This window comes from Ambystoma mexicanum, chromosome 1p (genome assembly GCF_040938575.1).
Source record: "Ambystoma mexicanum isolate Mex_15411 chromosome 1p, UKY_AmexF1_1, whole genome shotgun sequence".
NCBI lineage: Eukaryota > Metazoa > Chordata > Amphibia > Caudata > Ambystomatidae > Ambystoma > Ambystoma mexicanum.
This window is the reverse complement of record NC_090921.1, coordinates 534208175-534280263: the sequence shown is the minus strand read 5'-3', so window position 1 is coordinate 534280263 and position 72089 is coordinate 534208175. Positions and strand designations below refer to the sequence as shown.

Here is a 72089-nt window from a genome sequence, read left to right as displayed (position 1 = left end):
AGGTTATTACCTAGGAGATGTAGGATGTTGGGTTGGAAGTCTAGCAAAGGGCCTGGTGGGCGATAAACTAGGTGGAGTGTAATAGTGTCATTGGGTGAGAGGGATATTTTTACTGAGAGAGCGTCAATGTTGTTTTATGTGGCTGACTGGATTTGTCTGGCCTTGAGTGTTTCTTTGACTATGAGTGCAACCCCGCCGCCTTTGTGGGTGGATCTGTCCTGGCGGAGGATGGTGTATCCTGGTGGAAGGGATTGGCATATGGCTGGACCGGAGACTTTGTGTAGCCAGGTCTCAGTAATGGCTAGTGCATCAAGCTCTAGGTCTGTGATCAGATCGTTTATTTCTGTAGCGTGGGCTTGCATAGATCTTGCATTAATGAGTGCAAGTTGGATTTGTACGGTGTTGTTGTAATTTACTTTAGTTATGGTTGTGCTGTTGGAGAGCAAGGTGCTCAGTTTCAAGGCTCTAGGCGTCATGGTGGTTGTGGGAGAGGATATATGATGTGATATATGTGGGCACTTGTACGATGTGGATGTGGTCCTGATGGAACGAGATCCTAATCTATGGTTCCTTAGATATAGAGATATTGGTGTTGTAGGGGTTTGCATGCCTAGTGACGGTGTGGGTGAAGTTGTGTCTGAGTTTTGGGCTGAAGTGAGCTTGATGGGTGCACGGCAGGGCTCCACCAATATTGAGCTGGGGGAGGAATGGTGTGGGCGGAATCCTTTGTGTGGCAAGAGAGGCAATATGCTGACATGTGGCCATTATGCGAGTAGGTTTCTGGGTGCAAGGGTGTGGTGAGCTCGAGTGCAGTGTGAATGAGGGTTGCGTGAGCTAAGTGGATGTGGGCGGCAGCTGAGGTGTGCGAGGGGGTTAGGTGTTGCAACTACGGCTAATGCAAAGTGCAAGGTGGGCGCTGAGGTAGGGAGCTGTTGCTATTTAGGCAGAGCAGAAGGAGGCATGGTAAAAAAGAGCAATACATAGGGCACAATGCAGTGGAGGCAACAATGGGGGTACAATGCCTTTGCAAATGTGGGCAGGCTGATACATTTAGGTAGAGCGCAGAGGAGGCCTAACAAATCACTGACAGATAGGGATACATTGTGCAGATGGGTGGAGGCGCTGGCGAGCTACGGTGGTTCAGCTAGGTTCCTTACGTTGCGGTCACAATCGGGACAGCTTGGAATGTATCAAATGCAGGAGCCGGGGCGAACAGTATAGTGCCCAAATAGAAAGTTTATTGCTGGTAATGTTATTGCAATACCGGTAATGTAGTGCAAAAGCGGTACAAATTTTGTTTTACAATGTGTGATAGATAATGTAAAAGTCTTATTGTCGAGGCTGTATGGTGGATGGCTGAATGGACGATTGTTGAGGCGAGATACTCGAGTTGGTGGTAGCTGTGGCTGCAGGCCACGCACAGACAGGCACAGACAGGGCTTGGGCCTTAAAAAGGAGGGCCTTGGAATGGGAGGGCCGGCTTCGCCTTCCGGTGAGGCCCACCGGATTTTGTGGATTCGCTGGGCCAATAGGGACACGGTGGAGCCGACGTGTACTGGTTGCTTAGCAACCTATACACAAATATCGATGGTGGCCATTTTAGGCAGCGCTCCTCGTGGGGAAACACAGCGATCAACTGGTTTCATGCCGTGAGGCAGTACTCACTCTTCGGCTTCGTTGTGTGCAGGCTTTCTTGCTGGTGGGCTACAGATGGTGCATACGTGCACGGCGGGTGTAGCCTTTGATATTGCTTCGTGTGATAACAACACGGATGGCTGGATATTGCGCTTGTGGTGCGGGATGGGCTCCTGTCCTCCCGGTGCTGCAGGTGTAGCTGCTGGGCTGGTATGTACAATGGTAACTGTTTTCCAGGATTGGAATAATTCGTCTATACAGATGCATTTCCACTTGAGCTCAGTAGTGCTTATCTACAAATCATAAACTGCTTAGCAACCAAGGGTTCACAGGTTATTTTAGTTGGGCGGAATTGTAGTTGTAACAATTGTTCTTTGCGGTGTAGCTAAATCATAGGGTGCAATGACATTGAGTTTTAGGTGTCACTCCCTAAATCTATATTCCATTTTGTTAACTTTTCACCGAAGACTTATGTCTTGGCATGCATGGATTACACCCGGATTCACAGAGCAGTGCAAAGTGTATTTTTGCAGTGCAAAGTGACTTTGCACCAGTGCAAAGTCAGTCCAAAGTCACTTTGCACTGCAGCCATACACTTTGCACCACTCGGTGAATCAGGGTGTTTGTTGGCAGTGCAAATTGACTTTGCACCAGTGCGAAGTCAGTACAAAGTCACTTTGCACTGCAAACAAGGACTTTGCACCACTCTGTGAATCAGGGTGTTTGTTGGCAGTGTGCAAAAACAGTACAAAGTCACTTTGCACTGCAAAGATACACTTTGCATTACTCTGTGAATCAAGGTGTTTGTTGTGTAAGTCACTTTGCACTGCGCTAAAAATTCCATGAATCAGGCCCTTAGTTTCTTAAATGCTGACATTAGGAGCTTATACATATGAGCTGTTACCTTAAATTCGAATTCTGTAGGGGTGTACCCTCGGATGCTAATAGCGTTTTTATGTTTTCACTTCCCTTCACTTGGCGTGTTCATTATGTCCCACGGATCTCTTGTCTTCGTCATTTGTGTTTTATTTGGTCAATGTGCATGTGTTGCTTAATGTTTTTTTTTTATTTTAAACAGGTCATTGCTCATGTATGTCTTGCCTTGGCAAGGACATGCCATCGCTTTACATCTCATCTGGATTTAATTAATTGATGTAATCTTTCAACGGAAAGCCATTTTGACACATTAATACTTTATAGCCGTGTGGCTACAATATTTGGTTTATCTCAAACTAAATGAATTTCACTGGAGAGATGTGTGTAGCTGATTAAACAAACCCGTTATTTAAGGTTTTAATAAATAAGACTGTTAAAATAAAAGTACTACTGAGAAGAAACATATAACTGTTCTAAAGGGTAATAAATAAATAAAACATTTGAAAAACTAAATAGCAAAGGTGAGAGATGCCGTACTGGCGATTGAAGGGTGGACGTGTCTAATGCTCTGAACACAGAATTACTAACACTGGGAACACTGCACTTTAAGCGTAAATCAGGCCAGAAATGGACGTCAAACGGTCATGGGTCATGAGTGGCGATAAATGGCTGACCATCTAAGTAAAGGTCATGGATAGGTTTACGTGTTTTGATCAAATTTTGTTAGTGATTTTTTTTAAACCATTTTTTTACCACCAAGAGGTAGATGGTGGGTTGGGCAGATCTGCCTAATCTCTGGGTTTTGCACGGAGACTCTGGCTTTCCTCTCTCTTCTCTGTGTCTGCGGGGAAGAGCATGGAGACTCCATGTTTCTGTCTGTGCCAGCAACTCCGCCCACACCTCCATGGAACTGGCTAGAAAAATACTGCTAGTGGCCTATCATAGGGGGGTGTGGCGAGAGTGACTGCAAGTGATGTCTGTGTGTGTGTGGGTGTGTGTTGTCATTTAAATTAACAAACATCTATATCAGGCGTGAAAACTTTAAAGTGGGTGGGGTTGGTGGGCAAAACTGGGCGCGACGGTGGGTGGAATCCTTAGTGGATGTGGGCAGGGTGTCATGTGACGCAAATCTCTCTGTTTTCCGTTTTGAAATGTAGGCAGGCATGGGATTGGGGGCAGGAAATATTGGCTGGGGTGTTTTGAGCTACAGAGTGGGTTGACGGACAGGGAATCTCCAATTGCATTCTGTGGTAAAAATGTTGGTTAAAATAAATTGGGAAAAAATGGACTAATTAGAATCAGGTGAAAACACATTGATTCATCATGGACTCCACGGTGACCATTGTGCTTCGACTAAGGCAGTTTTATTCACAGCTGTCTGAGAGGTATGTGCACTCCCTGACTGTATACAGTTCTCTTGAGGGTGATGCCAATGCTGGTCCCAGCTACACTGGACTACTGAAACACACCTAAAAGGGGCTTCTGAGAATGTGATGATATGTTATGAGGATTTATGTTGTGCACTGCTGCCATTTTGGAAGGTTCTGAGGTGTTTGGTTAGGGGAGCAGACGGAAAAGACGAGGAGATGTGCTTAGCTGTTGTTACATGTAGAACCAGGAGCATCTAGCCCCTGTGCATGTGTATTTCTAGGTGGCTATTGATTTAAATACTAGAGGCAATTTTTTTCAAGGTAATAGCCCTCAAGTGTTTCACATGTCAGAGTGTTTTGGTAGATCTATAAATTGATTTTAGAGTTAAGTGTTTAGGCCAACGGAGAGGGTTTTCTCTAGTCATTTGTGTTTGCGTAGTTGGTCAGCATGCAGTGAGGGAGAGTGGTTGCGTATGAGCTTGTTAGTGGGTTTATTAGGGATACCTAAATGCAAAACACACCAGGGCACAATAAAGAGAGCACAACAGGGCACAATAAAGAAAACACAACAGGGCATAGTAAAGAACAATGTAATGTGCCCTACAAGGGATGCACAGATGTGAACACAACATGGCACAAAAGTAGAACATTGCACTTTCTTAGAGCCACCCAGATGTGAAAGATCATCACACTATGTTACTGAGATTTACACTGCACACCGTAGCCACTCCCATCATTGAGAGGAATAAGACCATCCGCACGGTGGGTTTACGCTCGCCTTGAAATTTTAAATGAATTTGAATGACGGTAGATCAACCTCTGGAAAATGTGTGGTGCTTATCCGCACACATTTTCCTATTCTCACTGCACGACATACACTTATACCTGTGTACTCTGGGTGGACATAGCCTACAGGCGCTGTCCCCCCTGTCATATTTATTTGGAATATGACAGCCAAGAGTACATCAAGGCATCTCAGAAGGGGGAAGGCAAAACCATGCCTAATTAACTAACAAAGGTTCCATGAATCTGCCCGATCCCTTGTTAGCTGCTGGTGGCAGCTTTGCATACTAATGAGAGTTCATTCAAACAGGCCCACAGGAGGCCTGGTCGCAGGACTAACAAGGGACAGGAAAACCCAACAACCTTTGATATGCACTGTGCCAACCTGAAGCCAGCTCTCGCCTCTCAGTATCAAGGCCAGTGACCTGTCATGTCTGCGACGATGTATTTACCATAGGCAACCCCCGCAGAGGGACCCCATTCAGAAGGTATGAGTATGTGATGGAGACAAAAAGTCTGTTCTCGCAACAGCTTCAAGGGAGACATGCCACTTTAATTAGGACCCACAGACAGTTCCATTAACCAGACAGACCCTTTGATCCACAGCAGATAGGAAGATGGTTGGGACTTAGTATTACATGTTTTCACCCCTTTACCTTTTCTGTTCCAAAGCACTCTGTTTATGACCTCATGCATATAGGAGATTGTTGGTGGGGACCTAGGATTAGTTCATTAAGGTAGGCTTAGCCTACACTAATCACTGTGGTGCATTTTGCTTTAAAAGAGGGCCCATCCCCTCTTTTGGGCGGGTTGTCCGAAGACTTAGCAAGGAGTAACAAGAAGAATTAATTTGGACCCTGGCTGAAGGTACAGTCTACCTTACAGCTTCCGCCAGTGAAGGAAGGCCAGGATTTCCAACAAGGGAAGCAAGGTCCCTCCCCTAAACATCTCCCAAGGAACAGAGGGAGATACTGAATCCAGAGAAGCTTCCAGCAGCTCCAGAAGCGGTACCCAGCTAGCACACAGCGTGTCCTGCCAAGCTCTGCAAGCAAGCTTCCAGGTGGGAAGTGCCAGAGAGTCTCTGAACCAAACCAAGGACAAGGCTGTTGTCTGCAACAGCCTGCTCAGCTTTGGGCGGTCCACCTTAAAGGATGACATGAGCCCAGTGAACAGGCTAGGAGGAGAGCATCGACAAGCATCAACCAGCATCCGCCTTAAAGGACATTTTCGAAGTCGAGCCCCTCTAGCTGCAACCGACTGCAGCGCTGACGGTTCTCATGACGCTGTCGCTAAAGTTGTCCGAGACGCCTCGACCTGTGCTTCAGACCTGCCAACCAGCACTGAGATGATTCCTGACCCCGAGCCACCATGTAGGCCAGCCTGCATCCGTCCGTCCAGCCTCGCTCACTGAACTGCCTGCCGCCTGATACCCAGAATTAATGCATAAAGTGGACCAGTGGTTCAGGAAGACACAGATTATTCAATAATTACACATTTTAATCGATAAACATATCACAAATGACTGTATGTATTACTTAAAACAATTAACTCACTCCATCAACATATCTTTCATATTTCTGGCATCCATTCTCAATCCCACAATTTTACATTCACACATTTCTACATAAAACCAATTTGGCATATTATGCATTGTGTATATTCCAATGTTCATAGGTTGTGACAATTGTTTCTGACCCGGTCCTTATTATCAGGTGTCGTATCTCATCCGGTTTTTATTTTTTCCAGATTGTTCTTATATTCGTCTGATACCTGCAGCTGTCTCCCATTTTGAATTCTGTCGCAGGAGCTGCAAAGCGCCCTGAAACTGACTTGACGCTGTTGAGCACCACAAACTTCTACAAGCACAAGGTACATGGTAGTTCTGTCCCCTTGGTCCTTCTCTGCAGGCCCCTACTGACATTTTATGACCCATTGATCCCTTTGTGCTAAAACCAAGTATCATTGAACTATTGCGATTAATTACTTTACCAACTACCCTCCTTTCAGTATCCAGAGCGCATCCCGTTTCCTTCTCGAAACTATCTGTCCTCTGCATCCCTTTTCAGGGTGGGTTGTATTTTGTAGTGTGTTACAACTGTCTGTTGAATAATAATAAAGTAGATATTTTTATACAACCTTGACTGGACTGTTCTTTTTATTATTGGGTAATAATTGTATTCTCGCTGTGTTGAAACTAACCAACGATCCATGACCTTGCAGAGATAAGCCTGTCATTCCATCCACGTTACCAAATTTGGACATGGAGGTTTATAATTTGCTTGTGTTTCGAATCTGTCCGGATCCCTTCTGGTGTACTAGAGGTGTGGGGCTTATTGATGGTTTAGAAAACCGACATTCATCCCTGGACCAATGGTGCCCCGGAGGTTGATTTGTCACAATCATTCCCAGGCACTTTGTGGACGTGAAAAGAAAAGCAGGATGCTTAGGGGCATAGTGAGGGGAGCAGAGCGAAAAGACAAGGTGTAGTGCTTAACTGTTGGTGCCTGTAGAACTAGGAACCACTGGCATCTGTGTGCGTCTGTTTTCTAGGTGGATAGCCATTTGTACCCCAGCAGTGTTTGTTTCTGAAAACGGGAGACCTCTAGTGTCTGGCTTAGCATGCCACTTTGGCTGGTGGGTAAGGTTTCCCTGGTTGAATCGTAGTCCAAAGGCATTTTGGGTAGGAGCCCCTTTCTAGCAGGAATTTTGCTGTCACAAGAGTCCTAGGTTGTGGCGTTTTGATGGGCTGTACCTGTATGACATGCTAGCCCAAAGGAGTTAGAGTTAATGGTCTGGTTGGTTATTGGATTTTGTTCTTTTTAAGATGTTATCTTTTATTTTTATTTTTGGCATGTGTTGCAAACATATTGATTGCAAGACTTGATGGGCTGTGCATGTATGGGATGTTGGTCCAAAAAGCATTTTGGGGCAATGTTTCTTCCTGGTGGCAATGTTTCTTGTTGTTCTGGTGCCATCGTATGCTAGCCCAATCTCCAGGTGCTTACTTATTATTTATTTATTTGTATATTTATAGAGCACCGGCAGCCCACAGGCATCGGGGTGTAAGGAGAACACAAATAGACGACAGAAAGCACGGGACAGGAGCAGATAGGTTAAATGTCAATTTCCCAAAATGTGCTTAAATAGATGAGTATTCAGGGTTTTTCTGAAAAGCTTCAGGTTTGACGTAAGTCTAATTGTAGGTGGTAAAACGTTCCAAAAGGAGGTTGCTGCTGCAGCAAAGGATCTGGAGAGACCCCTGGATTGTATGTATTTAGGACCCTGAATATGGCCTAGGGTAGAAGATCGTAGATTTCTTATAGGTTGGTACGGAGGTACCAGGACTTTGAGCTATTCGGTTGACTTGCCATAAAGGCAGTGATGAACCAGAATGCCCATCTTGAAAAGAATGTGTTCATGAACGGGTAGCCAATGGAGTTCTCTCCTAGCCTTGGAGATGTGAGATCTTCTAGGAGCATTCTTGACAATATGAACAGCGTCGTTCTGAATGATTTGACAGGCCTGGATGTATGTTTTGGAAGCCCCACATAGCAGGGCATTGCAATAGTCCAATCTGATGAGGATGGTAGCCCGAGCTTTGGTCACACAGTTCTTTTCGCTGAGGTAGGGGCGAATACTCTGAAGAGGTTTTAGGTAGTAGATACAAATTTGTCTGAGATATTTTACCTGGGCATCTGAGTTGAGAGAGGCTTCTATTTGGACCCCTATAGTTTTATTTTTTGTGCGTCTCAATTTTGTTGCCTTGAATGTGAAAGTTGTTATAAGATGGACCAAGTTTGGCCCTTGCCTGTGGAGAGCCAAAAATAAGGAGCTCTGTCTTGCTGCCATTCAGACAAATCCAGTTGTCACACATCCAGCCCTCGATGATGCCGTAGATGAAATTCAGATTGGTGAAGTCCTGTGCATGGTCCCCACTGAGCTCAATGACCAACTGAGTGTCTTGGCATAGTTTATAATAAATACCCCCAAGTCCTCCAAAAGGGTGCAAAAGGGCCTTAAGTATAGATTGAAGTGTGTCTTTTCTTTTCACCTAGGGAGTGGGTGAGCAACTGGTGGGGCTTGTGGCTGGCCCCTGCTTTGGCCAGGCACTGGCCCAAGTGGGCGCTGTCAGGCCAAAGCCCTAAGTGGGGCTCGGGCCAGCCCGAGCCCTGCTGGGCTTGCCAAGCTTTAGGGAGGTATGTGAGAGAGGAGCAGGAGCGAAGGTGGTTAGTACAGTGGCACACTTCAGACTGTAGTATGCTTTCAACGCAGAGGCAGGATTCAGAGGGCAGCAGTACCCTATTCAATCAGCAGTGGCGTAACACACAATCTGTGGGACCTCCTGCAAGCCATGCTGAGGGGCCCCCCCAACTCAGCAACAAATCACGAGTAGCGCTACACTCTGAGCTGTCCTAGATTACCACGCTTGCGCAATACGCACACATGTGTTGCTGAAGGGGTATGCCACACACTGCACTAGGAGAAAGATATAAATATGTGTTTTAATGCAATACACCAGACACTTTCTGAGAAAATGTGGCTAGAAAGCCACAGTGTTTACTATTGTTGTGTAGGGTAACTCAATCCAATACATGCAAGTCACCAACAGTGCACATGAACATTAATGCTTTGCTATTAAAAAGGCCATGCCACAATGAAAACATGTCCAACTGGCTCCGCAATGTAGACCAGTCTAGACACATAATAACATTAAAGTAAAGCATGCCAGGCCACATTAAGACATGCCTAGACTGGTTGCACCATAATGCCAGTCGAAGCAATAAGACTCATCAAGAAGAGAGCACACATTCAAGCCTGCGTCTCTGCGGCCTCTAACAACAGAGCCAAACTCTTTCAAATCTGCAAGGAACTGGCCAATACTGTTGCAGTTTCTACCTCTCCTGTTCCCTCAACAGGCCCTCTGTACAGCTTTGGCCTCTCGCTTCTCCTCTAAAACTCAGGACATCGTGTCCACTATCTCCTCTTCCTCTCCCTCCCTCTTCCTCTCTCGACCCCCTTGGGCCATCTCTCCCTCTCCTTTCTCCTCTTCCTCTCTAACACCTGACAAGGTTTCTAGACAAGTCCCATCTATGGAAGTGTCATCCAAACAGGTGCTCACCTGCTCCTCCAGAACCATCAAGGACCACATTGACACCCTTGATCCAGCCTTGGCCAATTTCTGTAATCATTCTTTTGCCAATGGAACTTTCCCCTCTCCCAAACTCTTGGAAAAGCTGGCCAACTGCCAGCTTACTCTCCACACTGAATCTGTTGGTTGTCTCCATGACCATCAGTCTGGCTTAAGAGCTGCCAGAGGCACGGAAACTGCTGTCCTGAACACTTGTGAAGATCTGATCTCTAACCTTGATTCCAGCATTCCTTCTGTCCTCATCAAACTGGAACTTTTGTTTGTTTGTTTGTTTGTTTTATTCATTTATAATGCGCACCATACCCGAGGGTAAATGGGTGCAGCAATAAGGGTATGCGAAGCTTACAATGGTTGCAAAGGTTGCAAGATACACTTTACACAATGAAAATACTATAGACAGGATAGGCAGCAATACAGTACATTATATACAGGTATTATACATATATATACGATGTGTTACATACAGGATATGCCGTTAAATAATGCTTGCCGGTGGGGTATCACCAGGAAGAGTACAAGGCCATTTATAGTAAACAATTTGTATCTCTAATAGAGGCAAGAGGATGGTGGGGGTTGCTGATTAGTTGATCGATTGCTTCAAGTGATTGATGTAGTTGGTTCTAAATTTAAGGTAGGATTTCTCGGCACGTATAGTTTGGGGCAGTGAATTCCATACTTGGGCTGCCTGGACGGGGAAACTAGCACCTCCGGCCTTGGACAATTTAAATCTTGGGATGATAAGGGTATTGGCATAGGTGCTTCTGGAGGGTCTGGATGATTGTCTTTCTATGAATCTATCCGAGAGATAGGGAGGCGCTGCGTTGTTCAGGGCTTTGTGAGTGAGGGAGGCCACTTTCAGTAAGATTTTGTCTCGGGTCGATAACCACTTGTTATTTTGCCTTATCGCGGAGATGTGGGTTTGTTTGGGGATGCCAAGAGCTGCTCTCAGGGCATTATTTTGTAGAATTTGTATTCTATGCGGGATGGATTTGTTCGCTCCAATATATAGGGCATTACAATAATCGAGTCTGGATAAGATGAGGGCTCTCGCTAGGACCAGACAATTCTCATCAGAGATGAAATGTTTACCAGCTCTGATAGGCTTACATGTATAAGCTGTGGCTGAGGCCAGATAATTTACCTGTTTGTTGAAGGAGAGGATGGCATCTAGGTAGAAGACAAGAGTCTTCACTTCCTTGGCAACGTTGATAGTGTTTCCATCGATTTCAAAGGCGTGGTATTTCTGGCCTAGTTTTTTGAGGGTGGGATGTGTACCTAGAATGAGTAGCTCTGTTTTATCATCATTCAGGCATAGACCATGAGTAGCCATCTATGCCTGGATGATGAGGTACACCCTATTTACCAAGGCCAAATCCTTGTTGTAATCCCTGGAAAGTGGGAGGAGAATCTGGGTATCATCTGCATAGTTAGTGTAGGTGATACCAAGAAGGTCCAGATCATCAAAAAGGGGCTTTGGTAAATATGTTGTATAATGTTGGGGATATGCAGGAGCCCTGTGGAACACCGCACAGGGTGGGGATAGGGTCAGCTGCATCTGAGGGGGAGAACACCCTCATGGTCCTTTGATTCAGGAAAGATTCGACCCATAGTATAGCTTCTTTGGAGAAGTGAGCTGCAGAGTTAAGGTGGTTACAGAGGACTTTGTGGTCTACAAGGTCGAAGGCGGCCGAGAGATCCAAAAGTAGAAGGAGTGCTGTTTGACCTTTGTCTCTTAGCTCATCGATTTGGGCCTTCAAGTCGATGAGCGCAGTCTCAGTTCCATGTTGTGGGCGGAAGCCGGACTGCCTTGTTCCTAGGAGCTTGTGTTGTTCTACAAATGTTTGCATTTGGGTGTATGCTATCTTGTCCAAGATTTTTAGTAGAAAGGGGACTGTTGTTATGGGGTGTTAGTTGGTGGGGATGAGGAGGTCGAGGGATTGTTTTTTTAATAGAGGCAGTACCCATGATTGTTTCAGGTTGGATGGTACTATGCCTGTGGTGAATGAGGAATTCACGAGCTTGGATATGAAGGGCGAGAGTTCTCTGGCAGCATCTTTTATGAGTTGTGCTGGGCACAAGCGCCTTGACAGTTGGAGGGCTTGAGAGAGTGGATTGTTTTTTCCACTTCCAGGATGGAGGTTTTAGTAAATCTGAATTGGTTAGTTGGATTTTGTTGTAGTCGAGATGGGTTGGTGTTGAGTATGTTTGGGTTGAGGGTAGCTTTCTTAGCCGCAATTTTCTTTTGCAGCATGGTGACTTTGTTGGTCAGAGCTTGTTGTTTCTCCGTACACAAGGCTTTGACCTTTGTACATATATCAGGGATGGGAGTGGGTGACTCTAGTTCTTTTAGAATTGAGAACAACTCTCTCATGCTTGAGTTAGCCGTGGTTATGCGCTTATTATAAGAATTCCGTTTGGCCAGGATAATTTCTTTTTTTATAGTGTAAGGAGATTTCGGTACGTTTGTTTTTGTGCTCTTCTGTGGGTGAGATTCTCCAGGACGATTTGCAGCTTCTTTTGAGTTGGCAGAGGTCTTTTAGTTCAGGGGTGAACCATTATAGAGGTGGTTTTTAGGTTTACTGGGTCTGAGTTTAAGGGGGGCTATGTTGTCAAGTGTGGAACGTAAGATTTTGTTATACTCTTCCACAAGTAGCTCTGGGTTAAGGTGTTCATCTATTTGGTTCAGGGTGGGTAGATTGGCCGGGATCACTTTGTCTTTAGTGATACTCTTTTTCTTCCTGGTCGGGCATGAGGAGGCCATATTGGCTACATGTAGAAGTGGCCTGATAGTGGCTAGGTCAAAGGTGACCAGGTCATGGTCTGTCCATAGTAGTGGGGAAATGGAGGTTATGCTTGCAGAGCAGTTATCGTCTGCTACGCAGTCGAGGGTTCTCCCTCTGTTGTGGGTGGGTTCCATAATTTTTTGGGTTAGTCCCAGCTCCGTGAGGGTATTAGCCACATTGGAGGCATGTTTGTCTAAGGGGTCGTTATAGCCTAGGTTAAAGTCTCCCCGAATAAGTAATTGCGTGGAAGTTTTAAGGTTGGTGGATAATAGGCAATTGATATCTTCATCAAATGTGCCCATCGGGCCCGGGGGCCTGTAAATGATGTAGATGGTCAAGGTTTGTGAATTATGAAGTGGGAGCTTGATGGGGCACACTTCGCAGGAGTTGGAGTCGCATATTATTTCTGTCTTGTCTTAGAATGAATGGTGTAGCCGTCTGGGATTGCTAGAGATAATAAGGGTCCTGCCGCCTCATGCAGCCAGGTCTCTGTGACAGCAAGGAAGTCCAATTTGTTGGACAGTATAATCTCGCAGATGTCTGTGCCATGTGCTGTTAGGGATTGTGCATTTATTAGTCCGCCTTTAAGAGGTGGGGCTGCAGTGGTAGTTTTAGTTTTAGTGTGGGGGGTAGGGGCTGTCTTAGTTTTGCTATTAGTGATACTAGCTTGGTAGGTGGTAGTTCTTTTGTTGGCAGCCGGGAGAGATCTGGTCAGAGGCTTGTATAATCTGGTGAGTCTTGCTCTGAGCCTGGAATTTCTGGTAGGTGGGCTACAAGGGTTGCATGGTCGTTCCCTAATCACTTCAGTCCTTGGTCTCGTGGAGGGGTTGACTTTTTCCATGGTGATGAGAGAGGTGAAAGCTATGCAGGATTGATTGGGTTCGTGATTCTTAACAGTGTGGTGTTGGCTATTGTCAACGGTTGGGCCAGTTGGGAATGCTAAAAGGGTAATAGAACAGATGCAAAGTGTTATAATGCTCATGGTGTATCCGTATAGGGAGTTATATTCTAATATGTGGGCAGCACTGGTAAGTGGGTAGGGGCTAAGTGCCCCGGATGGTTAATTAGGTAAGGGAGGTATAGTCTGAGTTCAACAGTCAATGGATATCATTGGCGCAGCACAAATAGGCTAAAATCAATTATTATTGGCGCAGCACAACTAGGCTAAAATCAGTTATTAGTGGCGTAGCACAACTAGGCTAAAATCAATTATCATTGGCACAGCACAGGTAGGCTAAAATCAATTATCATTGGCACAGCACAACTAGGCTAAAATCAATTATCATTGGCGCAGCACAGGTAGGCTAAAATCAACTATCATTGGCACAGCACAACTAGGCTAAAATCAATTATCATTGGCGCAGCACAGGTAGGCTAAAATCAATTATCATTGGCGCAGCACAACTAGGCTAAAATCAATTATCATTGGCGCAGCACAGGTGGGCTAAAATCAATTATCATTGGCGCAGCACAACTAGGCTAAAATCAATTATCATTGGCACAGCACAACTAGGCTACAATCAATTGTCAGTGGCGCAGCACAGCTAGGCTAAAAGCAGCAGTCAAAGGCAAAGCATACATGGGCTAAATTCACCTTCAAGATGATGCACATAAGGGTTAAAGGTATCAGTCAGGGCAAGGCGCATATGGGCCTTGCCCTTCCTCTGCTTTCGATACGGTCAACCACGCCACCCTGATCAGTTGACTCTGTGAGAACCTGGGCATCATGGATCAGGCCCTGGAGTGGCTGACCTCCTTCTTCTTGGACCACCCCTCCCAGGTCCAATTTGGTCCCTTTCACTCGGCCACCTCTCTCTGCATGTAGCGTTCTCCAGTGCTCTATCCTCTCACCCTGGTTTTTCAACCTCTACTTTGACCCACTTGATCTCTACCTTCTCCTCTAATTTACAGTGTTATGCGGATGACACTCAGCTTTCCTTCAGGCTCCCCTCAGCCTACTCTCCTCTCTCGCTCATTCCTGGTGTCATCTTCAACTCCACTCTCTCTTTCTCTCCTCACATCTCGGACTTCGCCAAGATGGCCCACTACCAGCTGCATCTCCTCAAAGGGACTCTTCCATTTCTCACTTTCTCCCAGAAGCTCACTGTCTCCAGAGCTCTGGTTCTCTCTAGGCTGGACTACTGCAACAGCCACTTTCTCAATCTGCCTTCCTCTACTCTCCGCCCTCTGCAACTAATCCAGAACAGGACTGTGAGACTTATCCTTGGCCTCAAGCCCAGGGACTGTATCTCTCCAGCCATGAAACCTCTCCACTGGCTCTCGGTGGCTGCAAGGATCAAGTTCAAGACCCTTTTCATTGTCCACAAGGATTTCTGGGGCTGGGGTCCGCACTAAATCCAACGCTATCTTCCGAAATACCTTCCTTCCTGAGCCCTAAGGGTTAGATGCTTCTCCAGGCAGAGAGTGGGGGGGTCGATCCTTCTCCCCTGCAGGTGCCTCCCTCTGAAATGGCCTCCCTGACCCTTCCAAACTTGAGCCGGACCACCTTAAGTTCCGGAAGCAGCTCAAAATGTTCCTCTTCTCTTCTGCTTTCCCTCTCTCCCTCCCCTGCTGACTTACCTGTCTGCTGTACCAACTGGTTGCTTGGCTACCCTCTGCCTCACTGAGTCCAGGCTCTTTCTTGATCAGTCACCCATGCACTGCCTCCAGGCCTACCACGCAGTTTGGGACTGTAACTGTAACCCTACAATGCCTTGTTCTCCTTGCACTATCCAGCGCTGCGCTGCCCAGGTGGCACTTACTCAGAGAATTGTTGCCCTGTTTTCCCCTCCCCTCTCCCTTGCACTTCCCCCCTCCCTTTCCCCTTGCACTTCTCGTTTCGCACTTGCACGATCTGAATGACACAAGGGTTACTAAGATCATTTGTCTTGTCTCCCTCAGTTTTCCTTTCCTTGTCGTCTTGTCGTGCCTAAAAACCTTTGTGTACAGGTGTGTTATATATGACTTATCATATCATAACATATCATTTTATCACAGATGCCCAGTAAAATATACAGTGCTGCAGTAACAAACGGCTAGACTGGAAGAAGCCAAATGCCAGTCTAGCCAGGTAATTACACTTAGCAGGACTGCTTTATCAGAAATGCCCAGTTAAAAAAAGTCATACCAAACTGAGGAATGACTACACTGGCTGCACCAAAATGCCTCTCTAGCCACTAATACCACATATCATGCCTGCTTAGCATGGACATGGACGACCATTATGATTTATTGCACAACCCCAACACCCCACACATCCCTTCTCCTTCCCATCCCCTACTCGAACCTCCAAAATCAGCACATTGGCCCAGAATTACCTCCATGTCTCTCTTCCTTGTCCCAGTACTTACCTATGAGGCTCCTTGCCTCACTGGTAAGTACCGGGACAAGGAAGAGTGGGACTAGGAGTAATGAAGATTACAGGTAGCTAAGTCAGGCATTAGCTTCATGTACCTCTACCTTATCCCAGTACTTGTGTATGAGGCAGAGTCCCTCATACACAAGTACTGGGATGAGGAAGAATAGGGCTAGGTGTAAAGAAGATTACCAATAATTAATCAAGGCATTAAACACAAGTAGTGGTGCAAGTTGACTGGGCTTCAACACTCCCCCCGCACTGAAATTGTGGCCTATGTAGACTTGACCTGGCTGACCTACAGAGCAGTTGCAGGACGGAAAAGGACACAGATGGTAAACGGCACCTGGATTTTGCCGTTAACAAGGGCCCGGCCCAGCAATTACTAATGTACAGCATTTCACTGTTAATACCTGCATTCAAATGCCAAATTGTTTAAGCAAATGAAATTGTAGTGTGGTTTTAGTACTTGCATGCCAGGGGAGTGATTGGAAGGGTAGAGAGGAAACAGGACACCAGTCATTCTCACAGTAGCTCATAAGTGGGTGCTTTCAGACCTAAAGGAGAGAGTTAACTGCTTGTAAAATTGAAGCTGCACTAGAATAGTCTCATTAAAATGCGTAAAGAAGTTAGATGCCCCCACACAAATAAGTTTGCTCCTCCCCACCACATGTAAAGTTACCGCCTCTCCCAACATTTGAATGGTTAGCCCCCCTGAAATATAGGTTTTGTTGCGCCCCTGAACACAAGCACACACACGATTCACCATATATACACACATGCACACCCAGCCATCCATATATTTAAGAGTGCACTCTTTCACCATGCAGGCACACCCAGGCAGCCACCCATACATTTAAGTGTGCACCCTTTCACCATACAGGCACACCCAGGCAGCCACCCGTACAATTAAGTGTTCAATCTTTCACCACACAGGCACACCCACCCAGGCACCTACACATACATTTAAGTGTGCATCCTTTCACCGTACACACACTCCCAGCCACTCATACATTTGTGTGCACCCTTTCACCATACCCTCACACAGACAGTCGCCTATACATTTAAGTGTGGACACTTTCACCGTACAGGCACACCCAGGCAGCCACCCATACATTTAAGTGTGCATCCTTTCACCGTACACGCACACACGCATACCCAGCCACCCATACATTTGTGTGCACTATTTCACCATACACTCACACATGCACACGTCATGGGTTGAGGGGAGCCATAATACTTCAAAAATAAATTGGGCCTCATTAGGACCCTGGCGGTGATGGTATGAACGGTGGCAGTAAGGCACCACCACCATTCATACCGTCCCGCCGCATTACGAGTTCTGTTTGCGGGTTCCTGACAGCCCACCAGGTGTTACCTGGCGGGCTGTGCAGCACCAGCGAGCATAACTCGTAATTATTATTAGTTATTAACAATAACAATAATAATTATTATTATTAGTTATTAACGGTGCCGGCGCAACCATGCTCCCCACCCCCGTTCTGCCCTATAGGGCAGAATGGGGATCGGGAGCCTGGCAATACCACCACCCGCGAATTGGCAATTACCGGCCCATTCATCTCGTAATGGGCGGTTATTGCCCAATCGTGGGAGGCGGTACCGGTAGCGAGCATGGCGGTAGCCGTGCCTGCCATGCAGGCACGGCTACCGCCATGCTCGTAATGAGGCCCCTTTTTTCTTTTTGCAGTCACTCTGACTTCATAAAGAAATGATTTCCGTTAAGGACTGAACCATAACGTAAATAATTTCTTTATGAAGGCAGAGTGACTTCAAAAATAAACTATTTATTTTTGAAGTCATAGGGCTTCCCCCACCCCATGACATGGAGGCCTCCAACCTGGGGTCTTCATGTCATGGGGTCGGGGTAGCCACCAGACTTTTTGTATTCACTCTGCCTTCATAAAGAAAGTATTTCTGTTACAGAAATAATTTATTTAGAAATGCAGTGTGAATTCAAAAAGAAAATGTAAAAAAAATAAAAGTTGAAAAAAATACTTTTTTTTTAACTCCAAGTGGGGCTCCCTTCCAGCACATGTGGTTGCGGGGCCCCCTGCACCGCGGGGTGTGCAGGGGCCCCTGTTACGCCAGTGTCAATCAGTTGTCTATACTCAGAAATACAGCTGGGTTAAAGCACAGTGGCTATGCTCAAAAGTGTACCTAGATTCCATACAGCGGCTGAGAGCAGAGATTCAGCTAATTGAAATACAGAGGCTACCCCCAAATTTTTACTAAATGCCATATAGTGGCTACACTCTGAATTCTGCTGAATGCAATACAGTGTCTACACTCTAAATTCCACTATATGCAATTCCTTGCCTACACTCAGAAATTCAGCTAAATGCAGTGCAGTGGCTACAATCAAATTCAGTTTAATGCAATACAGTGGCTACACTCAAAACTTAGTGCAATACGGTGTCTACACTCTGAAATTCCGCTAAAGGCCACATAGTGCCTGCACTCAAAATTCAGTTAAAAGCAACACAGTAGCTACACTCTCACATTGTGACTGCCCCCAAGTTAATCCTTTTGAGATCAGAGTTTGATGGGGGAGGGGAGAGATATTAATGGGTGGATGGCCGCTATATTGCATGACGGCTTCATCTGCAGTCACTTGCGAGTCGCACTTGTTTTCAAAAAGAAGTGATGTCTCTGCTGTTGAAACCTTTCTTGCCTACAGGGAGGAGAGCGGTAGGTGCGCCAGAACCCCTCTCTGTACTACTGTCTCTGACGGGCTCCCGCGCCCTACAAAGGAGGGCCCCCCTTAGTGGCGACTCCCTCACGAGGCACGGCGGAAGGGGAGTCGGGGTGGGTGGGGGGTTGTGGCGCCTAGCAGTTCCCCACCCAGAAGGGGGAGGAGGGGGCAGGGGCGTGACGTCATCCCGAGCGACGCGGGCCGCCGCGCCCCAGCCATTCGCTACATAAGGCTCGGGAAAATGCAAGTTGGGCCTCTTCTCTGCCGACTCCCCTACAGAATCCTGAGTATAAAACGGAACACCTGTAAGATAACTCCTGGCTTTATGTATGTAAATAAAGTTTGCTGTGGCAAAATTTTCTCCCACTCATCCAACTTGTCATGCCTCTCATTGGGGTTGTAAGGGGGTTGGGTTCCGTTGGAGGAGGGGGACCGTGAAGGAGTGAGAGTCTGAATGAGAGCCTGGGGGGGGGGCACTGGGAGCAACGAGGGCCATCGACGTGCCCCCCCACTGAGGGTGTCGGCGCTATGGATAGGAGGCCAGGAGCACGAACTTCGCAAGTAGCGCTCATAGCCTGGCGCTTTTGGCGCTTTTGGTGGCGACCTCTACAGTTACTGCAAGGCGAGGATTCTGAACTCTGGTCTCACTCATCTGAACGCTTAACATGCTACTTCCTGAGCCTTAAAGATTCATGAAAAATGCCTGGTTGCTGTCTTTCCCATGCGGAAACCTGTACATTTCGTTTCCTGCGCCCTATGCTTCCCAACGGAAAAGTGCTGACTGGCAAGTGGGAGCCTGGAGGTGGGAGAGGAGGAGAACGGAAGACGGGGGTGAGGTTAAAATGGAAATTGTGGTGGTGGGACCATGAGACAGTGAAAAGAGACAGGGGGGTATGTCAGGGAGTGTCATTCAGGTGAGTGTCATTCAGGTGTCTCCGAAAAAAAGAGGTTAGTTCACTTTCCACCCACTCCCCTCAAAGTATCTATAGACAAGACCCTCCCCCCATTTCAATCATCAATACATCACCTGCAGCAGTGTGCGGAAGAGATGGAGAAACGAAACGCTGTGGCCACCAGAGGGAAGAGAGAGGGCGAGAGGGGTCTAGGGGTGGGGCTGGGGCGGGGTGTAGGAGGTGAGAGTGGAGAGAGAGAAGGGGGCTTCGGGGCGAGAGAGAGAAGGGGGGTTTGGGAACACGGGAGAGAGGGACACCACTCGCTAACCAATTTCACAAACTCAGAGGAAATAGGCCTTCCTTTCCAGGCCTCATTAAAGTTACCGCCAGGGCCTGCAGCACCCATGCCGCGCCAAGGCTCTGATACCATACGCGGGCACCTGTCAGCTCTACCTGACGGAAGGTGAAGGGCAGAGTGCCCTGGCTGCTGCCGCCGCGCTTCCTGTTTCCGGGTTGCTATGGAACGGGCAACAGTGCTTTGTTGACTGTAACAATGCACCGACAGTCAGAGCTCAGGCTCCCGGCTCTCTGCCGCATTCTAGTAGCAGCTTCGTAGGTGTAAGCAGGGGGTAGGCAGTTGGGGGCAGGCAGGGGACTCTCAGGCATGACTCAGGTTGAGTGCAGTGGGTATACCCCACGCAGGACCTTGGAGGTGGACTTCCCTGCACCTTTGAACAGGTGAGGTGTGCATGCGTGTATTATCCAATGCAATACATGGGTAAGCGCTCGGGTAACATTGTTTCCTTAGCCCCGCCCGGGCCGACAAGGACAAGGCTGGGAAGCTGAGTGGGTTTCAACCTGCATCCCTACACCCAAAGCGCCCGCCTGGGATGCAGAGCTTGCATCCCACATAAGGTTCCAAGGCCTGGCTCAAGCCCGACCTCGAACGTATACTGCGTTAGTGGAGCGTTTCAAGCTAAATGCAAGCAAGACCTTATTGAAAGCTTGTTCTTCTCAGTACTTGCATGCTCCCTCCTGTTCTACTGAGCATGTTGTAATTTTTTTTAATGATTTCGTGCAGTGTGGGCGACGTACATGCACACATCTGAGCGATTTTTGAATCTACCTTAGTGCGGGGTAAGAACTATACAAGTAACCGAAATCCCAAAAGATCAGCCAACGTAACATTTTAGCATGCAAGAGTACGCAATTGTAATTCATAGTGTCCGGCTGGGCGGTTTTGGGCAGTCAAGCGCAGGTTAAGGAGAGTTTGAGCGTTCTTGGGTAAGGTGGGAGCAGTTGTCTCGTCTTGGGAAGAGCACCACATAGTGTGCTTGTGTGACAGATTGCCACCTGCGATGAGGAAAGAGCCTTCGTTTTTTTTCCTTTTTGTTATATAAAAAGTTGCAGTAAAACATTTTTTGTGAAAGGGAGTTCTGCCAATCAGACTCCTTTTCGTAAAGCTCCATGCCAAAATTACAATGGAAACATGTTCTTTTGTCTGCTGACACCCTCAGCATCAGCCCTGCAGTGGCAATGGACAGGTTTAAAGGTCGCATGTGCATTTCTGACAGTTACTGGAACACAAAGTGACAGCAGGCAGAGGTAGCTTTTTGATCTTCTGAACCCCAATATTGCTATTAGGTTGCAGACCGCTTGCCCTACCCCATTCAAGGGTTTTGCAATTGACACTGGAAGGCTATGTTTTCAGTGTGGTTTAATCGCCAAAATATGGCAATACTTCTCCTTTCGGTGTCAACACTATATCAGGGCTCTCCGCGTTGCATACATAGCACGCAAAGGAGTCATTCTATCTTCTTGATTTCCGTTTTTATTCATGTTTTTTATGACTACCATTTATTAAGTGTGTTCATTGTCCAGGTGAAAAAAATGAGTAAATTCAATGAAGGCAGAGGCTGTTGTCTTGAGCTAAAAACAATGTGCTTGTGTCCTTCTCCTCCCCAGTGATGAAGTGATCACGCTTCCGGGGCCCAACAATGCCCCGGTGATAAAGCAGGCCATGCGGTGGAAATCCACCCCTATGGGCCGGGATGCGCAGTCTCAAGTGTGGTACACAGGACTGACCAACGGCAACAACAGGGAGGCTTACAACCGCTGGTATGAGTGGCACAAGAGACGTGAGCTGAAGGATATCCCGCACGGTAAGGAAGGCGTCGCCCCATTGCTCTCTGTGGTCTGTGGGAGGGAGTGCGGTGGCTTCAATTCATTATAATCCTGCCTAGGTGGAACACATGCCTTCCATCTGCCTGGGCCCTCAGGAGTGTCTACACACTCAGGGTGGGCCATGACTCCCAAGAAGAGCCGCGGGTGCCTCCAGAGGCTGAGCTCCAGGAGGGCCCTCTGCTGGCGCTTACTGGCTGGCGCTTACTGGCAAAGCGCGCAGTGCTTGCACTCCGGCAAGAACTCAACGCACTCAAGGTGACTGGGGGGCATTTCTGCGATGCCATTTAGTGTTAGAGGAGGGAATCCAAATGATATCTGGGAATGATCTCCAGTTGTGGCCACCTCTTATGACTGTCTGAGGATGGATCCTCTTTTCGGGGAATCGTTGTCTCGCCTCGATCCTATGTGGGACCCACCTATGCTTTTAGATGTTCAGATGACGATAATTCATGCAAACCTCTCCACTGTGACTTTTATAATTACATGTGCATTAATGCCATATTCCAATGGCTTAAAAAATACATTTAAATCCCTGTTTAATGTAATTTTATGTTATTGTTATTTATACCGCGCATGGCTGCCATTTTTATGGCCTCCAGGCGCTGTGGCGGATCTAAAAAGGAAGGAGGGTTGGGAGGGCTCTCACCCAAAGAAATAAAGCATTCTACCGCAAATCATCCCAGAATAATATCAACACGACAGATCAATATAACCTCACACAGAAGGACTCAGACAACACCCCACTAACTACTAAAAACTCTCTAATATTCTGCATCCTCATCCTCAAACACTGGACAAATCACACTCATAGCTCCACCGCAGAGAAGAAAAAACAAAAAAGCCACTACAAACTGCAGACACTCCACGACACCCAACAGGAAACCAGAGCAATCACACACACCGAACCCCATACACACATGCACAACACACCACATAACGGCTCCCAACTAAAAACAAACCAGCACACAGTGACTGTTTTTTCCAAACGTAAGCTGCCATCAGCCCATCAACGCTCTCTTGCGCTTTTCCCTCTCAATCCCACTATGTTTCCAGGGATACAGACATGAAACGATACTGCAACCAGGAGCAGTTACGGCATATGGATATAACAGCGGAATTGCACTGCACGATAGCATAGCTATGCAGCAGGTTTACATACAATGGTTCATATTGCATTTTGGATTGTATGACATAAGTACCTTGTTCAACGGCTACTCTACTGGGGAGCTCAGTCTCCTGCCCACCGGTGGTAGAGCTGTCAAACACTGACAATATGATCACTCGCTATGCCAGGAGTCCTGAAACTTTGGCTGACCAGATGTTTTGGACTACATCTCACATCAGCCATAGGCAGCATAGTTAAAGGTTAGGGTCATGGGCATTGAAGTCCAAAACTGGTGCTAATTGAGTTCAGTGATGGAATGTCTTAAACAAATGTTCTTGTAGTGACCTTCACCCAGCCTGGCCGAGTTGTCCAGAAGCTGGACTTGTTTATTTTAACAGGGATAGTCCAAGGCCAACCAATTGAATTCGAGTCTGACTATAGCCAAGGGGTGCTCTGATAAGAAGGGGACTCCCTCTGCCTCTCATTCTCCGCAGGGGGTGGATCTCAGGTAACAGCCCCAAGCTATGCCCTAGTAGCGCCCCATAGGGTTTGCACAACGTTGCACTAACAGCAGGGTGAGTCAGGCCCCGTGCTCTGAGCGCAGCCGGAGGCTGGTGGACTCAATGTTGACCATTGGGTCTTAAAGAGAAAGCCACCATGGATCTGGGTTTCCCATTACTCTTCAGTTTCCAGGTCCCTCTGCAGCGTCCAAGTCTCAGGTTGTTTGCTTGTTTCGTGTTCTTTTCATTGTTGTCAGGCTGCCTCAGGGTGCTGAGGGAGACGAGAGCAGAGGGAGAAATGTAAATAAAGGGAGTCAGAGAGTAGCAGAGTGAAGGAGACAACATCGGTTACCAGACATTTGGTCGAAAAAAATTGGTCGACCAGACAAATGGTCGAACCAATTTGGTCGAAAACCAAATGGTCGAATTTTTTTATTTTTATTTTAACCCTTTTTTTTTTCTTTTGGGGGGGGTCCACCCCAACCCCCTTTTTTTCTCTAAAAACCCCTTTTTTTACAAAACGAAAACCCGAAAAAAAAATATATAAATAAAAAAAAAAATTCGACCATTTGGTTTTCGACCAAATTGCGTCGACCAAATTGCAGTCGACCAGTTTGTAGTCGACCAAATGACTGGACACCGACAACATCATGGTATATTGACTGTTAGACTAATTTGCTGGTGGTTGCACTGCTTGTATCATCAGATGCTTGGCAAATCTTGAGTGTATTACTTTTATGGGGGAACAAGCCCTAGACATGGCCAGGGTTTAACCTATAGCCCTGGAGCGGTGAAGCTGTTTCAGGGAGTGTGGTTGCTTGTTTAACCAGCGAGTCTGCTGCCTTGCAGAGCTCATGCACAACCGGTCTAATTTTTTGTTCTATCCCGCGGCTCGGAGCAGGACATTTCGGCACAGTTCGAGCACAGCCAGAAAGCAGGCGCCATGAGAGCATTATATACCTGCCTCCGGGTACATGCTGGGGCACATGGAATGGGAAGCGCGCACGAAGCAGCGCACTATGGAAAGTGAGTTAACAAAAGCATTAGGAGCTTTGCAAATGTGGAAGTGCATTCCGTGGACCTGTGTAAAATGTCTCGATTATTAAGTGTAGCCTTTTGCCGGGTGTGCTGTTAGGGCTGTGTGATCCGTTGGCAGGTGCGTTAACCCACTGAGGTGGCGCTCTCTCCAATTGTGCACCAGTTGCCCTTTCAAAACAAGGCACGGTTTACACTGTGTGTGTAATGTGTCTGATTCCGTTTGTTTGCTGGTGGCCTCATTTGCCCGCGGACTCCTTCCAGCTGAATACACGCATGCCATGTCTCAGTTTTGTTTCAGTCCTGCCGTCTTCCCCCGACTCAGCCACCAGTCCTGGCGCGCCAAAACATCCCACCGCCAAAACATCCCGTCGCCGAACTGGCTGCGCCGAGCTGGCTGTGCCGAATCAGTCCGCGCCGAACCAGCAGCGCCGAAACGGGGTGCACCGCCCCCGGCTTACCATTGGCTTTCCCAGTGGCTCAACACTGCCATCTAGTGGATCTTGTTTTTCCCCATCGGGATAAAATATACACCCAAGTATCACCACCACAAACCACTTCTGACCATACTGGCACTTAGGACGTGGTGATTCCGGCCTGCACTAATCAACGCTGGAGGTTTCACCCCCTATCCCCCCTCCACTACTAACCCCCAAGACCACTATACCAGGCTACTTTGCACTATATTATATGGTCACAGAGAGGCCAATGTCCATTAAATGTCTGCCACACATTGCCAGGCGTTCATTGCCCGTTTGCTTGTTTAATGTGTTTCGAAACGACTGCAACACATATAACACAGGTTATATCAGGGCCCACTACAAATCAAAGCAAACACATGTGTGCCCCTTTGAAGCACACCCTTTTGCCACCCTTTTATCCCTCCCGCTTCTCTGCCCAGAAAACCAAAACTCTTCAAACAAGGCAAATCAGAGCCGCAAGATTGGAGCCGCAGGTACTCCTTGAAACTTACCTCTGTGGAATTTCGGCATTCCTCTATATTTTGTATTAATTTATTAATTTTGTCTTTATTGTGTATTAGTTAAATATTAAAACTATCACACAAAAAATATTTCAATGGAGTAATATATTTCTCTTACAATGTATTTATAAAACATCACAAAACATTGCACACCCTTAAAACCCTAAAATTATTCTCACTGCATATATAAACACATGGCATTCGGGGGAAAATATGCCACCTTAAATATGATTCCCCCCCTAACCCTTAGTTACTAATGTCGTCTCCTTCTTTGGGTCAGATTCAATTTACTCGCCGTTTCCTGGCCATCGTCAAGAGCTTGATGAGTCTACGGAAGTGGATTCCCATCCTGAGAACAGACACATCATTCATTACAAGGCAGACTACTTACTAGTCATTTCAGAATTCGATCCAAAATGGATTTCACCTTATGGCCTCTTCGGGACTTGTATTCTCGAGGCGGGCTCCCATAGGCCCATCCATGCCCAGAGGCCCATCCCCACTCTCCGAGATCCTGCAAGAACCTATCACTTGGATGAGGGCTCCTAGGCTCATCCGCACCAAAAGCTCATCTGCACTCAAGCCGTGCCCTTGCTGCAAGGCCTATCCCCACTGCAGGGCCCATCCCCATTCGAGGCCCATCACTGCCCTTATGCCATCTCTGCTCTGTGGCCCATTGCCAGTCTGAGGCTCATTCCCACAAAGAGGCTCATACACATACCAAGGCCGCACTCCACCCATCCCTGGTCTTGTGCTCATCCGTGCATTTCACTAGCATCAGAGCAAGGGCACTATAAAAAATAGCGGCTCATCGAACACTTGCCGTTGAAATTCATTCCAAAATCATGCCTTTGGATAATCAAATCAGAACATTTGTGATTTTTGTTACTTGCTTTTTTCGTATTATTAATTCGTATTATTACTTGCCTTTTTGCTATTATAAAGAATAATACACTCCCCAAAAACGACATTAGAATGATATTAAACGTCACCAAGGAGTCCTGTGTTTGTATAAAGCATACTGGTGCATTGCACCGAGCTCAGGGCGACTTTCAGTATCCTTTTAATGTATAGTTGGGTAGGCATTACTCTATAGATCTTCTCGTCACTGTGGTACGTTTTTGTTCGTGCTGCGTCACTGTGCGCAACCCTGTGTGAGTATCTGTGTGAGTAGTGTCTGACACTCATGTGATGAAAACATTAACTGATGCATTTCATGAAGAATGCCACCAAGTTATCCAATTCTGGGAGTCAATATGAGAGCCGCGGGTGGACAATCATTGCCCACAGACCACCCCATCCACAAATTACTATGATTTTGGGCGAAACAAACGATGGCAGAGGCCGTCTCATTCCCTGGGAAATGGAGAAGGAGCAAGCAGTGTTGAATCATCGCCAGGGAGTCAGAGACATGGGTAAGTGATGCCTCTGTGGTCTGTCTTCTGCGGCAGCCATATTGGAGTGGTTCAATGAGTCCCTTGTCCTGCAGCTGGTCAGTTATGCAGATGAAGAGTACACATTTGCGACTTGTGGAATAGTGAGGAGGGGGAGAGAGGTCGATAATTGGCTGAGTTGTTGGGGGTTACCTTGGGTACCAGCTCTTCGTGGTGCAAAGTGGTCAACAGGAGTGCAGGGGGATATGACAGCTTAGCCAGTCATGGAGTGAAGAAGGGGGAGGAGTGAGTGTGGGGGGTTGTTGGTGGGAAGCCAAATTGTAAGGTAAACGTGGGAGTCATGGACAGAAGGAGGAGGAGAGTGAGTGTGGGGGTTCAAAGAGGATGACAGGGTGTAATGTATCTCAGAGATTTTACAGGAATGGATTGGGAGCGGGAGGGGTGGGTTTTATGGAAATTGCTAATATATATGTATTCATAGATAGCTGGATATATATAAATATATATATATATATATTCATTCAATGAAAAAACGTTGTTAAGGGACGTTATGGTTAAAAGTAAAACCGAAAAACCTCAGAAATTCGGCCCTTTTGGTAAGCTAAGTAACCATAACTCGCACCACCACTGTGCACTGCTAAGACTAACATCCAGGACATCAAAGATGACATTTCAAATGTCACCGTTGACATCATAATGTGAAATTAATTTTGATGAAAAGTCCCTACAAGGGGTTGTGTTTATATTGTTGGTAACAAGATCTCAGGGGTGATCGGGAGACCTATCATGAACTACTTAATCTATTAAAGAATGTACTCATCTAAAGAACATTGTATTGGCCTGTATACAGTCCAATATATAAACTGTTCAAACAAAACCACATAGAACACATAGAAGGATGGTAATTAAAACACACAGACATACCATCGTATTCCAAGCACACAGAGAACACCCATTCACACTCCCTCAACAACACACATAACTGCAGAAAATAAACACACAGATGCAGAAATGGATCATTACTATACAGAAACACACGTATTTGGAGGCACATTTCGACAGTACAGTAAAAAGTGAAATTGTTGAGGATTTGGCAGTACTGCTCCCCCTTCCCATATAACTCTTTCCATATAAACAGAGAGAGGTTGGACAATACATAATTGCACTCACACACAGTCATAATGCTGTGTCACTTTGCTTGAGATGAAAAGGCTGTAGACATGCCATTATTATTCAATTAGAGAGTGAAAGTATGGGTAAAATCCTCCTATGAAAAGAACCGAGGCTGTGGCACACTCTGAGGGAGGCGTGATGGGCCATCACAGGGCAAGGCAAACCTCCCTGCAACCCGGCCATGGCGGAATCCCATGCCATCCCCTGACCTGCCTATGGTGTATGTCATTAGGACCTTGGAGGTGAGTTTGCTGAGTCCGTTAAACCATCAGAGATGGCCAAGATTACAGCGGGAAGAAGTAGTATTAGGCAATGTTTTTTTCCCAAACCCTTGGTGCATTCCTCAGTTACACCGTGGAGAATTGCAATTGACTATATGTAAATACAACTCCTTTAACCTAATCCATAGTACCTATCTGTTCAGGTTTGTTCTCCAGGTTAAACCATAACAGGGGGTCAAAATAGAGCTCTCCATAGCCCATACTCATACTGACCCTCTATATCTCTCCCAATCCCATCTCTATGAGTTCTGCATAGTTGTCTTTTGAAGCTTCATTATTACTACGTGTTCAATAAAGTTCATTTGCAAGACAACAAACCCAATGGTAAATTAACTTCACAATAAAACATTTATAATTCCCTCTGAACGTGCAAAAGGGTACAACCGAGCATATGTACCTGCCAAATGGTTACCAGGGAATCTAGCAAAGTGGTCAACTGAATACTTTTTAAAATGGACCAAGCTGCCTACTTGTTGGACAAGCAAACGTGTTTTGTTTCCAAAGCAGCACTTTAAATGCACATAATGCAAAAAGTCGCCTGCCTGTTCCAAATAATGAAAAATCCTAATTGATAGCATAACCATCCCACAGCAAACTATACTGTCTTCCCAAGTTGTACTGGAGTCATATGTAAATTGGATTTGCAGCCTTCCCCCCATTTCCTGCATTCTTTCACTTGCAACTCTGCATTTATAATTGAAAAGAAAAACTATGAGGGCGACACTGCAGATAAACAGCAGAAGATGCATCAGTCATTCGATATTTGCATTAGAGCTCTATGGCCTGCAGAGCGAATGCTGTGTATACAGCCCTGGAAATAAATATGTCTCTCTCCACACTACAATACATGGAAGGGGAAACCATTGTGTATGCATTCAAATCAGCGGCCTACACTGATTTATTATAAGAAATTATTTGAGAAGTTGACAAACATTGCGAGAAAAAACCCCACATGTCAACACATCATTTATCCATCGATTTGTGTGGTGTGTTCAGACACATGCAACAGCTTAACATGCAAGACTATGATGGCAGTATAACTCAGTGTGTTGATGCTCTGCTGCAGAGCTAGGAATGATATGATGTGATACTTTATTTGTATCGCGCCCGTGCACAATTGTTTCAAAGCGTGGTGTGTGGGTGTGTTTGATCTTTAAGTTTGATCTCTAAGTCACATACAGAAATCTTGGTAGGGAGGACATGGTGTTTCATGCTTTGGAGGTCAATAAAAAATAATGTCATGTTTTCAAAGTTACTATACATGTAGAGAGATTAAAATCTGTGGGACTGGACACAAATGTTGCCACAATTCTGGAAAATCTTATTTACCGCAGGGTTGCATCTCCTTGGTCCACTCCCCTTTGCTCAAGGGAAACGCAGAAGGACAGATTACAGGCTGCTGGGTTATACTGCCAGGGGCATATCTTAGCCAGGACCTTTAGGGATGTAATGTTGATCTTTCCCATAGGCAACGTGGGAAGGGGAATAACTTGGATTGTTAGCCGCACAGTAGTAGTCTACATGAAACATAACTTCTGACGAGGAGCATTTTGAAGGCCTGTAATGTTGACAAACTAACAGAAACCTGTGTCATCTAGCTTCAAACTTTTACTTGCACAGATTTCTGAAAAACAGAACCAGAGCTACCGTATAATAAAAAAAAACGTATAATAAAAGGCCAGATGTATTTTTGTCCAAAACTGCGATTTGCCTGCTGTCACTGCTAGAGGGAGCAGTTGCCTAATGAAATATGTAGTGATCCTTCTGTGTGAATGGAAACGATTAGACTGCCTGAATGCACAGCATGCTGGGAAGTTTAGTTCTGCAGGCTTTCCGCTATTTCGGTGGGGATGCCATTGGATGTTGAGGTGAAAGTGGGACTGTGACTGCAAACGCCGAGCGAGAGAGCAGCCCTGTCACAACAGCACAACGGGTCAGGTCAGGAGAAGAGGAGTGAGGGGCATAATGGCCGGGTGCGAGAGAGCATCTGTGGCACCTTAGCAGAGAGCACCCGTGGCGTGACCCCAAACGCAGAGGAAGAGAACAGACCAGTCACACCGGCACAATGGGTCAGGTCAGGAGTATACCACAAAACCTATTGACACTCTGAAAATTACTTTCTTTACACACTTTGGCCCGCGTACATGGGCTTTTACACTGGCTGTCCCCAAAAAATGAGATTTTCTGCCTGTCCTTCCTTTCTTTTTTAACACATGCCATTTTGCTCCCTTACACAATAGTGAAGTTGGATTCTCCTAATACAGACTGAACAGAAACACAGGGTGAACAAGGTTTGGATGCTAGTATTGGCGGAGTAGCTAACACTTGACACAGGGACAGCCTGATATATATCATACCACTTAACTCACCTGTGCTTTGCGGGTATCACCTACTCTGGTCTCACACTATTCCTTCTTAGACTTCAATGGATGCTCACCCGCCAAAAAGCGAAGGCAAGGCTTTCCACCGGCCCTAGATCCTGAATAGGTGGAGCGATGTGAGCTCTATAGAGAGGGGACTGCATTTCAGGAAGCTATTGCTAAGTAGCCCCATGACATGCATGCCACCCCCCCTACCCCCCAGCCGGGGCTCTTCAGTTGACAGCACTTTTGCTTTCTTAGACTTGCAGTTACTTTCCTGCCACTACATACCTACTCTATATGGTGGTTTTGGGACGCCATGTCCCTGTCTTGTTTGTTTCTTTGCATGGTTGTGCAGTATGATTTTTCCATTATAATGCCAGAACTATAGGTAGCAGAACACAAAGAAAATACTGAATCTGCACTGGGTGGACTGCTCACGAGTGGCATTGGATAGCTTGAGCTCTCTGGTGTATTTACATGACAAGGTGCAGAGCACAATGAAACGTATGGTGTGTGCTGCATTTACTTCGGTTCCATGTGAATATGTCGCCTGAAAAATGCCATCAGGGAGGCAAATTTATTTTCCTGACCCTTAAAATACTTTCCCCAAATTTTCTAGGAGGGGTGTCATTTACGATTATAAACTCCAATCGTAGGATATTTGGGGAAGGTATTTGATTTGACTGAGGGTGCGTATTTGGTGAAATGTCACCCCCTGGCGGCATTTTCCTTGACGATATGTTCACTGGATACCTTTATTTGCTTTGATTAGTAAGTATCGTATTGTATTGTAATAAGTATTAATGTAAAGTAAAGTAGAAAACCTGATTGGAGCTAGTTAGAAGGGGTGCTTTCTAGTCAATTGCCCCGATGAAATGGCATTCCTTACCAGCAGCTGTAAGAAACTGTTTGACAATCAAGGAGTTTCAAAATAAACTCAAAACACATCTATTTAAATGAAGTGATGGTTAGATCTTTTACCACGGGATGAGATGCGGATAGGATCTGCGCCCGTATGCTTCCGGGCCATTTTGGTTGCAGATAACAAATAATGTAAAGCTAAAGTAAAGTGTCGCCCCTTCTCACTGCGGCCATTTCACTAGATTTAGCTGTGGGACATTTTTGCTCAGATTTGAATCAGGCAGACGGACAGGGTAAAATAGGGAGGAATGGGGACTGGGCGTTAATGGGGGCTGGTTCCCCAACACGGGTAGGGGGGGTGCTTCCCTAAACAAAGGGCATGGTAAAATATGGTGGTACATCCCTAGCGATGAAATGGGGGTGTTTTTATTTGTAAGACTCTATATGCAACATTTGCTCCTGGGAACATAGAGATCGAATGCAGATATTGAACTATCGATAATGCCGGATGTGCGTGGTGCATCCTCTGCTGTGCACTGGCATACTGTGGGCCCTCACAGCCCTCACAGTGTGGGTGGCCCCGCTGCCCCAAAAGGAAATAATGTCTTTTTGAAGCCACTGTGAATTCAGAAATAAATGATTTCTGTTGTGTTTTTCCATAACGGAAACATTTTCTTTTTGAAGTCAAAGTGACTTCAAAATGAAAGTATACCCTCTGCCTGTAGAGGAGCTCCGCGGATAGAGAGATTCACTGGAAAAGGTAAGAAACATTTATTTTTTGTAAATATATGTGCGTGCATGCATGGGTGTGGGTATATGTATATTATGTAATGTGTATAAATGAGGGAGTGTATGATGGTTGGGTGGCTCGGTGTGCATATCTGTGAATGTTTGGTGACTGGGTGTACCTGTAAGTGAGTGAGTGGGCTATGCATGTGTGTTGTGCTTGTGTTTATTGTTGCACTAATGATTTGACTTTGGTGGTTTGGGAGGGGTTTGAGGGAGAGGGGACTTGTTGGAGGAATATGTATATTGTGTAATGTGTCTGAAGGAGTGAGTGCATGATGTGTGGCTTGGTGTGCCCATGTGTGAGTGTATGGTGAATTTGTGGCTGGGTGTGCATGTCTGTGAGTGCATGGTGAATGGGTGTACCTGTAAATGAGTGAGTGAATGGGTTATTAACGTGTGTGTGTGTGTGCTTGTGTTTAATGCTGGGCTAAGGAGTTGATATTTGGGGTTGGAGAGGTGGGTGGGAGGGAGAGGGGACTTGTGAGGGGAATATGTATATTTGGTAATTTGTCTGAATGAGTGAGTGTATAATGTATGGACGACTGGGCAGGCTTGTGTATGGTGACTGGGTGTCTGTGTGTGCGTGTGCATGTGGGTTTATGGTGAATAGGTGTACATGTAAATGAATGAGTGAATAGCTTATGAATGTGTGTGCTTGCGTTTAATGTTGGGCTAAGGAGTTGAATTTGGGGGTTTAAGAGGAGGGAGAGGGTATGTGTGGGGGGATATGTATATTATGTACTGTGTCTGAATGAGAGGGTGTATTGTGAATGCATGGCTGGGTGTGCGCGTCTTCGAGTGTATGGTGAATGGGTGCACATGTAACAGTGAGTAAATGGTATGTGTGTATGCTTGTGTTTAATACTGGGCTGAGGAGCTGATTTTGGGGGTTGGGAGAGGGGACATGTGGGGGGCACACGTAGTATTATGTAATGCATGTTAATGAGTGAGTATGATGTATGGGTGGCTTGGTGTGGGCGTCTGTGAGTGCATGGTGAATGTGTGCACATGCTAATGAGCGAGTGAATGGTGGGAGAATGTGTGAATGTGTGTTTAATTCGGGGCTCTGAAGCTGGTTTTGAGGGGGGTGAGAGGGATGAGAGGGGGCATGTGGGGATCCTGGAGTGTGCACTAGAACATAACTTTAATGGGTAACCAGGATAAAACAGGCCTGATATGTATTATTAATGGCTGGACTGGCATTTTGGGGTAGCTGGTCTAGCCCTTCCTTACTGAGGCACAACGTTTTCTGCTGGGTATCTGTGATAAACCAAGCGTGATATGTGTAATTGCTTGGCTAGACTAGCATTTTGATATAGCCAGTTTGTGGGGCACTGCTATATAATGGCGGAGCCACTCTGGGCATGTTTTCTTATAGTATCATTACTGGCATTATGCACAAATCAAACAAGTGTTTGTTCTTATATGGGAATACTGGCATACATAGGTGCAGTCTTCATGAACATGCATGGGCACAGCCAGTGTGAAAGTGTTTTTATAATGGCATATATTGTGTACAAATCATCTTGAAAATGTGTTGGTGAATTGCATCTGTTTCAATTAGAGTTGCCCTACAAAACCGTTTGCAAACTGTCTGACTTTTTACCCAATTTTAAATAGAAACAGTGCTGAATAATGCACCACTTAAACCTATTATAAAGAAATATTTCTTGGGCAGGGAGAGAACTCCCCTCAGCCGTGTGAGCCAACATTGGTTTGGTTGGGCTCCAACTCTATGCTTGCACACACTCAGTGTTGCTAACTCCTCAGTAACGAAAGCAGCTATTGGCTGCCCTAAAAGTCGCTAGAAGTAGCTAAATGACATCATTGCCTAATTTGCATAATTGTCTACTCTTGCCCCCTACGATTTATCGCGTTTACTGTGGCCCCTCCCCTTTTAACTATTTCATTTCGGTCCATCCCCTTAACCACACCCCTGTGTCTTTTTCTCTGCCTCCAAGCTACCTGCCGCCCTGCCGACTTAACACCTCAACTCCTCAAAGATTAGCTGTATACGTTGTTATTAACAGTTAACACCTCCCTTAACAGCTGCATACGTTGTTATTAACACCTCCCTTAACAGCTGCATATGTTGTTATTAACAGTTAACACCCCCCTTAACAGTTAACACTGGCGAATGACAACAATATTTTCTATTGGTTTGGAAACTTGCATAAATGACGCAAGTCTCCAAACCAATAGAAAAAAGTAGCTAGATTTCTCGCTAACCTCTTTTTGTAATGGAAAGTCACTTTCTGGCTAAATATAGCGAGAATGTCGGCAAGTTTGTAATACTGCACACACTATCATAAAATGATTACAGCCCAGCAATTATAAAGGTCACCAGCTGCCAATGGGTGAGTAGCTGGTGGGTTTGAATGTGTGTGCAATGCTAGGGTGCAGGCAGGGCTATTGGAACATGGCCGTTTTCTTACATGTTTTACTGGTATTTTTGGGCAAAGCGAACTTAATGGAAGTCATTACATGGAGGAAGGGTGTGGTTTATAGCACAATGGGGCAGGCAGACTGCACATTGTCTTTCTTTGGCAAGGCATGTTTTACTCACATAAGGAGTAAGGCCAATATGATGTGTGTTTATGCACGGGGAGGATGCAGGCGCATTTGTGCAGTCAGCAAGTCAATGTTTTCCTGCAGTGGCGTAGCATGTTTTACTGGTATTGAAGGCAAAGTCAACATGATGAGTTTTCTTACATGATGGCTGGACATATGCGTGCAGCCTAACAAGGAAATGGTTCCTTGCTGAAGCATCCCATGTTTTACTGGCACTGAGGGCAAAATCAACATGAGTATTCGTACATGATAGTGCGGGGGTTGGGCAAGCATTTGTGCAGCAATAACATGTTTTCTTCTTGTGGCAGGAGAGTTTTACTTCCATTGAGGGTAAAGTCGACAAGAGAATGTTTGTACATGGGGATACTTGCAGAGCCAGCCTGAGCCTGCTTTCTGATGCATTACTGTGCATAATATGGCTGGCCACGCAGAGAGTTGGCTGCTACATTTGGGTGTCAGGACCAGGGAGCCAGGGCTGCCCCCTTGTTTCTATACGAGGTGAAAGGTTTACGGTTTAATTCAAACACATACTTCCATCTTTCACCTACTGCAGTGCATGCGTGTCCCTGCAGCAGCAGGATGAACATGCACATGTGGCATGCGTAGTGGTCCAGGACTGCCCGCCCTGTCCCGTGGGCCCTGCTCAGTTGCTGAGCTTGTGGTGGCTCCTCAGCATGGCTCGCAGGGAGGGGGGCCCACATTTTGTGTTACGCTTCTGCTGCTGTGTCTTTGGTTTGCTTTTCAATTATCACTGCAGAGCTGCACGTGGCAGATTGCAAGAAAAGGAGGACTGGATTTCCTATTTACATGTGGCAACAGTACAACGTGAAATGACAGTATAGTCTGTTGTGGGATAGTTATATGATACATTAAGATTGTGTTTTTCATTATTTGGAATAGGCAGGCAGCGTTTTTTATGATGTGCATAAAAGTGGTTTTAGCATGCATCACCCTTAAGAAACCCCAAATCCGAGCTTTTACTGAACTGTTGGGATTTTGCTAGTGAAAGGGTCACCAAAGCTGAACTTGCCTCCATGGCCCACTGTTAATTGCTCTCAGCAGTGCTGCCCTTATTTGACAAGACGTCTGTAAATCACAGCTCCCAGGAAAGCAACTGCTCTTGATAGCCAGGCAGGACGCATAACTCCTGGGCTTTAAGTGGGCTGGGGTTAGCTGTGGCCAAGCCCCGGCAGTCTCAAGAAAGAGTTCCCGAGCCAGGGCCCTACCAGGGTCCACCCCAGACTAGCCCCAGCCACGCCGACACTTCTGGCAGCCTGTGTAGCCGAAACGCTGCACGGTTACATGGGCTGTCAGCAGGAGTCAGCACTTTGGATTAGGAAAAAAAGAAACTAAACCAAAGTACTGACACCTGCAGGCAGCCTGTGTAACAGTGGTATGCAGTGATAAAATCTCTGCAAAAATGTTGCCTGTACAAGAAACTGTGGCAAAAATGCTGTGGTTTGACCTGTTAAAGGTTTAGCCCATTACACCATTTAAGGGAAGAGGGGGTTTTGGGGGTGTCCCCTGCTCCCCTTAAATGGTATAATGGGTCCGGGGGTTGCGGTGGTGTCCCCTGCATCCTTTACATGGATTGCAGCGGCAAAACCACAGCCTTTTTGCCGCAATATTTTGTGTCCACGGCCATTTTTGCCGCGATTTTAACGCATGGAACTGTAACAGTGGCTTCGGCGGCACAGGCTGTCTGATGACTCTGTACTCAGAAACAGGAGGAGGGCAGGTGGGCCTGGCTCTCCTATTATTTTTGAGTAAAGAGTCATCAGGCAGCATGAAACCCCTTTAATTGCGTGGTTAAAGGGCTTTCACGCTGCCTGATGACTCTTTACTCAGAAACAACAGGAAAGCAGGGTCTCCAGCCCTCCTCCTGTTTCTGAGTACAGAGCCATCACATAGCAGACAGACCTTTCACTCAAGGAGCCCGTGGTTTTTAGCCACATGGCTCCTTGAAAGAAAGGGCTACCTTCTGCTTCTGAGAGCATAGGCGCACTGGCGTCTAAAAAAGAGGGGCTGGGCGCAGAGGCGGATTTAACAGTCGCCAGGCAGACAAATGGCGAGTGGGCCCCTGTGCCCTGCCCCACCCCTTCCCTTCCCAGTCTCTCTCTGACTGACACACATCGCAGACCCCACATTCAAAGTGTAATATAAATAATTGGTATGCCGTTCATACCACTAGTACGTTTGCTTTGTACAGTGCATAGCAGAACTCGGGCCATGTAAATTCACACCTATTCGAATATGCCACAGTGTTTTTCCCTGATATATGCATTTCAGCTGTAAAATACTAACTTATTTTTCACGAGGCACCAATAAATGTGAGGTTTTCTACATGCCAGACCTCCCCTTGGCGGCGTACACCAACACGAAGTACATTTTGAAGTGAAATGGTAAACAGCAGCAGGCACTGTGCTTAGAATTGTGACGTATTTGTGCTAAAAGTTAACCTTTGCAAACTTTGAATGGAGAGATTTCAAAAGAATTTTCTCCCCTTTTTTAGGCCTTTGTGTACCATTCTTAGGCCCCCCCACACCGCTGTTCCTGAGCTTGGGGGGGGAATGCTTTGATTGGGCCCACAACTTCTGTCCCCTGGGGCCCTGTCCAGATTTGCCAGATTTTTCTGTCCAAGCTGAACCCCTTCACCATCTGTTCCTGGGCCTTGGGGGAATCCTTTCCCAGCCTTTGTGCCTCACACTGTAAACCATCCTCCCCCTGTAATAATAAATATCATTTACTAGAGTTTAGTGACTTGCGAAAGTAGATTTTAGTTTATAGCAAATGTTTCAAACTGAATTGCTGTTATGGTCTCCCAATGTTGGTAGATCAGGCACAATGAGATTCCATAACTTGCCCATTCTGCCCCAGCTGGAGATGTAAGAACTCAGCCACATATCTCTCCAGATATACTTCATATCAGTATTTTAAAGGTTTCGCAATCAAAAGGGTAAATAATTATTTGTCTAGCAATGTCTTGAAAAGTACACAAATCACATAATAAATTAACCTGACAATATACATGCATTATAGAAACAGGTCAAGCACAAGTGATTATACATTTATTTTCCCCATCCTGGATGCCAGGTTTTCCTGTGTAAACCAAGAGAATGTTGTGGTGTGCAATATATGAATTGATACTTTATTATTAATATTTAACAATCCCATAGTTTGGGCGCACTGCTTTAATTACATCTGTGATGTTTAATGATATTTAAAGTGTGTGGGGGTAAGGACACAGGGGCCATGCACAAAATGCATCTGCATGCTGTAGCAATTGTCCCGTGATATCACGCCCGGTAATGTCCTCTCCCATTGCCCATTGCATTGAACCCTATAATTTCCAACATTAGGTTCAGGCTTGATCTTTCAATATTACCAGCATTGACAGCAAAACCTGGCGAGGAGGCCCAGCTGTCTCTAGCTAGTGTCAGGCACCCAAACACAGAAAAATGTAAAAAAAACACAGCTTTAAAAAATGAATAATTTATCCCTAAAGTTCATCATTGTGCAATTCCACCAACTCTAGGCTCCACCTCCATGACCCGCCCCTCTGTCATTCTTGCCCATGGGGCCCTTTGCCTTAAATCTGCCACTGGCTGGGCGCACCAAAGGTGCTCCCCAGCTCCCCTGCTCCCCCCCTTAGTTTCACACGTACTAAGGACACGACCCCGTAACGAGAGCCCCCTCCTTTATTTAGCATCCCATCTAAAGCACTGCCCAACTCACACCTTCAGGCATGACTGGATTCTCTAAATCCGACAACTCTCCTGCTAAATATGCTCGCTATGGTGACGTCGTGCAGAGAGGCTCGAGCACGAGGTTCCTACGAGTACTATCAGGAGCTTCCAGAAGAGGGCGTTCCAGGCCCGTCGACGGCGCGGCTGCGGCCGGCTTCTGGCTCACATCACGCGAGGAATGTGGGCTACCTGCAGGATGCTGTCCTGCCTACACGAGTGGCACGACGTGACGTCAATGACAATTACCGTCTCTTGTTTCACGCGAGGATGCGCCCAGCATATTTAATCAGATCAGAAATGCACACAAACAGAAATGCTCCAGATTGGTACAAGGTTATGACGTCGTAGTAAGAGAGGCGTCAGGGTCTTCACATGTCTAGCTCGCGGGTGGCCCGTGTTCTTAATCAACACTAGTTTCTCACTCCCCGGACCAGTGAAAGGTGCTGTTGTTTTTACAATGCTTGCATAGCGTCTAATTGTTTCAATGTGTTTCTGTTTCTCCAATTCAGCTTATGCCCAGCACATGAGGGAGTCGTCCTGGTACGACCCAGTGGTGCCCGCCCAGTACCTGCACCCCAGCCCTCGCTGGGGCCCATTCCAGTGGCATGATAAACCCATCCCCAGGAAGGAATTTGGTAAGGATGATGTCAAATGCCCTTTCCTCCAACCAAAGCAGAGTGACGGTCAGGACTGGCTTAATGCGCATGATTGACAGCTATGAGACTGATTGGGGTGGCAATGGATGACACGTGGTTTGTACGTAGGCGAGGGAGTGTGAAGGAGTGTGTGAGGGAGGGCTCAGAGCATTTTCATATGAAAAGGGCTTCTTGACACGTCCATTATCAGCTCACACCCCCCCTTAATGCCACAGAGTGCAGTATGGAGTCATCAGGGACACAATGTTCCTATAGAAGCCCCCCGTGACGGTCCTGTGCCAGCGTCCACATGTATTAAACGGACATAGGCCCTGCGCCAAGGTCTTCCACTCACGAGGCAATCTGCCCTTTTCCGCCACAGAAGCAGAGGCTGTATGGCCGTTGGAGCACCTACTTATCTGCGTACGTCTTCCCATGCCAAGATCTACAAGGGCAATTGCCAAGGTCTGCACGCAGAGAGCTCGTGCAGCTCTGTGCCAATGTCTGCACCTAAAGCCACACGCGGCCCTGGGCCAAGGCCTGCACCGCACGCAAGGACCCACACGTTCTGTGTTCAGACCTTTCACTGGTACAGCCTACACACTACACAGTTCAGTGACGTGTCTGTCCTTGGTAGCGACCTACACAGGTCTGTGCAATGCACGCTCATTCGGTTTCTGCCTTGGATTCATAGCTTGTCTGCTAGTGTCCTGCACAGGCACTGTTTTGGACTGACCCTGGTAGTGGTCAAGGCAACCCCGGGGGTCGGCTGCCCCATCCCCGGCTTAATGACCTACAGGCACCCTGCCAAGCAACCCTCATCACACTCTCCCCAGGGCAGAGAGGGTTCTGATCTCTGCATCTATTACCTAAAAGGATGCCTGGTATGGGACAATTGTTTGATTAAACAAGTAAGATGGTGGGGTGAGGGAAGTAATAAGAGATTGATTAGGATCTTAAGACTGGGGGAGAGAGGAAACTGGGGCAAGGTCAGTAGGAGTGTGAGATTTGCACTGATTAACATTATTGCATGGAGAGGTTTCTTCAAGCCGTCATGCACGCTTAGTTCAATCACAATATCCGCAACACGGGTGGGGGGGGGCGACACCTTGCGGGATGATGTGGGACTGCCAAGCCCACTCTTAACTGAACCCAGCATGGACCAACACCCTTATTCAAAAGCTTGGCAGACCAAACACACAGTTCCACACTAGCCCCTCGAAGTTTGGTGACTGGGTCAAAAAGAATGACATCAAAAAGACAATGGGCCTGATTCACAGAAGCATTTTATAATGGCACAATCCCATAGGAAAACGCTCTGTGAATCAGGCCCACTGTGTCACCATTGAAGTACAGCGCTCCAGTTCAGGTTCACCAGATACTTCACAACTCAATATTTGTGGCAGGAGGGAAGATCTGGCCTTTTACAGGTTGCCCAATACAAGAAGCACACCAAAGGATCTTGAAAGAAATCAAAAAGCAGTGCCCCCTGCAGACACAATGGAAAAAGAGTCTGCAACCTACGTGGCTCTCCAGATGTTTTGGACTACAAATCCCGTGATCTCTCACCATTGACTTTCTTGGGTAAAGCTGATGGGAGTCATAGTCCAAATATTTGGAGAGCCAATGGATGCAGACCCTGCTTCAAATTAATTCCCTCACACATTCAGGACACCTTCCATCAACATGAAGGCACTCAGCAATGCAGAGCAAGAGACAGGCACAACAAACAACAATCACTGCAGACACTATCACCATCAACTCATCCACAGATGCTATCCAGCAGCACAGCGCTCAAGAAGCACCAAAACATTCTCTTGCACTGATGGAAGAAGACACCCCCCCAACAGGAAAGAAGATCACGCCAGCCAAGTTCAGCTCTTATGAACTTATGACTCCCTTATTGAAGGAAAGGTGGTAATGTGCCATCCTTCTAGCCGGCCATCCGCCGCAGCTCATTCCCCTGTGCCACACCCATGTGCAGTGCATCCCCACCAGCGTGCCCCGCCTCTAATACTCACACAGAAGCAAAGGAGTAAGCTAAGAGATTGCAACACAGAGTCCCACTCGTGAACTTGAGAGCGACTCCAGGTGCTGCATGCGGTACAGAGCTTTCCTTTAGCTCTCTCAAATAAAGCTCCTACCTCTTCCCATTATTGTACAATCTGCTTTATAGTCAGGGCTCCACTGCAACAGCACTTTGTGCCCTAGCCTGCCCATGTGAACAGGCAGACTGGGCCTGCGTGAACACTTTGGGGCTCATGTTCCGTAGAGCCATAACTTGAATGCAAGACATAAAAGCCTTGAGTAAGGCTTTAATGCCTCGCATTCATGCCACAACTAATTTTTATTCATTTGTATGGTGGAGAGGAGGCGCAGAACACAACTTGCACTTTTGACGCTCCCTTCGTCTACGCCATAAAAATATTTGCGCCGTCATGGATTTTCGTGCCATTGGACAGCAGGCGGTGTGATAAAATCGACCATCCGCATGATGGGTGTGCACTCACCTGGACTTTTTTGAAACGTTTAATAAAATTGAATGATGGTAGATCAACCTCCAGAAAATGTGTGGGGCTAAGCCACTCACATTTTCCTATGCTCACTGCACGACATACACATAGACCTGTGTACTCTGGGTGGAAACAGCCTACAAGCGCCATCCCCTCTGTCATATATAGTTGGAATATGACAGCCAAGAGTACATCTGGACATCTCAGAAGGGGGAAGGCAAAACCTTCCTCCTGCCATGGCCAGCCTAATTAACTAACAAAGGTTCCATGAATCTGCCCGATCCCTTGTTAGCTGCTGGTGGCAGCTTTGCATACTAATTAGAGTTAATTCAAACAGGCCCATGGAAGGCCTGGTCGCAGGACTAACAAAAGACAGGAAAACACCAATAACCTTTGATATGCACTATATCAACCTGAAGCCAGTTCCCGCCCCTCAGTATCAAGGGAAGTGACCTGTCATGTCTGGGACTATGTATTTACAGTAGTCATCCAGCAGGGGGGCCCCAGTCAGAAGGTCAAAGTATGTGGTTTTGCAGAGAGCAAATGTCTGGTCCCGCCGCAGCTTCAAGGGAGACCTGCCACTTTAATCAGGAACCACAGAGAGCACAATTGACCAAACAGACCTTTTGGTCCACAACAGACGGAAAGATGTGTGGCAAAGCACTCTGGTTATGACCTCACGCATATAGGAGATTGTTGGTTGGGACACAGGATTGGTCCATTAAGGTGGGCTTACTCTACACCAATCACTAGGGCCAATTTGGCTTTAAAAGAGGATTGAGCCCCTCTTTTGGAAAATCATCTGAAGGCTTTGCAAGGAGTAGCAAGAGGAACTCAGCATTGGACCCTGGCTGATGGTACAGTCTGCCTTACATCTTCCGCCAGTGAAGGAAGGCCAGGACCTCCAAGAGGGAAGCAAGATCCCTCCCCTAAACATCTCCCAGGGAACAGAGGGAGATACTGAATCCAGAGGACCTTCCAGCAGCTCCAGAACCGGCACCCAGCCAGCACACAGCGTGCCCTGCTAGGCTCTGCTAGTTGGGAAGTGTCAGAGAGTCTATGAACCAAACCAAACCAAACCAAGGACTAGGCAGTTGCGTGCAACACTCTCCTCAGCTTTGGGCCGTCCGCCTTAAAGGACAACACAATCCCTGTGAATAAGCTAGAAGGTGTGCATCGACAAGCATCAACCAATTTCGGCGTTAAAGGATATTTTTGAGCCAGTTGAGCCCCTCGAACGGCAACCGACTGCACCGCAGAGTGTTGTCACGCCGCAGTCACTAATGTCATCCGGGACGCCTCGACCAGTGCTTCAAACCCGCCAACCAGCACTGAGACAACAATTCCTGACCCCGAGCTGCTGGTTAGGCCATCCTGCAGCCGTCCATCTAGCGCTGCTCGCCGAACTGCCTGCCACCTGATACCCACAGCTGTCTCCCGTCTTGAACTCTGTCGCAGAATTTGCAAAGCACCCTGAAACTGACTCTACACTGTCGATCACCAAGAACTTCTACAAGCACAAGGTACATTGTGGTTCTGTCCCCCTGTTCCTTCACCGAAGGCGCCTAGTGACTTTTTACAACCCATTGCTCCCTTTGTGCTGAAACCAAGTATCCTTGAACTATTGCGATTAATTATTTTACTGACTACCCTCCTGTCAGTATCCAGAGTACATCCCTTTTCTCTCTTGAAACTGTTTGTCCTCGCCATTCCTTTACAGGGTGGGTTGTATTTTGTAGTGTGCCTGAACCTTCGGTTGTGATAATAATAAAGTAGATATTTTTATACAGCATTCACTGTACAGTCCCTTTCATCATTGGGTAGTATTTGTATATTTGCTGTGTTGCAACTAACCAACAATCCACAACCATGTAGAGATAAGCCTGCCGTTCCATCCACGTTACCAAAATTGAACAAGGAGGTTTATCATTTCCTTGTGTTTCCAATCTGTTCGGATCCCTTCTGGTGTACTAGAAGTATGGGGCTGATTGATGGTTTAGAAACCGATATTCATCCCTGGACCACTGGTGCCATGGAAGTTGATTCGGCACAGCGGACCCCATAGGGATCCATTGTACCTGCTCTGACAGGGAGCGTGTACAATAACAATTACAATTAAACCCTCCTCGACATGCTTGCCACCACATAAATGGAACAGGTTCCTGAAGCTAAATTATAATATAACAGAAAACGTAATTTGGCAGCTGAGATCCGTTACATTTACACTGTAACGTAAGCGGATACACGCCGCCCAATTTCCGTCATTTGCACGGCGGGGTGCTAATGTAAAGGGCAAAAGGCAGCATACGTTGCACTTTGCCCTTCACATTTCCACTTACGCTGTGCACAATGAATTAACACTTCCTGGCATTGTGCCATGCCAGGCAGCATTTACTTTGAATTGTGAGTACTGCTTGCCATGCTCGCATAGCAAACGCTGCTCACAATTGAAACGAAACCCTCCCCGCCAAGCAAGCACGTTGGGGAGGGTTTAATCGAATTATACACGCTCCCTCTATGCTCACATGGCAGGGAGCATGTACAATAGATCCCTACAAGGACCGCCAGCTGTATGCTGGTGCATAAAGCTGGCGGACCACAGAGGGATCTCCAGCATTTGCACCAGCATTAAACTCCATGCTGGCGCAAATGATTTGTGTGGTGGAGAGGAAAGGAATGGTGGAAACGCAAGTTGTGTTTCGTCCCCCTTTTCCGCCATGCAAGCGAATGAAAATGAGACGTGGCATGAATGCAAGGCGTTAAAGACTTGCTTTCATGTTAAGGCTCTATGGAACATGAGCATAAGTCTCCATCTTTACCAAGGCATGCACTTGTGAACACCGCCTGCGCTGTCATCAGGAAGTACATTCCTTCATATTGCACTTTTCACGGGAGGGGGGGGGGGTTAGATTATGTCCAACAATGCTGCAAGACCGGCTAGACCGCATAAAAGTACGAAATAAAAAAAAAAAGATTGCGCGGGAGGGAGAATGTCGTCACTGCGGGAAAAAAACCCCAGCCATGATTAAAATAACAGAGATTCCAAGGGATTCTGACGCAGTGAGAGGGAGGAGTGGCACGTGACAGCCCTGCTAGCCTGGGTGTGTTGCAGGCTCTTATTGGCTTCCCCGTGGGGCATTTGGGCAATGCCCGAACGACTGGCCAGGCAGGCCTGTGTGGGCCAGTTTCCTGGGTCAATGAGGCCCACTTTAATGATGACCTGGTGGGCAGAGCAGCTGGTAGTTTTAACAAAGGTTATTGGTCAAATATGCTTTAAAATGCACTATGACGTGCCCCACACTTTTTTCCCACAGATCAGTCACCAGCAACTATTTGAATAGTTTTTCTTGTAAAATAAAATGACTTAGATTGCAATTCGTGGGCCACTTTTTGTTTGCTGCCGCATGCTATTTTTTTCCGAGGCAGATCCTGGCGTGGGGGCGACCCTCGGTACCCCCAGGAAAGGCTTACACAAGGGAGTCGGGGGGTTGGACTTGGAATATGGGTGCACGGTGACGGAAAGAGGACAGATTAGGATCAAGCCCACCACAACCCCAGGTCCTCTAGGACAGAACCTTCTCGGCCACTCTGCACACAGTTGACAACCCTTTAACAGAAGTCTCAAGACCCCTCCTCAACGAGTCACTGCCACACACCCTTCTCTGGCAGCACGCGGCAATCCACCAGATGCGCAGCCACCAGCGCGCCATTAAAAGGAAACCATGTATATATGTTATGTTAAAAACATTGCTAAAGTGCAGCCTTCACCAACTAGGGCATCATGGCGCGGAGGTGGCAACACTGCACTGAAAACAGAAAGGTCTTGAGAGCCCGCCGAAATGGCAGATGATCACATACCCCGCGAAGGGACCACGGAATGGAGTTCCATAGTCGCGCTGCAGCAACTGAAAAGGAACGACCTCCCACCCGCGGGACAGAAATGCACAGGGCTATGGCTTGGTATATGGTTACATAAACGTAAAACCAGCCCGCCGCCAACATGCAACAGTGACCAGTGTGACGCAGGCACCACTATTGGTAAAGGGGTGGCAGGGCTGGAGTGGGGGAAAGCATGGGTGGTTGGGCAGTGTGAGGTTGGGGTGCCCATCGGAGAGTTATGACCAGCACTAGGTAGGCCTGCATCAGGGATTGGCAACTGGAAATACTGGACAGGGTTTTGCCCCTGATGTGTAGAGGAAACACTGAACTCTCTAGCGTATCCCCCCAACCCCTTGGGTTGGCTGGTGCTTCATGCCCCATTCCATTTGGGATGAAACATTTCTACGCCATGACCGCCATGTCCACTTGTCCCTACTTTAGTCTTCTCTGTGCCATTGTACTAAGGCGAGGGGTATACAGGAGTAGATGGTGTATTTTACAGGTTACACAAATCAACATGCTGCCAACATTATACAACCTATTGGTCATCTGTGCTGAGTTGGCATGGCCTATGGAACTGGTGATTACTTCTAGGTGGCGGGTCCCATGTACTTGAGATGCAGCAGCAGACCCTCATTGCAAAGCCTCACTGTGAAATAGTGGGCAAGGCAGAGCTGGGTGTGAGTACAGGCTGAGTGTTAGCCCGGGAGGATCACTATCCGATGCTCACTCGATCGCGCTCAGAGAAATGACCCAGTGATGGCCATGCCTGCATTTACATCTGGTGAAATGCGCAGGCATTTAAGACCCTGCAGAAATCATGGCCCTCTAATCTACCTAGGAAAAAACGCCAATGTGAGGTTATCCTATAGAAAGGTCCGTAACTTAGGCTAGGCCCTTCCTTGCTTCTGTCGCTAACATTACATCATATTCCGTCCTTAGTTATTTGACTGAGTCAAAAATTGTGTTGGGGAGGGAGAGCTACTTGCACGTGCACACATTTACACTCAGAGATGGACATATCCATGAAAAGATTAATGAAAAGAGAAGTGTGGGTAAGAGGGGACTGATTGACAGATATGATATGCGGCGGGATACAGGAGTAGGTGGATTGAGAGAATGGATGGGCAAATATTGTTTATCCAGAGGATGGATACAGAGAGAAGTGGGTGGACTAGAGAGAAGTTGGGAGTAGGATTGGTGGGAGGTGGATGAATTGAGTGATGGAAGGGTGGATGGATGAATGGATTTTGGGGGTTGAATGATAGGACAGATGGAGGAATGATTACTGCAGGACCAGGTCATGTATGTAGTTCCTACATGGGGAGTATGGTGGGGAGGGAATTTAGTTATTAGATCCGATATGAGGAGATCCGACACAGAGTTTGTGTAGGTTTTCGAAGATGCTACAGAATGTCTCTAACTTCTTTATATGATATGATATGATATGGCATTTATAACGCGCCTATACATAAGATATTTAGACATATCTTTAGACATGGTTCTGTTGGGCAATCTTATCAACACAGCATCTTACAATCATATCATCTTCTGATCACGATTACTTCTGATCTCGATACCCTTTGTTCATGGTGTCTTCCAACCCTGAACACTTTTCAATGTTCACTATTACCCTACTTGACCTTTCAATCCTGGCTTATTCTGACAGTCGAAGCTTCCAGCATTTACAACTTCTGCCCTTAATGTCTTCTGACCATTGCTACTTCAGACCTTGAGGTCTTTCAATGCTGATTGCTTCTGATGTTAATATGCTCCAAACTTCTGAGTTTCTTCTGAATGTTTCTTCTTATGACTTTGAATTCTTCCTATTTGTACCCCTTTTGAGAATGACATCTCAATTTTTGTCCTTTTCAGTTGTGAATCGTCACTTGTTTGGCACCCAACCAGGACAAACTGAGGAATGCCTCCACCCGCACATTATCAAACACTGACCATCCAATGGAGTAGGACTGCAGAGGGAAGACCTCTCGAATGCCCCTTGGAATTGCAGTAACCATCGCAATAAACATCCCCTGCTTGCTAATGTGATCTAGAGTCTTCTTCCTTTCTTTTAGACTGGCTAACTGTTTGGAGAGCAGGGTGCTTTGGGGGTATTTAAACAAGTGATTGCAGGGTGATCCTCGAGCTCTTCTTTCTGTCACGGAGAGCCAAGAGGAATGCACTTTATTTCTAAAAACAACACAAAGTTCAAGTAAGGAAGTGTCTTAAGAATGTCCATACAAAGTCTCCCACGTTCTTGCTCTAGGGTGGGGAACACTCCTTGTTGTCCAACTAGATGCACGATTTTCCGGGTTCCGTACACATCTCTCTAACCAAAAATGTTGGACACAAGTCTCAACTGTTGATTCACCTCTAGACGTAGACCGATGGTTAGGTCACACTTCTACCCGGCATATTTGACCATATCGAGGTCCACAGAAAAGAGCGGAATACCCAGCACTCTTAGGAACAAATTAAAGCTCCTCTTTCTCTATGCTTTGCATGTAATGATGTATATGTTTTTGTTTAACCCACAGCTGATTTGAAGACCTGTGTTATATTATGTTACTGTCTGTATATGTGTGTTGATGCACTACTTTTTGCAATATCCATTCCACAAAGAAAAAGTTGAACAGTAAAGAGTAAATATTCACGAAAAAGTAATGTTCTGAAAAAGTAAAAAGAAAAAAACAGATTCACTAGCTAAATAATAAAAGTTGGGTCAACTCAACTCAGTACTGTACTCTTCTATTTTTCATGATGATAATGGTAGACACAGAGATATCCCTGTTAAGTTAGAAACATGACTAAATAAGTATTATTTACATAAATGTGTGTAAATACCTGAGTATATGTGGCAGGATGCCCACCTGTTGTTTCAATTATATTTAGCCCAAAGCCCTCCCACAAGCAAGGGCTGTCCCTCCAGTTACCCATGACAAAAGTCTGAAAGCAACTTAAGTTCCTTGAAATGTCTACAGAATATCTATCTGCTGCCTACACAGGGGGTGGCTACTCTAGGTTTTGGAGTTGGTACCAGGAGTTATATTACTCACTATGTTAACCCCCTCACTTTGTGTCTCATACATCCTCCCACTTCTGAAACCTGCCTTGGGTCAACCCAGCCTACTCGTCCCTTCCTACTCCAGTTGTTCACGGCACCACCTACTCCAGTAGTTACACCCTATTCCTTTGAGCTACCAGATCATGACCCTACTATCTGTTAATATTATTTTCCATGTCCTACAGTCGTTACTGTACCCTCCAACTCTTCACCCCCTATAGATCATTCCATCTTATCCAACTCTTCACCCTCAGCCCCAAATATTGCTACACCTTCCAATTCTTCTCCTCCACCCAGTCCTTCTCCCCTTCTTGCCTACAACAATCTCTGCTTATCCACAGTCTTTGTATCATACGCTAGAATTCTCCAAATGCTACCTACAACCCGCAGATCCTGAATGAGCGTCCTGTGTAATGCAGTAACCCCTCCTCTTGGTAATGCCCTCCCTTGAGTATCTGCATCTATATGGAGAGGTGCTGGGCTGAACTGTGATTGGGGAATTTTGCTGTGTGCTTATGGCCTAAGGCAATATGATATATAGGTTATGACCTCCATTTACAAAGGTCAGGGGCCATCTTTGTTTTTAGAACAGCTTAGGATACGTGACAGATCTACGCCCCGGCAAACCACTCACACTACCCATTGGAGACTGGGTGCCTCAGACTCCCTAGAGGTAAGCTAACAGAGCTGTTTATTTTGGATAATGCTCTTCCCGTACAAGGAAACAGTAACACTGTATCTTTGATGAGCAGAACAGTGGCTCAAATCACCCCTGCTTGGGGTTCAAATCAACAGTCTTTGGCAGGGATTTGAGTGTCCTTGCACTTCATTGCTTGCTCTTTGCTCCATTGAATCAAGTCCTTGACCTGGTCTCCTGAGGAGACCTCTTTGCCTGGGTCACATTAGATCTATACAACTGCAGAAGATACATATGGGTAATGCCAAGCTGAGCCCTAGTGCTTCCACCAGGAGGCCTGCCATGTAAGCTTGTCTCTGTGCTGGTCTGGCTATGTTCTCACTCTCCCTACCCAGTGGCATGGCTGTACTCCCCAACCTTCTGTTCTTGTCTACTTCCTCGATGAGTTACGATCGTCTCATGCCTAAGGAGTCCTCTCCTGCGTCTCATGCCCACTCCCTTTCTGTTTTTCCTGTACTACCCCCACTCACACCCCTTATTTGTTGGTGTTGCCACTCCTCTCACAACTCACTATGGACCTCTCCTACAAACTCCTTTCTGACAGTTCACTCCTCCACCACTCATATGACCTTATGATATGATATGATATTTTATTTGTATCGTGCTCGTACACAAGTGTTTCAGAGCGCGACTAGGCAAGGGAGGGGAACAAGGGAGAACACAGCACAACATAAAACGATCTTTCTAGGCCCAGTGACATGGAGAACGCGCAAGTGCATGGGAAAGGGAAAAGGGAAAAAGTGCATGGAAGGGGGAGAGTGGAAAGTGCAGAAGCCGAGGAGCGCAGATAATAAAATAAATAGAAAATTGAGGCAAACTGTGGTAGTGCAGCCAGCAAGAGGCAAGTGCTGTGTTTAAGGCAGCAGACTGGTTAAGTCTGAATAAGTGAAGAAAAAGAAGAAAAATGGGGGGGGGTGTATGGGTACAGACACAGTCGCCAGTGCAAGGGGTGGTCAGGAGGCAGTGCAGGAAGGTGGCATGGTGAGCAGGTACATGGGCCCAGAGGACAGATGGTGGCCAGGTGCACAGTGCCAAGAGAGCAGATCAGCAGGGGAGAAGGGGAGCGAAGACAGAAGCAAAGGGGAAGGTTTTGAGGTGCTTCCGGAACCGGAGATGGTTCTCCTCAAGTTTTAGAGTGGCAGGGAGGCTGTTCCAGAGGGAGGCCCCAGCTGAAGATAGAGATCTACCCCCAGCTCGTTTCTTTGAAAAACGACTGACCCTGAGGGAGTTAGAGGTAGGGGAGTGAAGAGCTCGAGAGGGGAGGTATTTGTGGAGGGATAGCTGAAGTTATTTTGGACCCAGGTGCCAGAGCGCCTTGTGGACAATGCAGAGGGTTTTGAATTTAATCCTTGTATCCCCTCGGAGCCAATGGAGAGATTTCAAAGCTGGAGAGATACGATCCCAGGGCTTGAGGCCAAGGACAAGTCTTGCAGTCCTGTTCTGGATAAATTGTAGAGGGTGGAGAGTAGAGGCAAGTAGATTTAGAAAGAGGCTGTTACAATAGTCCAGGCTAGAGAGAACCAGAGCTTGGGATACCATGAGCTTCTCGGGGAAGGAGAGGAAAGGCAGAATACCTATGAGGAGGTTCAGTCGGAAGTTTGACTTTTTAGAGACATCAGAGATATGGGCCGAGAAGGAAAGTGTGGAGTCAAAGATGACGCCAAGGTTCTTAGCCTCGCAGGTAGGGGTATGAGGAGGGCCAAGGGAGGCCAGCCAGAGAGTGAGGGAAAAGGATGGAGATGGTGTGCCGATGAGGAGCATCTCCGTCTTGCTGGCATTCAGACAAAGATCATTGGCGGCACACCGATTTTTAATGGCAGTTAGGCAGTCAGAGATGAGAGAGGCAGATGAGGTGGCAGAGGGCAGCCGGAAAATGAGTTGAGTGTCATCAGCGTAGCACTGGGAATTTGAGCAGAAAATGGCAATGCAGTGAGCGAGAGTTGCCAGGTATTGGTTGAAAAGCCAGGGTGAGAGGTTATACCCCTGGGGAACTCCACAGGTGGAGAGGAAGATAGATGATAGGAAAGACCCCAGTTGGACCTGGGAGGGTCAATCAGAGAGGAAAGAGGTCAGCCATGCCAGAGCCTGATCAGTGATACCCAGATTATCACGGAGACGGTTGAGCAGGATGGTATGGTTGACCGTGTCGAAGGCAGAAGAGAGATCAAGAAGGATGAGGACAGAGGGGATGTTAGAATCAAGGTTGGAGAGCAGATCTTCACGGATATTGAGGAGAGCAGTTTCCGTGCTTCTGGCCGCTCTGAAGCAAGACTGGTGGTCATGGAGACAACCAACAGAATCTGAATGAAGGTTAAACTGAGAGATGACCAGCTTTTTCAGGAGTTTGCCCAAAAAGGGGGTAATGGAAATTGGGCGATAGTTTGCCAGACAGGAAGGATCAGCTGTGGGTTTCTTGAGAAGAGGATGAATAAGGGAGTGCTTCAGAGGGGAGGGGAAGGATCCTGAGGCAAACAAGTGGTTGCAAAAATCAGCAAGGGCAGGAGCGAGGGTGTCAATGTGGTCCTTGATGGTTTTGGAGGAACAGGGATGGACCTGTTTTGATGAGGCTTTCATAGATCGGACTTGTCTAGCGACCTCATCAGGGGAGAAAATAGGAAAGGAAGAGAAGGATGGTGGGGGGTGCTTAAGGGGGGTCTCCAAGCACAGACTGAGAGGGAATAGGAGGGGGAGTGGAGGCGAGGGTGGACAGGATGTCCTGGGTTTTAGAGATAAAGTGTGAGGCAAGGGCATTGCAGAGAGCCTGGGAGGCAAGAGGAGGGGAGGAGACTGCTGCAGGTTTGGCAAGCTCCTTGCAGATTTTAAAGAGTTCGGCCGAGTTATTGGATGCCGCAGAGACACGGGCTTGAATGTGGGCTCTCTTCTTAGTGCGAACAGAGAGTCGGTATTGCCTTTGGACCAGGCGACAGGCCAGTTTGTCAGAGGATGAGCAAGAAGACCTCCATTTCCTCTCAGCCGCCCTACACTTACGTTTAAGTGTAGCTAGGTCAGAGTCAAACCAGGAATTGCACTTGGCTTTGGACTTCAAGCAGATCCTCATGACAGGGGCAAGAGCATCAAGAGTATCAGAGATGGAAGAGTAGAGAAGGGACAGGGTTGTGCCGGGGTGTGAGTCAGCCAGGGGAGGAGGAGGGGGAGAGAAGGTGGCAGCGAAAGCCTCAGCTGACACACGCTTCATAGGTCGGATGTCCGAGAAGGTAAGTGGAAGTGTTGGGGTGTGGTTGGCTTGGGGAGAAGAGAGTGAGAGATGGAGGAGAGGAGGCAGCGATCACTCCAGGAGAGAGGAGTGGTCAGATGAATAGAGAGGGGGAAGCCAGGGGAGATCAAGACATCAAGTGTGTGTCCTGCAGAGTGCGTCGGGCCAGAGGGGAGGATAAAGAGGGAGAGGGTATCGCAGAGGTTGCGAAAGAGCAGCGATGAGGGACAGTGAGAATCAAGGTGAATGTTGAGGTCACCAAGGAGGAGGAGTTGAGTGGTTGAGGCCAGGAGGGAGGAGGAGAGGTCGGCCCACTCAGAGAGAAAAGAGGTGAATTGCCCGGGGGGCCGGTAGAGAGTAGCAACAGTAAGAGAGTGGCTAGGAGAGAGTGAGGGCCTGCAGACAAGGCATTCAAAAGAGGAGTAAATCTGAATGGGAATGATAGTGGCAGGAATCCACTCAGGAAAGATCAGGGCTACGCCCCCTCCAGGTCGAGTGGATCTGGGTGCGGAGAGGATCTTGCAGCCCTCAGGGAGTAGAGTGTCAAAGCTTGTGACAGAGCTAGCCGTGAACCATGTCTCCGTAAGACCGAGGACATCAAGGTCCAGTCCTTCATGGAGGTGGCAGATGTCAGAGGCATGTTTGACAGCAGAGCGAGAGTTGAGAGTGGCAAGATGAAGAAGGTTGCCGGCCTTAAAGACCTTCCGGGGAGGGGTGCAAATCAGAGGTACGCCCTGCGGAGTTGTGGAGGTAGCCTGAAGAGTGGCAGAGGAGGAGGAAAAAGTGGGTAAGGTAGCCAGGGAGTCAGAGGAGGGGACAGCTGGAGATGAGAGGAAGTTGATGAGGTGAGGGAAACGCCTATCGAAGAGGAGGAGATTTGCCTGAGGACCTTGGACCACGACAGTGCCATTTAGGTAGACATTAAGGATGACTCTGGAGGAGTCGAAAGAAGCCATGAGGACATCCCAGCGAGTGCCACCATTAATGGGAGAGGAGGAGACAGGACAAAGCACAGAGATCATATGGGGGGTCCATAGATCCGGCTAAGCAACAACAAAGAGGATGTCGGTGAGGGTCTGTCTGGAAGAGGCGCTGGTATAGGTATCAGCGATGGGGAGTCCAGGGTTGGAGGCCAAGATATCCTTTTTTAAATTTCTTTTTTCCAGACTTAGTGAGAAGGGAAGGGTAGTTGATAGAGAAGCATTTGGAATAGATGGGAGAAACAGAAAGCGCCATGAGTGGAAATGAGAAGAGGCAGAGGGAGGAGTAAGCAAGTAAAGCAGTATTGAACTCAAAACACTCCACTACCTCAGTCCCAAGGTTAATCATCTCCTCTTCCACATCCTCCCTCCAACGCGTCCTTCAAAACACGCCCCTACACCTCTCCCTCAATGCCCCCTGCAAATCTTCTAAGGTATACTCCTCTTCCTTGATGTCACCTCTGACCTCCACCTGAATTCATTCCTTCTCCTCTCCCTGGATGTTCCTTTCTACCGCCTCCTGAATATATACATCCTTTTCTGCCATGATGCCACCTCAGACCGCCTCCTGAATACACTCCTTCTCCCCTCCCTTCATGTCCTCTCAGGCCTCCTCCTGAATATACTCTTTTCTTTTCCTTTGCTCCAATGTCCTCTATACCCCTCCCTCATGTTCTTCCTTCTTGATCTTTCCTTCTAGATGCCTCACCCCTTCTGACCTTTCTTTCCATCACATCCTCACTGTTCGTTGCCTCCTTCCTCGTCTATCCTCTTATGGGCTCCATTCCTACACCCCTTTCTCCTGCTCTACCACAATCTCCTTCTGTGTTCATCTCCAGCTCTGCTCCTTTTCCTCCTCCAAACTCCCACTCCACTGTTAACCCCGCCTCAACTAATGTAGAAAGTTGTCCCTGCCTCTGGGGATCATCTTTGCTTAGGTGCACATAGGGGTGTCTCATTTATAGACTTGAGACTGGATGTGTTCAGCACTACTTGTTAGCTCCTTCTCTGCTGCATCCAGGGATCTAATGACCACCTATGGGGAGAAGCACACTGAGCTTTGATAAAGGCTGTCCGCTAACTTGAATCTCTATTCCGTGAACGCTGGGAGAGTGGCTGCCAACAAAGAGCTCTGAACTCTGCAGTCACACTAGGTATTATTCAGCTGCACACAGGGCCATCTTATCTTAAGCACTTTTCAGGCCCCGGGCACTGACACCTTTGTGGTCTCCTTCCACTGAACCAAAGAAATTGAAGGATCTAGAATATCTGGCCGCGCCCCATTTGCCGCAACCACAAGCCATTATTTGATATGCTGCGTAGCAGAGATCAAAATAAGCATGGTGCACTCCCTTTCGGCACCCTTACCCTCTTAATTCTCTGCGGTAATCAGAATGATAAATAAGTAGCATTTCAAGGGCAACATTAGCAGTCCATCACAAGGTTACTTGTGTTCTACCATAGGTACAGGAAACATTTAGTCAATAGCAGCCACAAGGAAGGTAAACAGGAAATGGAACCAATGCAGGACTCAGATCATTGGAAAAAGGTTCACATATTCCACAATAGACTCAGATCAGCTGCCTCACAGAATGCAAAAGTGCTGGATGCAGGAAATCAGTTGGAAGCAAGGAGAAAGCTACACTGACCATAGATAGTGGATGACGAGTAGAAGATACAAGGAAGGTGTCTGTATCCAGGCAGACTGAAATTAAGAGTGACATGGTTTTCAAGTAGTGTTGCCATTAGAGAACACATATACAAGTGGCTGTGGTGTGCAATATATCATGCTCACTATTATTGTAGAGGAAGCAACATATGCATAGTCAGTGAATCCATGAGTGAGTCTTTTGTAAAGATAATACTTGAAGAACGAAATTTCTCTGAAGGGCTGACAATTTTGAATGTTTTAGGGAATGGAAATGTTGCCAGGCTATGCAATACACAATTAAATGAGATTCCCAGGATAACACATTGGTTAAGAGGTGAAGCTGGGATTCATGATCACTCTGCAATTTTTGCACTGAACCACTTTCTTTTCTAGTTATTATTATTATTATTCATTTATTATTACACGCAACATGCCCATATGCCTCAGTGCGCATGTAAAGGACAAACAGATCAGTAGGGTAAACAATTTATGGAAATGCCACAGTCTGAGACAAGCGACACAATAGACAGGGCAGCCTAATCCTTAGAATTAAAAAAATTGGTCTTTATGGCCTTCTTAAAACCAGTAAGACATGAAATGTCACCTGTATTGGGCAGAAGAGAGTTCAGTAAACTAAAATAATCCCATTTAATGCAACTGACTTGGAATACACAAATCACATAAACCAACATGACCATTTTTAAAAACAAAATGTTCTAGAAGCATATTATGCAAAATGGGAATTATTCTAGCTTCGTGGTCTCCATCATCAAGGGATCTATATGAGTACCAGCATACTCACTGATGTGATCTTAAATGTTTGCATCTAGGTTTCTCTTTTGTATTTATTTTCCAGCTTTAAATATACACGAAACACAGGGTTGTGAAATGGTTATTTAAAAACGTGCAGAAAAACAGTTGAATTGCACAAAAAAAGCAAACCGTTTTGGTGTCACATAAGCAGACCTTAAAATATGCTCACCAGAAGCCGGCCATATCTGGTCTGCTCTCTTCTCTCTAGAACCCCTGCCACTCAAATGGCCTGCATAATAGGAACGATCAGGTAATTGGCTCTAAACAATGCCACCAGCATGTGAGAAGGCACATCTTTTCATAGAAGACAGCACAGAAAATGACTGCCAGTGATAAAAGATGATTTGTCCAGGATCACTGTATCGTCTGCTGGCAAAACCAGGATAAAAGCATGAACACTTTGGTTCCAGAGTCTTGAATTTGAATACATAAAAACCTCTCTAGACTAACAGTTTATGCTCATCATTGGAAGTACCTGCCTAGGATTTAACAACTCCACAGCTGAACAAACCAATTTCTAGACCTTCACCATACTGATGCTATGTTAGTTTCTATAGCAACCACTATCTGGTGCAGATGCATTGGTGGTGATAACGCTTGTGCTAAAGAAAGAGAGTACATTTACATGCAGGCTTATCGACTTCACACATAGGAAAGAATGAGTCGGCTTTGCTGGAATTTGATATTGTAATCTTGTATATGAACACACATCTTTGCAATGATTGCTTAACACCTGAACCATCACGGCACTCAGATTTATCAATATGCATTTCAACTTTGGCTATTGCACATGATCAATATAATCCCGACACAAAGGGGAGAATGCTACAGGAGTTGTGCCACAGTGAACGCTTAAACTTTGTATACCACAGTGAAGACAGAAAGCATCATAGGATGAATTGATCAGAGCAATAAATACTTGTCAACAACAGACGGTATTAGAGCCTCATCAGTAGGCCACAAAATATCCTGACATGTGCTATTTAAGTTTGGTGATAGGCAACTGGCTTCTTTTGATGAAATGCCTTTTGAGCCCCCTCCAGGATAGAGGCCAGGGACAAGTGCCCCTTTGCCCTCCCATAACGACATCTCTGGCTAAACCTTTACCCAAAGGATTAGGCAGTGGACTTCATCACACCCCCTAAACTCGTACATTTACGCAGTTCTATTACTCATAGATGACCAATGTTCATCAGGGAAACTGGCAAAGTCAAACACAATAGCCTCGCCCCGGGCCCCACATGACCAACGTTCATCGGGGAAACTGGCAAAGTCAAATACAATAGCCTCGCCCCGTGCCCCACATGACCAATGCTCTTTTCCTTTTAATTGACACCACTGGGTGTTGATGTAAAGAATTACCCTTGGCACCAACAGGGCATGATTCACTAAACTTGTGTAAGTCAGAGATGGGCATCAACATGCTTGCCAGCCGAATTCTGAAGTCGACTTTATTCATCTATGACATGACATAATCCCAGAACATCTATCTCCACATTTTTATTCGGTATAAGCAAAGTATGACCGCCATTGAAATAATATTTTCCCATTCTTAATTAATCAGAAGTGTTCAACACAGTCAAGTAGCTGTGGCAGTAACTGCAATATCCCCGACTCCTCCTGAAAGCACCTCCCTGTATCATGCCCTGATGTTTCTCTTCTGCTCCGCCCCATTCTGATGTAACCCCACCCACTGCTGTTGGTCACGTGTGGCTAGCCGCTAGCCACTCCTGTAACTTTCCTACATTGTCAGTAATATCCAGGCAGTCTGAGGGCTCGGATAATCACAGCCGCAGAAGATCACAGTCATTCAGGGCAGGCGGAGGTGCTGGCTGTCACGGTATAGGAGATGTCTTCTCTCACAGTATTATCCCACGTCTGATCACGCCGACTTTGCGTACAGCTATTAGAGGCAGGGCAATCAGTGCCGGGTCTACGTTAAAATAACAACAAATAACAATGCTGAAAAAAACTGATTTTTTCAAATCGAACTTCCAACATTTCGTTTTTCTGCCATTTTGTTTTTTTAAATATAAGGTGGGGGAGAGCCCCATAGCCCTCCACTACCTCCCGCCTTCCCCTATACCCCTACCTTAATGTATGGGGGGAGTTGAATCTGAGTTGGATGATACCTTTCACCTCTAACCTCTTGTAATTCTGCCTTACCAGGTGTATATAGCAGGTGCTGCTGCAGAAATGAAAAGACAACAAGCAGCATGTCTCCCCCTGCCTCTGGCTCATTTGTGCGTTGACATGATGTTCCAAAGGTGTTGCGCACCCTAGGGTTGGTGCTTAACCTGCTTCCTTGAATCTTTACTGTTCCCTCCCAATACATTTCATAGAATGTGACTCTCCACAAGCTACCTTGAGGGATTTATGGCTCCTCCTCCTCCCAGATGTTACCAATTTGACATATTGTCTCGCCCACTCACTTCAAGAGACAAACACTGACTGGGGTGTCACCCACCTCACCAAATCTCTGGTGCTCCCTCTATGCAAAATAAGGAGGGTGTGTCTCTTTCACAAGCTGCCCCCAGTGATTGCCAGCTTCTCGCTCTCCTCTTCCTGGGTGTCATATGATGGCACATGCCTACTTCACTCACTTCAAGAGACTGATATTGACTGGTGCATCACCTGCCTCCCCAAATCTCTTCTGGTCTCTCCCAGCCAAACCAGGCAACCATGAGTCTGCCACAATATGCCCTCAGGAGTACCACCCCCTTACTCTCATCCTACTGGGTATTACCCATATGTGAGCATGTTGTTTTGTCCATTGTCAAGTTACAAATACTGACTGGTGTGTCACCTATACCATGAATCTCGTGTGCTCACCCCTTGCAAAAATCAGGTGGGTGTCTCTGTTCCACAAGCTGCCCGAGGTGTCTCCTGCTGGCATGTTGTCTCATCAAGTCACTTCAAGAGACAAACACTGAGTGGTGTGCCACCTGCATCCCCAAATATCTTGTTCTCCCTTGAGGTAAAACCGGGCGGGAGTGTCTCTCCCACAATCTGGATTCCCAGCTCCCCCTCCTTCTCCTCCCAGGTGTCACTCGATGGCATGTGTCTCTGCCACTCACTTCATGAGATGGATGCTGATTGTTGTATCACTCTCACCTCCCTGAATGTCTGCTGCACCCTCCCAGCAAAATCAAGCAAGTGGATTGCCAGACCCTCTTGCTCCTGCTCCCTGGTGTCACCCAATGGCAAGTGTTCTTGTCCACTCACTTGAAGAGCCAGACGCTGACTGGTATGTCGCCCGCTTCCCAAATCTCTGGTGATAGCATGTGTTGTTATCACGGAATGCCTCACAAGAAGAGGTGTGTGCAAAACCAACCCTTTCTTCAACCCATGTTGAAAAATACGAAATCTTGGGTACCCATCAGTCGGGATATAGGGCTCATCATGGAACTGAGGCAGCTATGCTTGATCTCAAATCTACTCTTGCTAGCATAGCTGACAAAAACCAAGCTGCTCTGCTCATGCTACTGGACCTCTCTGCGGCCTTTGACCTAGTCGATCACAGCTTACTAGTGTCAAGGCTCGGAGAGGTCGCCAACTGCTCTGCAATCGCATCCAAATGGATCGCTTCCTTTTTGGGTCCCAGAAGGGTAAGGGTTTGCGTGGGTGATAAACAATCTTCCCCTATCTCTCAGACATGTGGTGTCCCTCAGGGCTCCTGTCTGTCGCCGCTGCTCTTCAACCTTTACATCCGGCCCCTTCTCGATCTTTTGAACAAACTAGGAGTGCAATATACAAACTACGCCGATGACACTCAGGTTGTTATTCAGTTGAGTGGTTCATACAGTAGTGACTCGGTAACCATTAACCGAATATATAAAGCCATACAAGATTGGATGGCTTGTAATTCCCTGGCCCTTAATGATAAAAAGACTGAACTCCTTATTGTGGCATCTAAAAACACCCGGGCAAAACTGGATCCTAACTACGCCTCTTTTCATATTGCCAACAACACCATCACAGTTCAAAAAATAGTCAAGACCTTTGGAGTAGTTCTTGACGTGGTACTCTCCATGAAACCTCATATTTCTAGCATGAAATCTAGTTGTAGTGTTATAAACAAGAGAATCAGACATATTCGACCATTCATATCGGAAGAGAACTGTGCTCTATTGTCCACTGCATTGATAAATTCAAGATTGGACTATTGTAACAGCCTCCTGGCGGGCACCACAGCCTCTAATATTCAATCCTTACAAGTGGCACAGAACAATGCTGTGCGTAACATCTTCAATCAGTCACGTCGCACACACATCTCTACTTTTAGGAAAAGACTCCACTGGCTACCCGTTAAACACTGCATAACGCATAAAATGCTTACTACGACCCATAAATGCCTCGGTTTTAGCAGCCCAACCTATCTGTCATCTTGTATAGGCATCAAACCCAATGTGAGGAACCTTCGTTCTTCTTTGGCGGTCATGCTCAATTATCCGGAATTCAGGACAGCCAAATTTGGAGGCACTACACTGGATGCTCAGGGTCCCCTTTTGTGGAACACACTTCCAGCAGGTATACGGCAGATCCAGAGTTATACCGCGTTCAAACGGGCCGTCAAGACTCACTTATTCAACTTGGAATAATTTCCTGACCCATTTCTCTTTTTCCACTTTCTTGTTTGTCCTTGTCTTGTTCTTGTTCTATGTGCGCCCTGAGGCCCACGGGCATGTTGGCGCGTTACAAAAATTAAAATAAATAAATAAATAAAATAAACCCTTTGACAGGGTCACACATCACTCACTACCTCTCCCTATCCTTCGTCCAACTGACCAACTCTAAGTCCAATGTAGTTCCTTCCCTAAATGTCCTAGGTCTGTCTCCAGCAATGATCTACTGTCAGTCCGAAAGCTGCCTGAGACTGAATGGGCGCTCTAGCCACGTGTCCCTTTTAAGCCTTATAGTCAAAATTCTGAAGACTTTTTCAAAAAGATTGTCTGAAGTTGAACATGGTCAAATCACCTGAAATACGTGGAATTCAAGCGCTGTGTAGAGGCCCAGCTGAAGATGTGTCATTGCTCTAAGAGCCCAATTCAACATAATGGTTGGGGGCCCCACTTTCTTAGAGCAGAAAAGAGTTTGAAAGGCCCAGTCGCCTGGTTGTTTGTCAAAGTTCACCCAGGCCTACCATGCACATTTGGTGAGTCTGATCAGTGGTGGAAATGGAAAAAAATTGGTGGGGATCTCACAAGGGCTGGGGTGGGGGCGGAGTTTGGGGGACGTGCCCGAGGAGGCAGAGTTAAGGGGCGGAGCTTACAGTTGACCTCCAATCAAAGGAAATGTTCAAAATAATAGTTTAAATCAGCACTATTTCTTTCATGCTACTTTTTTTCCAAACTATATATCAATTCCACTTTAAACCACTTCCATGGCACTGGTGATGAGTTACTTCACTATGCGGAAAATAGTTTTGACCAGTGTTGCTGAGTAAATATTCTTGAAAATGCATAATTTACATTCCATTTTATTTTTAAAAAAACTTCTCCTTGGGTACTATTCAAACACGATGATTTCTATAAATAAATAATCTGGGTCCATGTATCTGACAAACATTGCATAACTTAATAAATAAACTGGGTCATGGCTGAGGACTGTAACTTCCTCTTGTGACCTCTTGCGTGGGATCACCAGAGGAAGTTACAATTTGCTCGCGTGCGTTTTTTTTTCCTTCTCCCTGAGTCTGATGTGCTATCCGCCATGCGCACGTGCAGAGTGTAAAGATCTGCAATGCGTTCGACTAAGTTCTCTTCGATTCAATGGATTGCATCTGGCTTTCCTTGCACAGGAAAATTGGCGCGCTATGATGAAATCATCAAAATGCTGAAGCCATTCAGGCATGAGGAGATCCTGCACAGTAAGGGAACTCCGATGCTGAGTTTCTGCAAGGGATTCCTGATGCACTCTAATGAGAATGGCGTGGAAAACCGCCAAAAGCCTTTATGCAAGCGCTTCACCCACCTATGCAGCAATCAGAAGGAGGTTGCAGATACACAGACATCGTCTGCAAAACATGTGTACAACTCATACCCTAGCAAAAAAGAAATCCACTTTGTGGATTGTTTTGGGGTTACCTCTGTCTTCTTTTCAAGTTTTGTATTTTTGGGACTTTATTTAGCATTTTTTGGGGATTTTTTACAAGCAAGGATTTGTCTTTGGTTGGAAGATTTATTGTGGATTTTTAACAACTAGTGTCTCAGTAAAAACAATCAAGTAACACAAAAGCATTGAAACTGGATTTATTTTGGATTGTTTTACAAGCAAGTTTTTTCTGTCTTACACAACATTAATTGCCAGGCACACATTTTTACTGGATTTATTTGGATTGAAATGTTGGGGAATCAACCTAGTTTCAGTATTTTACATTTTATTGGTGCATATTGGTACATTAAAGGTTGAACTGTAATTAACTTTCTCTTGAGCAAATAATGGAGTTACACTACATAAATGTTGGGAACCCTTTTACTGATTTACATATTCACCCAGCGGGCACCAAAAAAAAAAACAGACAACCTCAACAATTCATGTATTGCAGACTAACATTTCGCTCAAGCCCTATTATGCTTACCTCAGTGAAGCCTGATTTTCATGTCACTGTTTTGAATAAAACTCCAGGAAATACTTTTCTGCATCTCTGCGGTTTTCTGCAAGTCATTTTGACAAGGGCAATCCCTCCTCCCATAGCGTACAGAGATGTCATTCTAGGAAATGCTGGCCACTTGTATGGCCTCCTGGGGTATTCACCTGTATTTGCTGTACACATTTTTCCTTTCGCAAATTGCATGATACTAAACTGACCCTGTAGAAACAGGAAATCATGTGCAGTCCTGTTTGAGTTATACAATATTTCTAAAATACCTCAATTGAAACAGAGGCTACATAAAAAGGATCAATTACAATGACTTTTCTTTTTGACTTCTGTTATCTTTTGTGTAATTATAAAAAAAATATTCATACATGCAATCTTTGTTAATTTGTACCTTACGCTTAGAGAGCACTCCTTGCACTAGTTGAAGGCCATGCTGTTCTTATGTGTCGAATGGAGGTAGGTGCCCAGCACAACTCTCCATGTGGCAAATCTGTACGAACAAATACATTACTGCAAAAAAATAACAATCCTATTGCGTTTGCTTTTTCAAGAATGGAGTCGAAAATTGAGAACTAAGATCTTCTAAGCTATATATTCTTCATTTTTTATAGGCAGGTGCCATTTCTGTTTTCAGATGGGTAATGAGTTAATGGCTTTGAAAAAGCGCCCAGTTAGTGAAACACATGTCGGCTAACCTTTTTGGGTATTGAGTTGGTTCCAGAGTCTTGGGGCATAGAAAGAGAGGGCCTATTTTCCAATGGTCGAAGTGTACGAAAAGAAGTAGTGGAACGTCTCGGGAGGATAGCTCAGGGGCAAGCTCTCGCCTTGGAAGCAAGACGATGCAGAGCAACACAGGTTCAATCCCCCGGTTCACACTTAGAAACCTCTGCGTATTAAGCGCGTAATAAATAAAAAAAATGTTCCCCATTGGCCTGCCATGCTCCCCACAAACCCCATTTCCATTCCCCCTCCCACGCACAATACAAACCCCTACGCTTTTATTTTAAAACTAAACCATTAAAACGCGGGGTGCACATTTTTTATTCAGCGTGCAGGCTCGCGCAGTGTTGTTTCTGGCAAGCGGCACTTGCAGGATTTATATGCTCTTTTCCATAAATTGGCCCCATAGTGTTGAAGCGCCTTGCTGGCTGTCTTTCTTTGTTTTACCATGCAGAGGCCAACACACCTCTCCTGTGAGGAGCTGCAGCTATTCACCCACTCCCTCCATTGCTTTATCTAGGATTTTGCCACAGAATTAAACCACTGGGCGGGATTGGTGGTTGGAACATGTCTACATTATGATGTATGCACCCCAAAGGTGCCTCATTTGGGTTTTCCCCTCTGCAGTCAAGACGGCTCTCGAACATCATTCTGAAATGGCCTGCCATAAGCCCCCAGGAATCAAGCAGGTGCTGCTTTGTACACAATCACTTATGCAGAGCAGCGTATGGATGCCCCACCGGGCTGCGTGCAATGTGTGCCCAGGGGGTTTAAGTGAGAGAATAATGAGGTCAACTGCCTTTGCCTAAACTGCCTGATTGTCGCTTTAGGCAACATTTCAAGGGCACCCCCTTGATTTGTCATCCCAAAACACTTGAACGATTGTAAGTTGTATGCTTTTTACCCCTTTTTTAACAAAGTTTGCTGAAAAATGCACCATTTTGCCTCCCCAATACTGCCCCACCCATGCCAGTCTGCCTTGTATTCTTCTGGCACTGTCGCTGTACCCAGCCCCACACATGCCAACCCTCCCGATTTAGGTGGGAGACTCATGATTTTTAAATGAAAATATTGCTCTTTTTCACGCTCTCCCGCCTAAAATAATTCTAATCCAAATGCACTCCTATGGAAAAAAATTATTTTGCCCAATTTCCCTGACGAAATCTCCCTCTCAGGTCCTTCAGAATGTTGCCATTTCTGTAGTCCTGCATATTCATAAGTGGATAATGTGAGTGTTGTTGCACGTGCCATTAAATTACTACAAAGTACGAGTCACTTTGTACTATCATTATTAGTATTGTATTTATTGAGCGCGGACCTGGCTTCGAGAAGCAACATAGTGCTTTACACGTTATACAACAATACAGATACACAAAGGAGCGCTTTACAGAGGTACACAACAGTACAGATGCATAACAGAGCGCTTTTCAGAGCTAACAACAGAACATATATACAATGGGGGTAGGATAGAGAGGGGCACAGAGGAGGGTTACAGCTGTACCGGGGTGGGGAGGAGCGGGGTGGGCGGTTTCTAGCGAGTCAGGTGGCACGAGGGCGATGAGATGGACTAAGTGTTGAAGAGGAGGGACTCCTTGAAGAGGGGGGTCTTGAGTTATTTTCTGAATGTTAGTGTGGGGGCGAGTCTGATGCTGACATGGATGAGGTTCCATAGTCTTGGGGCGTAGGCAGACACGGCTTGTTTTCTGGTCCTTTCCTTTGTGCCGTGGCGGATTTCAAGTCTGCACGTGTCCTGGCTTCTGGTGGTGCGCTGTCCGCCGGAGATGCTGAGTTTCACAGAGAGGTAGCTGTTTGACTTCAGAACGACTACCTTATATATTTTAGGTTGTATTCGCAGCACCTACAGAAAGCGAGTTTTGGCTAGTTGGTATAAACGACAAACAGAAAGTCACCAAGTCATGGGTTCGAAACCAACTCTCTTTTTTTTGTTAAGGTGCTGAAAAGATTTGTAATACTCCACACTGGTTTGTACTTTTCTATTTTTAATGCTGTTCCAATATCTTATGTCTTATAGCTCAAAATTCAAAACACCCGATCTACTCACGTGGTCTCTACCCCTCAGCCACTGCATAAATGTAATGTTATACATAGATCAGACGCACGGTAGCACTTTGCATGGGAAAGGGAATTAAAAGAAAAGCTGAGGGAACATTGTACATGTGTGATTCGATTTAACTGTGGAAAGCTGGAGAAATCGAAATATTTCATACAGCAAAGCAGCCTAATCCGGGGTTTCGATTTTCCGGGCTGGCAAAATAAGAGCGGATGCTGTTTGCAACCCTAGTGTAGGGTTCAGCTGGATCGGGAATTCTCCTGGATGGCCTGCGGGCCGGGCGGGCAGGGAAACTCCACAGGAAGCCTGCGCGGGCGTCTCATCCATGGAAGAAATGAGAGGCCTCCTCCCTGCCTGCGGGCGCGGCCGCGCCTTGGCACAGCACCCAGGGCGCGGCCCTTCCTTGCCAGCACTGCCGAATACGGAATAATTTCATGTCTGGGTGCCCTGGCGAGACGCACGGGAGCATTGCAACAGACGCAAGCGCCTTAAGTTTACATGAGAAGAGCAGTTTACGAAAATGAGTAGGTTCATTTGAAGACGGGATTCTTTGGACAAGTCCTATTTTGGGACTCATCCGAGCTGGCGCCAACGGAGAAGAGGTGCCGACGTGGCAGTGCCCATGCAAATTGCTTCCTAATATCCTCTTAGACGAAATCATTCGTGAACCCGTTTCCTGGTAGATTTCAAAAGGGACCGGGTGGGGGCGGAGTTTGGAGGAGGGGCGGTGTTCCGAGGGGGCGGAGCTGGCAGTTGAACTCAGCTCAAAAGAAATTTTCAAAGTAATAGTTTAAAAATGGTGCCATTTCGTTGATGCTGCTTCTCTCCAAACTCCACACTACATCAGTTCCACTTTAAATCACTTCCATGGCAGGGCATCCAAAATACTGTTGGTAATGCAGTGAATGTTCCTGCCACAAACAGAGCACTCACCCCAGAACAAAATCTGCCCAGATCCAAGGCACTCTAACCTTACACCACCTAAAAACCACCTTCCGCCCGCCCCCGCTGGGCCTCCAAGCTGCCACCCTGGAGCGCAACCCGACCTCAAAGAGGACAAATACGTCATCACTGGTTAGCAACCCCACAATAGAAACAGAAAACATACACGCAGCTTACTCACACAACCAAAAAGCGACGTGGCTAATAGGGCACATACAACCAGACCAGGATGTAAAGTTCCCCCAAACAAATCAATAACTAGAAACTCTAGACACAGGTGGTGACTCTTACACCATTGTATTCTGTGGGCATACAGTGAATGCAGTGATTTACACATTGAATTCCCTAATCTCAGATCAATAATACAAATCCAGTCTTCAGTGAAAAACTCAAAGGCCTGTTACATAAGGTGTCGGTTTTCAGGTTGGCATTCGGTTTGTTCCTTTAGAGGAGTTTGAATTTTGTACAGTTGTCTGATTGGAAATGGCTGGAAATGGTCCATCGGCAGAATCCGTTATAAGGGTAAAAGCAAGCTAGGAACTAGTTCTACCCCCCTGATGCAGCTGGTGGTGCAACCGGCCCACAGATGTTCCATTGGCAACCCCCCCCCCGGCACCCCGCAAAGAGCTCCAGACAGAAGATTGTGTTTGAGTCCAACGGAAGTAAATGGCACTAAACCGGAGGAGAGTAGTGCTTGGAAAACCTTTGAACCTAGGTTAAGTGCAAGAGTGGCTCAAACAAGTGGAGTTGGGCCACAGGGCCTGTGAACAGTCACTCAAGACAATGGATGATGCAGAAAAGAACTTGGAACGTCGCCAACATAGAGAAGGGCATTTATCTGGTTTAGATCCGACACTTCATAACATTCATCACTGCTGGGTTCAACAGTAGCAGAGGAGCAAACATCCTCAGCGCAGTCTGAGGTCCAGTCAACGGAGACAACTGGAACAGGCACAAGCAGGAGAAATGGCGGCACAACAGACATGGCTGAGATGGCCCAAAACGGGCAACAAATAGAGCTGTTGAGCGGCAGAAAGCTACACACCAGACTTTGAGGACACCCTACCCCTCAAAGGTGGACTAACTTGCTTCCAGATGACGCCTCCTGTCTTCGCCACCCTCCGCCCCCCACCAAACAAGGAAAAATGTCTAACAAGGACAAATTGTCCTCCCATTGTGGGGCATGCAAGAGGAGAAGTAACATCCTGGCCAAGGATGTTCAGCAGCAAAAAGAGATGGCGACATTAGTATTGGAGTGGAGGAGTGGGAGGCACGGAGACACTCCCAGCAGCCCGTCTTGCAGCAAGTTTCTTCCTCGTTCAAAAATGTTTCTCTGGGATAACCTATTCACTAGCGGCTCTGCTAAGCCAGCCCACCGAAGACGGGCACACAAGTTTGGGCTGCCCCTGAAAACTGCTAAACAGTGATCCATCCACGCAGGTTATGTGATTTGCATGACCTGGGGCTGTAAGCACGTTCAAACTATTAGAGGAGGGAGGGCTGGGCTCAGAATGAGACAACTTCAGCGCAAATTTAATTTTAAGCGTGCCTCGTGGGCCTCATAAAGGAGGGCCCCAAAACAAAATGGCCAGGCTAGGATTTGGCATTGGTACCCAAATGGCTACCAAGTACACCCATTTTGTCTACTTTTGCAGTGAAAATGGTTCAAACTGTTTGAAGCCAAAACTAAATGTAGCTGCCACCGTCCTATACCAAAGTACCCTTTCAGGGTGACAGTCACTGCCTTAAAAAGCACCCATGCACTAGTCGCCATATGGGTTACTGTGGCAACTCGTCAGGGAAATCCGCGAATCTGTCGTAGGCTCTTAGAAAAATTGCACATGTGATGGAAACATTTCAGAGAAAGAATGGCACTTGTGTGCCGGAGCCGCCTGGGAAAAATGGGCCTGAGCGCAACAAAAAAGTGTCCCACATACTCTAATTACACTTTGGACTTTGCATGAAAAACAGTAGGAGCTGGTTGAACACATTTAAGAAAATATTTAGCAGGTGCTTTGAGCTGTTAACATTAGACACAATTCGGTATGTCACACTGGCACACAAAAGCAGCCCCCAAAACTAGCTCACACTGGCCCATTGGATCATCTGTTCAAGTGTTCCCCTATACACCTCTCCAAATCTTTCATTGCTTACACTAGATGCTACGTGATCATGAAGTCGGGGTGCAAAACATTCACTCGCTCATGGCCACACCCGAAGAAAAGGTTCAGACACACTGATCACTCCATACAATTTTCATTGCTACAGCTGGATCCGCACAGCACCACCACAACGAGACGACTCACAAGGAACCAGCAAGAACCCCACCCACAGGGATACAGCTCAAATGGAAGCGGAAGTACCGGAATCAGGATGCAGATCCCACTAATCCCAACCCTCAATTTTCTGCATACTCAAACCACACAAGCTCACACAACCATTTCTATCCCAGCAATCCGCACGCACTTCACCACACCGCATCAACAACAAATAAACAGCACCTACAGCAGATGAGGTCTTGCCCGATCCGATACTTGCACCAAAGCTCAGCACCCGGTGTATGCCGAGCTGAAGCTGCCAACAGCACACAACCTCTCCGACTCCCCTCCTCCCGACTAACCCTACCTGCCCTCCTTCCTATTTACAGATCCGCCAGAGCGCCTGGGGACCAATTCCATTGGTGACGGTGCGCTATATAAGTACCTTTAACATAACATAACATTAAGGGTTACATCTCCAGTAGAAGGCTACCAGGTTGTGAGACCGTTGCTAAGAAGTGAAATATTAAAAACTGGTTGTTAATCGCATGATTCTTTGCGTTCCATCTAAAAAGTGCTATAAAAAGTGTTTGGCCAGGGCATGAGTAGGGCTGTTCGCTTGCTTATATTCAGGGCAGCGGGGGTATTTCTGCCCTTCTGGAAAATATCAAATGTTGGCACCCATGAACCCACAGTTTAATTTCCTAATAACTGCTGTTTGCACAAAAGCCATTTGACAAGCGTATAACATCTTTATAAAAAATGACCTGTGACAAAACACAAAGGAAGTGGCACAAAGATTACAGAGTATGTGTGTGGTAGTCTGCAGTGCTGGAAATGGAAAACATTTATTGGGGGAACCGTCACTTCTTAGGAGGGGCAGGGCTTTGGGAAGAAAGCCATGGCGCCAAGGGGAGTGACCCCCCAGCCAGGTTGCACAAGGCATTAACTCTATACAACCTAATCCCGGTGATTTCCCTAAAAGCAAGGAGAATTGTGGGAACATGTCCACAATTTTAAATTTTAAGCATGTCTTCTAGTGATTCATTAAGTAAACCTTTTAAGCGAATGATGTACTCTTCTGTTTTGATTGGTCACAATACTCAGCCCAATAAAGAGATATCTGTAAAATTCAGGACACATATAGCAGTTTAGACAGCTGTAAAACTGTGTGTGAAGCTTCGTCAGTTTCTACAAAGAGCAGGCTTCATGCATGAACGCTGAGGCTTCTGAAAGCAGTCTGCGTGATGAGGCACAGGATCTGCAAGAGTCATGTCTGGGACAGAGTGGGGGCTGTTCCAGCCCATTTCCTGCACTGGTAGTCTGATGAAAAAGAAAGACATTTCAAAGAAAACTATTGAATGCAAGTTTAAGCAGCATTTTAGAGTTTGGAAATGACTTTTTTTTCTATGAAATTGTAAGATGCTCATTTGGAAAATAATAGTGCACCCAGCATGTAGAAAGCCTGCTTTTAACAGTGATGGCCCTTACCAGTGATAGTGATGACTAAGGGGACCAGATGTAAAAAGTAAAAAACCGGGACAGGGCAACTAACATAACATTAGGACGAACTCTTGAAAGTAGCCATCAAGGCATCACACTTCCGTAGCATTTGGAGGAGAAGGGGGTTCAAGTGTTACTGTACAAAGAAACAAATATTATTAATTTATCACAAACGAGCACTATCTAAAGTTGTAAAATTATGCATTTCGTCCAGCTATGGAGACCTACTACCAAAAACCGGGACCACTGCAGTTTCCAGTGGGAACATAATATTGAGAAAAGGGGAAAGAGTACCAAATACCGTGACGTCTGGTCACCCTAGTCATGGCTCATTGATTCCTGTGGTGTCGCTTTCAGGTCAGAGGAAAATAGACAGGCTTACCAAATGATGCATACAAACACGCGAATGACGATTAGATCACCGAGCCCCCAGCTGCCCTCAGCCTTCTCAGGTCTTAGGCAGGCTGGGTCTAAGATACGGGGAGAAGCCTGATGCTGGAGTCAGCCCACTGACCAGCGCAGTCTGTTATCATTTATATTGTCACCCAATTCTCTGCCATAGGAACTCGCCTGCCAGTGCTGCCAAGTGGCCCCAGCAAACGCAAGACCTTTAGCCAATCATGCTTCAAGCCAGCAACACTCTGCATGTACATTCTGTAGACTTCTTTTATAGTACAGCTATATGTCCCAGCCTACAGTGTCTTTTTTGGTGGAAAAACACTTAGGGATGGCGGGAGGTGTCACACATCACTTGGGGGCCACTTGGCAGCTATGGCTTTGTGTCATCTTCGCAATCAAAGAGGGCTCAGCTGTTACAGCATTACACGCTTTGCTGGTATGCTACTCTCTGTGTTGGCAGGTGTGGTTGCCCCACCATTCACTTCAACTGTTTTCCTTATGGTCCTCCCTGTATCTCCACCTACTTTGCTAAACAACGCGACATCTTACTTCCACAGTGTGATCAGATGACTCTGAGTCACCATGACAACAGTCCGTGACTTTCTTCTGACAGATGCCTGACATCAGGGCGTCGCATGTTATCTAATGCTAGTTGCTAGTATAGCGCTTCTTGCTGTCTTTCTGAGGCACCAAAGCACTGAGGCGGAACAGGATAGGAGCGGAGAGCATATGAGCGAGGAGGGGAGAGGGATTGACGGTGCTACGAGGAAAGCAGCGAACACGATGTTAGGCCATGTTGTTTGTATGGCACTTTTTTTGCTATATTTCAGCCACCTCAGCTCCAGGAGGAAGAGAGGGAAAATGATGGCATGTTATGCTACATGCATGTAAAGGATTTTCTTTTTTTCTTTCCATGATCTGGCCATCTTAAACTGCTTTAAAGCCAATAAGTTCGACTGAAGTTAAACTAGATACATCCACCAAAATGCATCTTTTGGTGAAATGAAAGATCAGCCCTAACAATATGTTTTCGCAGTTAAGGGAGTAATTTGATGACCCTTTGCTGTGAAATTGTGGGCACTCTGGCAAGCAGTCTCTAGTGTTTTAGCCTCAGTACTGGTCAAGCATGGATTTTCCCGAATTTAAAAGACTGGTAAGGAAACTGGAGATACTGGGCCTCATTATAACTATTGCAGAATGTGTTTAACGGTGCCGGTAATGGTGCCGGCGCCGTTAAACCCACTCCGCAATATTACGAGGTTCCCTCGCGGGACCCACTGTGGACGTCTGGTTTATCCAGACCGGCCCCCTTCATTACGGGAGCGCCGATTACAAGATTCCCTTTGCGAGACCCGGATCAGATGTCTGGTAAAACCAGACGTCTTTTCCGGGTCCCACGAGGGGAAGAGGGAGGTAATAACGGGCCACTTGTAATGTGCCCGTTATTACCTCCCTCCCCATTCCCATTGAGCCCTATGGGGGCTCAAATGGGAATGGGGAATGGTTCCTGCAAGGAGGAATTACCGGGTCCTCCTATGTCGGAATGACCCGGTAAGTCCCCATTGCAGGAACCCGGTAATGGAGCCCGATTTGGAGGCAAGGCTGCCT

At 46.5% G+C, this 72089-nt stretch overlaps 1 protein-coding gene across 1 annotated transcript; it reads left to right on the top strand.

Annotated features, from left to right (window-relative positions):
- The first annotated feature begins 20128 nt into the window (after positions 1-20128).
- TEKTIP1 (tektin bundle interacting protein 1) lies at positions 20129-47617 on the top strand. The gene is made up of 4 exons (XM_069636232.1): positions 20129-20295; positions 21523-21719; positions 39051-39176; positions 47444-47617. The coding sequence occupies exons 1-4, from the start codon at positions 20222-20224 to the stop codon at positions 47518-47520; spliced, it is 474 nt and encodes a 157-aa protein (XP_069492333.1). The 5' UTR covers positions 20129-20221; the 3' UTR covers positions 47521-47617.
- The last annotated feature ends 24472 nt before the right edge of the window (positions 47618-72089 follow it).

What these genes read in the sequence shown, in the direction of transcription:
- TEKTIP1 (XM_069636232.1), top strand. Translation starts at nt 20,222, where the DNA reads ATGACTCAGGTTGAGTGCAGTGGGTATACCCCACGCAGGACCTTGGAG. An exon ending in TTCCCTGCACCTTTGAACAG is followed by an intron (nt 20,296 to 21,522) that starts GTGAGGTGTGCA and finishes TCTCCTCCCCAG; the next exon opens with TGATGAAGTGATCACGCTTC. An exon ending in GCTGAAGGATATCCCGCACG is followed by an intron (nt 21,720 to 39,050) that starts GTAAGGAAGGCG and finishes TCTCCAATTCAG; the next exon opens with CTTATGCCCAGCACATGAGG.